Below are 71,427 nucleotides of genomic sequence, written 5' to 3'. Positions count from 1 at the left end.
GTGTCACCGATAGGTAGGACCCATATTTGTGTGCAGAATGTGTATTTTTAATAGCACATTAAATTAAAATAAATTTAAAAAACTTGGTGGAGACTGGGTTCAAACCTATATCTAGAAAATGAGAACGTATTGCGCAAACCATTGTGCCACTCGGTGTTTTGATAACAAGGTCCTGTTTTTATCTTGTTATTTGTTGCTTTGCTGATTCGTACTAAAAAAATAATAGAATGAATTGAGTGAACAAAGATATAGAATAAAAATAATTTTTGAACATATTATCTAGGAAACACGACCACGACCGTGTGTCCGAATGGATTTTAAATTTTTACGAAACCACGATGGGACTAAAACGCTTGTTGTTCCTCGGCTGTCGTGTGCCTACCTTACTAGGCCGAATCTCCAAAACAGCCCACTATAAAGCAGACGCCCGGTGTACATGAGGAGACGTATTCCTCCCGTGCGCTTTCTTCTGTGCTTCTGACATGCAGGTCCCACATGTCGGCGCATGGATTTTTGATCAGTTGTTCATCGACTGTTCACTCGTCTTCATATTTTTTATTTTGATTTGTAATGAAATCTAGTAACATGTATATCTTTATCATTTGTTCCCAAAATCAGGTGGTTCTTTTTCTACATTCTTGGAAAAAAATTATGTCATGGAGATCATTGCATAGTGTTCTCATGGAGTCTATAACGAAACATAATATAACATGATAAAAGGGCCTACGGATAACATAAATTGCAGGAGTACATAAACATCCTAACGATGAGGGTGGAAGATGCGGAACATGGACTCGCACAACCTACGAATCCTGCATTCCTCGCTGCAGTAGTTCGACCACTCGTTCCATCTGACATGGTCGACGGGCTTGCCGCACCAGCCCTTGTCGACCCATCCGACCTGCTGCATCGGGGATGCGCAACGGTGAACCGCGCGAGGCACTGGCCCAGGCACGGGGAAGGCCTAGTGCCAGTTAGGCCACACATACGTCCACAGCGTGTCCAAGACGTGCTCGTGTAGAAGACCAACCCCGCGGTCGGTCAAGACGGCGAGCGCTAGGTCGTCGTCCGCCGCCTCCGCCAGGAGTTCCTTGGCCCGGAGGTCGTGCTCGGCGGCACGATTTGCTCGCCACAAGAGCATAGTGAGTAGGAACTCTACCGGCTTGTGGCCCCGCCGAGCAGCCCGATCGAGATCGTCGAGTGACGCATCAAGAGCCCCACCTTGCAGTCGGAATACAACCCTCATCCCCATGATGAAGAGCGCTTCTAGGTTGCCCGCACCATGGGTGATCACGATCAGGCCGTTGATCGCCACCTCGACCGACTGCTGCAGCACCAGCCTTAGGTTGAGGCTACGGCGCACCAGCGTCGTGCCGCACACCTTGTCTCTCATGAGAGAGCAAGCGCCCTGGAGGTGGCGGAGATCGTCCATGGGGTTCTCGGACGAGGCCGCGACGCGGGCGGCGACATGGATGAGTATCTCCTCGGGATGGTCGGCGAGGGATCTCGCAGGCGCCATACGCCGCCCAGCGACGAGAGGAGGGCGAGGTTCTGGTCGGTATGGTCGATGACAAAAAGAGGGCGACAGGGCATTGACGGCAAAGGGATGAGGCGAAGTGGGAAGAAAGGTGATTGACGCCCAAATTTTTACATGGATCAATTGAAAATCTCGAGATGAATCTAATGAGCCTAATTAATCCATGATAAATCGATAATTAGCTGATGGTTACTGTAGCATCTCTGTTGCAAATATTGGATTAAGTAGGCTCATTAGATTCATCTCGCGATTTACATTCCATCTATGCAGAAAGTTTTATAAACAGATCTTATTTAATACTCCATTCATGTGCTCAAACATTTGATGTGATATTCTTGGGTGTAAAATTTTGGGATTAAAATTGTAGTTGCTTTTGTGTCATGGTGCATTTATTAGAGCTGTCTCCAGAGAATACCATTTCTAGCACAAGCTTTCTCTAAAACATATTATTCTATTTGGAGCACCGGGTGGAAAAGCAAGCACCATGGTTATTTGGATCACACAGCTCTCAAGTAGTACGGAGTACTTGTCAATGTATGCATATATTTATTGTGTATGGTTGAAAATGCTAATTATCCTTCAAACTCAAGAGTTGTCGTGGGCCATAGGTTCCCTTTATCGTAACCATTTGAAATTTTTATGTAATGTTTAGGGACCCTATCAAACTTGCACTTTTTTGAAGTATCTCCAAGATATGAGTTTGAATGGAACATTTGACCATTGTAAGCATCATTTGGGTATAATTAGTGGAACGTTCATTTAAGAGTATCATATTTATTTATACAACATTCATCATCATGTAAAGCAAGTTTCATTTTTATTACACAACTATGCCTCATGTTATTTTATACAAATACTAGATGTAAAATGATGAATTTGTGATATTTTTAATGAATTTTTACATTTTTTTCCTAGTCTCTAAAATTAGTGGAACATTCAGTTTGGGTTGTTTTTCTTTTTTAGTTGTGATCAAACCATAGCTGATCCAAGGGTGATCCATGTCTTAGATTGTTACCTCTACTTTAATCTTTCCACAAATATTTTTTTTTGAATTCTCGAACTCCAGTAGCTTAGACATTTGAAGGCATCGAGTTTAATTTGTAAATAATTTAAAGTATTCATTATGAATCAAAGTACAACAATGATTTGCCGAACCTCCTGTGTCAGTGTGCGCTGCGACCCATGTGGTGATGCCGCTGGGTCCCACATGTCGTAGGCAAAAGGGCTTCAGCTTTTGGAGTGAAACATCAGTGGTGACCCCATGCCGACAACCCCGCACCGATAGGTGGGACCAACATTTCAGTCGCACATATTAACGCGCACGTCACGATTACGCCTAGATTCCGGCGCTGACAGGTGGACCCCGCTTTGTAGGCGCACATAGGAAACCGCACGCCAGGATGATAGTGGGTGGGCGTTCCCACATGTCGGGGACACAACAGTTTACGTTTTCAAATAGAGAAAACATTTTCAATTGCAAAGTGAAATCTCCATTGTACGTACCTCACTGTGTATTTTGCAAACTTTAGGATTTTTCAATCTTATGGTTTGTCATGAAATGCTATTTTAAAAAATTGAACCTACATACGGAACGTTTAAAATTGAACCTACATTTGTGTAAGATGACTACGTGCATGTGACCTATGCTATATGGTCCTCATAGACTAAATCCAATGAGAGTGGAACATGTAGTTTAAACTGTGCATTTAAACAGTCCATCATATAACTCTATATGTACATGTGTGACATATTGGCCTATAAACCAAATTTCATTGACAAATACACCTACATTGGAGATTAGGACTTAGTGTCTGCAATGCTAGTAAGGTACAAAATCAAACTACAGTCTATGTGCACAGTGGAACCCATGACATAGATATTGATTATATATGAAGTTAGGAAAAAGAACGAACTGAATCGGACAAGAAATGAGAAATCTAACCATGTTTTAAGTTTTTGTTATGAATCAAAACACAAAATACATAGATCCATGAAGAACTGATGAAGACTTGGCCATGAACCCGGCGTCGACAGGTGGGGCCTGCGTTTCAGTCACACATACGAAAGATCATAGGAGGATTACTCCATGAACCTTGCACCGACAGGTGGGCCCGGCCTGGGACGGTGGGTCCCGCATGTCGAGGACAAAAGGTGTTTCTCTTTTGGATGGAAACAATTAGTAATTGCCGGGGGGCGCCTCTCTCTACCTCCTACTCCCCTTTCTCCCCCAAACCGTCCCATCACTTCAATTAATTCCCAAGCCACGCTTCATCTTCATCGGTAACTTCTCCGCCTTCTCCTCGCTTCCTGTGCATGCTCCACCGCTGTCGACCGACGCCATGGACCCCAAAGGGGAAGCGAAAGGCAAGCATCCCATCGGCAAGCTCCCATCCTCGCTCCTCGTCGTCGGTAAGCTTTTGTCAAAAAAAAAACCCTGCTGTTAATCTTGATTGGTGAGATCGATTTGGATTTTGTGTTCTTGATTTATGTCCATTGCATGTTGCAGTCAAGCAGCGGTTTCGACGCGCCGCCAGTGTCGTCCGTCCGGTGCAGTGGGTATCCCTAGCCGTCGGCGAAGCGGCATTGCCCTGGCATCGACCCGACGGCCTTGGCGGTTCCGCCGCCGCCACCGCCACCGCAGGGTTCCGGTGGCGATGGCCCTAGCCTTCGGGCTCCCTCGCCGCTGCCGCTGCAGGGACATGCCGAGGAGCCCCTGCGGTTCTCTGCAAGGACCACGGCCATCGGCAAGGTGTGGTTCTGATGCCCGTTCTGCCCCGACATCATGGAGACGGACAACTTGTGTCGCCTGATCGTGCACGCCCTCAACTTCAACCCGGATGACCCCCTCGCTGAGCAACATCATAGGCTTGCTCCACAAAACCTTCATGGTGATGAGGAGGAGGCTCCTGAAGCTGAGTACGATGATTTCTCTGATGATACCAGCGAGGAGGGTGACGACTGAAGTTGTTTGGGGTCGTTTCTTCTTCTTTTGGAAACGTTTGAATCTTTTGCTACCCTTTCCTTTGCCACACCGGACAAAGAAAGGGTTTGGTTTATGAACTCCTACTTTGGTTTATGTTGTATTGCAGTGAATGTTTATGTTTCAGAATAGCATCCAATTTCCTATGGGCCTGTTTAGTTCGTGGAAATTTTTGGGTTTGGCTACTGTAGCACTTTTATTTTTATTTAGTAATTAGTATCCAACCATTGATTAATTAGGCTAAAAAGATTCATCTCATCATTTCCAGCTAAACTGTACAATTAGTTATTTTTTAAAACTAAACAGGGCCTATGTATATGTATGAACTACAAATCAAATTATTTCAAAAAATTTGGTAGACTCTCTAAGTGCGGATCATTACGCGGCTGAATTTGTGTGGTCACCCTACAACCACATTCATGAACAAAATTTAAAAAATTTGTAGACTCTCTATGAGGACGCCAAATAAATTAAATGGCTCATTGTCTCTTGAGAAGCCAATCAAAATCGTGCAAGTATCAAATAAAAAAGTCATCATCTTGGCCTTGTACTGCAGAAGCAACTAGTGCAACAACTCCATCATCAATGTACGTGTCATCTTCATCATCAACATCAAAGACCGCATCATCTGGTTCAACATCTGCTTGGGCCTGCACCTGAGTAATAACTGAGACATCCCCGGTTGTGCCTTCCTTGTCCGATCTTGTCCAATTCGTCAAATCCTGCTGTCCACCAAGTAAATTAATGCCTTCGATACCCACATCAATTGAGTCCTCACATTCTAATTCAGGCATGGCAAACAAGCCCCTTGGTTTCAACGCAATAACACTGCTCCATCCAGGTTTGTTTACAAGATTCACATAAAACACCAGTTCTGCCTGTGCCGCCAGAATATAGGGTTCATCCTTATACCTGTATCGAGTAGTATCGATATCAATAACCCCAAATTGATCCTTATTGTATCCTCTGCCTTTGTTGGTAGTGGTAGCAGGCACATCAAACCAGTCACACTGGAACAAAATAACTTCTTTTTGCAGGAAATTCTAGTGAGATCATTCTTTTAATCACCCCATACCAGTTATTGTTGCCACTAGTACCGTCGCCCTTGACAAGTACACCACTGTTTTGTGTTACGAGGCTTTTCTCAATGTCAGCGGTTCGAAACAACCAATTATTGATACGACATCTATGCAATCTACGAGCTCGACTGTCTGGTCCTTGAGCAAGTGCATATATCTCTGAACTTACTTCCCCTTTCGCATATAGATCTCTGATCTTGCCTTCGAACCATCTTACAAATTGATCCTCGTGTCACAAATTAAGATTTTGTGATCCATATTTCTTCAGTTCTTCCAAATGCGCACTACATAGAATTGAATATTACTATTAGTTTAAAATATAAAATTTAAAAGTAATGATGTTGAGTAACGTATCTTACTCGATCCATGGTCTAGCTTCATCACAATTTGAAATTATGTAGTGCCTCATCTTCAGCATCTCATATGCGTCTATGATCTCGACAGCCTGTCCTCTCCTCTTGTAATCCATTTCAGCAAATATGCTCAGACCAGATGGTGGCTCATTCATAGCAATTCTTTCATGTCAATCAACACGATTCAGTTTGGTGTCCACGTCCAAGAATTTTGAGCAGAATGTAAGGCACTCCTCGAGTATGTATCCCTCGGCTATTGAATCTTCATGGTACGCCTTGTTCCTCACATATCCTTTCGCAGTACATAGGTACCGCTCCACTGGATACATCCATCTATAACACACGTGCCCGCCAAGTTTAGCTTCTTCAGCTAGATTAACAGGCAAATGCATCATGATATCAAAAAATGAAGGTGGGAATAGCATCTCAAGTCGACAAACTGCCTCCCTAATTGAACTGCTAAATATGTTCAAGTCTGCTTCCACCAGCTCCTTGGAACATAGTGCATCGAAGAAATTACTAAGCAGAATCAATGCGATGACAATACCTTCTGGCAAAATCCTACGCACCACTAAGGGTAACAGTTTCTGTAGAATTAGATGGTAATCATGAGTTTTCAAGCCAGACGCCTTACATGACTTTACGTCAACACATCTTCTTATATTGGAGGAAACCCCATCAGGCATCTTCACTCCATATAGAAATGCACATAAACTTTCCTTGTCCTCCTTATCTAACTTGTACAAGGATGGTGGCAAGGTATACTCATCATTATTAATCACAAGATGATGATCTGGTCGTATCCGTAGATGCTCCATGTCAAGCCAGGCCTTTTCTCCGTCCTTACATTTACCTTCCAATTCAAGCAGAGTGCCTAATATGCTCTCGCATATATTTTTCTCAATGTGCATGACATCCAAATTATGCCTGATGAGCAAAGAAGACTAGTAAGGGAGCTAAAAAAAACTCTTCTTCCTCCAGTTGTGCCATCTTTTGTCTTCGTTGCGCTTCCTTTTTTTTATGTTGTTGTCTTTCCAAATTTCACTTGTTCAAAACTTTCAAACTACTCAAGTACCTGTGCACCAGTCAGTGGTACTGGTGCCTCCCTGGTTTCGACCTTGTTGTTGAAGCTGACCTTGTTGTTGCGCCATGGATGGTCCGGGGGCAAGAAACGTTGATGTCCCATGTAGCAGTGCTTCCTCCCATGTTTCAACCACAAATACTCAGTATCTTTGTGGTAGTATGGACATGCAAACTTTCCTTTCGTGCTCCAACTAGAAAGCATAGTATAAGCTGGTGTGGGTGTTTACCGCCAGCCTGCTCAGGGATACCCTTAGCAGTAGGGTTTGTAGGTAGCGATCGACTGCTCTAGAACTCAATGGTACAAGGAACACAAAGATTTAGACAGGTTCGGGCGAGTTTGCATAATACCCTACATTCTGTGTGGTTTGTATTGCCTTAGGTGTTAATTATTGTTTGGAGGGGGTCCCTGCCCGCCCTTATATGTCCGGGGGACAGGGTTACATGGAATGTCCTAGCCGAGAACAGTTGGAGTCCTACTACAACACAATCGGGTAGTTTCCTTTGTACTGCAGCTAGTTCTATGCCTGTTCGAGTAGTTACAGAAGAGGTAAGGTACATCCATGAGCTATCCCTTACTTTAGAACATTGTATGCCTATAAGCAGTCCCGCTGCCCCGGGTCTGACAAGCCCCCTAGCTCTTCGTAGCCGAGTCCTGCAGGCGTCGAGTACTTGGCTGGGCGTCTTCGAGTACTTCAAGTAGTCAGAACATCCTTCTGGTTGTTTCTGGTCCTTTCTTCAGATTCGTCGAGTAGTCCTCCAAGTACTTCTGTTTGCTTTGAGGCTGTGAGGTGCTTAAGCCCCGAAATCTTGATCATATATGGTGCGCGAAGTACTCGCGCTCCATATGGAGTAGCCCCCGAGCTTTAGGTTGAATCGTAGAATCAGGCTGAGGGTCACTTCAGTCTTTTTGCTTCTTTATTTTCCAAAAAATTTGAAAAATAAATCTCTGATGCCTATATCCCGTAGCCCCCGAGCCTTAAATCAAAATCCCTTTGTTGTGAGTAGCCCAGAGCGTAGATTTGGAATTAAGGAATTAAGACGTGGCACCAGATTTTCTCCTTCAGATTATTTGCAGGATTCATCAGATCTGGAATCCGAAAAGACCTCTTTTTTGGATAAAATCCTAGAAAAATGATACAATTGGATCCGCCACACTGATTGCACCCGAAATAACTTCAGGAATAAAACACGGGACGTACGGCTTTTTATTCAGTGCTCACAAGAGACGTTACTGTTTTAGAGAATCTGCATTGTTGCATCTTTGACTGCATCCGTGAATGCTGCCAAACGCACTGCCATGAATGCGTCCGTGAAACGTGCACTGTTAATTCACGAGTTCTCCTCAGTAAGCCCCCTTGTGGCCATAAAAGGTAGGGGAGAAGCCTTTGCCAGAAGCACCAAAGTGCAGCGACCATGGTTTTTCCTTGGTGTCCTTGCTCTCGCCCTCCTGAGATTTGTGTAGTTTCTTCCATCAAAAGATGCTAGAAGAGAACTTGCGAGTGACAAGAGAAGTCTCTGCTGCCTCCTCCTGCATCTCCACTTCTCTCATTGGATCCATTTTGGAAATCATGTCCTTGCATATTCCAATGAGGCAGGGTTTTAGGGGATGAGTGGAGTCTTGTTGTGTCACATCCTAGGGATTCTCAGGGTGTGAGCCCCCAAGAGCTGCATCTCTGGTAGGGAGACTTAATCTTGTCACAAAGTGTTCAGGGAGAAGGAAACATTTCTCTGCAAGATGCTACAAGAGGACTTGCGAGGTGATTACTGTAATCTGCCTCCATACTCTTGAAACTTTTCTCCCAGGATACATGTATCATTGTTCCCTTGATGGGAATAACAAGTTTGTACTTTGTCACGACCTCGGGCCGATCTAGCTACAGCAGGCTTCCCAGGAAGCCAAGAAGTGCGCATGCAGACCCGAGTCATTTGTAAAGTTAGATAGAAAGAAGTACTCGAGTTGTAATATCGAGTAATTGTACTGTGTCGAGTACTTTTCCTTATTCTGGAATGTAATCCCAGTTAAGGAAAGGAAAGTCGAGTAGTTGACTAGGGATGTGAGTGTTTTCTTTTTCCAGAATGTAATCTTAGAAAAAGGAATGTCTCTTTAAAATCCAGTTTTTTCCGCGATTTGCAACAGACTGTTGGCCTGTTGGGTGTTTTACCAAGCTGCCACCGCTATTATAAAATGAAACGGTAACTTAGGTTTTACCCCACCAGCCGCCATTCACTTTTACTACTCTCAGATCTGTTTTTCGCTCTCGAGCTCCCAGATCCAAAGTTCTTGCTTCTTGTCATTCCCCATCCTTGTTGACACTCCTTAGCGCCCCAATTTGTATACCGCAAGCGCACAGATCGTGGTAGCTTTTCCCTTAGAGTACTCCCCAAGGTTTATCAATCCGTGGATCGACAAAGAACTACCTAAGGTTTTCCATCTAATGGATCTATCCTAACATGAAGCATGAATTGCACATATAGATTAAACCTTTAATAGATATGAGTGATGTACAAAGGTTAATCTCATCCATGAACATCGGTAAGGATAACGCATGACCGAAGGTATGACTAAGCCTATCACACGCATTCTAGATGTAGTTCTAGCTAAACGAGTAAGAACAACATGCATCTCATCCAAAGCCTCTTTAAATCGCGACATCTAAATTGACCCTTGAAACCCCAATCTTACATAGGCCACGCCCTGTCACGGCGCTCCCTATCGGTAGAGTAGTTTCAGAGCACGAAGATGTGTCGAACCCCTTTGGTATATCCGGCATGAACCCCTAGCCACCACGGCTACACGAACACCCTAAGTGACCTATCTTAAGAATAGATCTAAGAACAAGTGCACCAAAGAAAGAATGAAATCAACAAAAGAGGTACTCCCAAGCGTCAACCCAGGAGATACTTGATCGCTAAATAGATCGGATGACATGAAGACATTATTCATATAATAGATTCATTTGGATCGTCACCACCGAGTACATACCATCGACGACTCCAACTAGCTCATGAACTCCATCATGACACAACCATGCAGAGAGGCCATGGCGGCTAGGGTTGGCCTAAGCCATCTCCTAGACAACTTCGAAGACTTGTAGCGGCCGTCGTCTCCCTCCGGTCTTGGCCCTAGGTTTTTGTCGAGTTCTGGGTGGATAGATGCCGCGAGTTGAATAAGGTGCGAGCTATTTATGAGCCGAGGAAGTCACCGGGCGAACCGCCTCAGAAACGGGCTAGGCCGGCCGGCTCATGGGCCTAGGCCGGCCGGCCTACCCTTTTTCGGGCCTGCCTCGGTCTCATCTTTCGCATGTAGACTCCTCGCATCTTCTAGAGTTTATGTCCTTCACGATTGCACCCCTTTGGACGTCGTTATCTTGGAGATATCTTCGAGGAAAGGATAGGATAGGGAATCCTTCCTTAAATCTTCATTTTCTTTGCTTAATCTTGAAGTATCTTGATCTCAACTTCGTGGGCTTGGTCCTTTGGGCTCTCTTGGAGGATGGATGTGCATCAATGGCTTCGAATCAACATGGGCTTTGGTCCTTCCTTTGGGCTTTGGCCTTTGTCTTTCTTCGTGTTAGCACTCAATCACGGGCCTCGTCATTTCATGCTCCAAAATAGGCCAAAAACCTGCAAAAACGATGTTCCATCTTAAGCCTTAGCCCACTTCGGCTAGTTTAGATGTGGTTGGCGGAGCAGGAATTCAATTGAGACAGAGAATGGATAGGGTTTATATCCCCTATAAGTTGTCTCAAAAGGTGATCGACTGGAAGTCAAGATGGTTTTATGTCAAGAATCATGAAAACAGACTTCCATCCATCCGGGCTGGCCCTCCTGTTTAGCGGGCTGAATGGCTGAAGAAGCCTATTTATATGAGCCAGATTCAAGAATTGCTGGAAATGATTGCAAATCTGAAGCGAAAGGGGATAACTGGAGAGTCTGTGGCTTTTGACTGGATGAAGCATAGAATCCAGCCTCTCCAAGCTCGAGTTACTTTTCAGTTTCGAGTATCGAGGGAGAAGTGATCCATCCCGGTGTTCAGAGGAAGAGATCTCCAACGGAGGAGCACTTCATCGAATACAACAATTATTCGATAAGGTGGAACATGTTCCACAACTCCTTGACACGTTTTCAGTGCTGAATCCTCCCAAAGAGGTAAATGATAAGTAGTCAATTTGTATTATCGAGTAGTATACTGATCTTTTGTTTTGCAGGAGGCACTAGGAAGAAAGAGTGTCCAGTCTCTAAATGAGACAGAGCTGAATGCCTTGAAAGAGAGGGTTAAAACGCTCTCGTCTGAGAAGACTGCTCTTGAGGGAAAGCTAAAGAAGCTTTCCCAATCTAAGAAAGGTTAGTCTTTAGCAGTTGATATGCACTCGACTAGTAGATCTGCTTAGTGTTTATAAGATTTTCTTTCTATTGAGTACACAGCTTGTGCCAAATCTTTAGAGATTTAGGAAATGTTGGTACTGGATTTAAAGATTCTTATGTACCACAACGCAGATGAAATAGAGAAGCTCAAGAAGATCAAGGAGGACACTGATCGGGAGGCAGCGTCGACTCTCAAGCAGCTCAAGACCTTGTCAGAGTCAAGAGACTCGATGCATCAAGAACTCGTGGAGCTGAGAGATGTCAAGGATGCCGCCCTGGAGGTGACTGAGGCCATGGAAATTCCACAAAAGGATGGAGATGAGCCGCTCACACTAGCTGGGAGGCTCCGCAGGGTGCATGGAGCCTTCGAGGGGTTTGTCTCTACCATCACCCGGCAGTACGTGGGTCACATACTTGGGCTGGTGAAATTTTATTGGCCAACCACCCGCCTGGATGCTCTTGGACAAGGAGCCAAGGCTGACTGTACGGATGATCAGTTCCGTCAGTATTTGGCAGAAACTTCTAGGGTGGCTGATCAAATTGTAGAGTCCTTGAGCAGGGCTGAGTCTCCTTGAACTTTTCTTGTAATTGAGTTGGCATGTAAGCCAAAAGTACTGTTGAACAAATGTTGAATATTTGTGTAAGGTCAAGTACTTGTTAGGATTTGTGGAATCCCTTGATGTTTCGAGTAGTTGTATTTGAAAGTCCTGAGTGTAGGCAGCATCGCGCCCACTCAGTTATAATAGTAGATACGATGCATTGTATCCGTAGATGCATTGAGAGGCATAGTATTCTTGAATAGGATCGAGTTTGTATGGTTCTGGACTAAAACCGTGGTGCTGACTGGTTAGGATTGAATCCTTCAGGATTAACCAAGTGGGAATAGCACCATAAGAGAGAAAAAGCCATAGCTTAGTGTAGATTTCCCTTTTTGGAGGAAATTTTTCTATTAGCATGCAGCTAATATGGACTTCATTGTCCAAATCGGGGGGAGAACTCTTTTAGAGTATTTAGGAGTTTAAGGTGTTCCTTGATAGATAGGAGGACAAACAGCTCTCGGCAACTACTCAGAATGCTACGGGAAAACAGGAGATCTTTTTGTATCTCAAGTAAGCGAGTAATACCCGTCAAGTACCTGAGACGAAAAAGGTTCTGTAACGAAGACTCCCATAGTAGACTGAGCAAGCGGGAAACTTGTGTCAACCTATTTTATAGTATCAAGAACTTACATGTACTCCTTGAGGGGTTTTCATAGTTGACCATTTAGGATAGACCTTGTTTGGTTACCCAGATAGTATGCAACTGTTTACGAAAATGGCCCAAACTACTCGATCGAGTAGTATGTCCTATTAATGGACTGGATTGATTTCTAGAATAGGACTGTTAGGATTGAACTCCGTCGAGTTAACCAAGACGTGAATATTCCAGAAACATCCCAAACTTACTCGAGCAGAGCGAGTAAGGTGTCCTACCTGAGGACTGGAGTAACTCTAAGGCAAGTCTGTTAGGTACTAACCCCGTCAAGTTGTCCAAGATGAAGGTGCCAAAAGAGTATCCAAGACCTACTCGAGCTAGCGAGTAGGGTGTCCTTTAACCAAGGACTAGAGTAATCCTTAAGACAGAACTGTTATGTACAAACTCCATCGGGTTGCCAAGATGTAAATGTCGAAGGGATATCCAAAACTTACTCGGGCATGGTGAGTAAGGTGTCCCTTTAACTAGAGACTAGAGTAATTTTTAAGACAGAACTATTAGGTATGAACCCCGTCGGGCTGCCCAAGACGTAAATGTCAGAAAGATATCCAAAGCTTACTCGAGCGAGGCGAGTAAGGTGTCCTTTTAACCAAGGACTAGAGTAACTCTTAGGGCAAGTCTGTTAGGTACTAAACCCATCGGGTTGCCCAAGATGAAGGTGCCAAAAGAGTATCCAAGACCTACTCGGGCAGGGCTAGAGTGTCTTTTAGGATAGAACTATTAGGTACGAACCCCGTCGGGTTGCCCAAGACGTAAATGTCCAAAAAGCACTCGAGTATGAACCATAAAAACTACTCGATAGCTGCTCTAATGCTGAGCAAGACTTTCGAGATGGGGTGTTGGTCGTGTGAGCGAGAGCCAAGTAGTCGATGTATGAGAAATCAACTTTATTTGGATCTGCCGAAATTACAATAATTGTAAAGTGACAGACTCTAACTCTTAAGACCTACCCCTTGCTCATTGGACGTGAGCAATGGTTTACATGAATAAAACTTATTCGAAGATGATATTAGTCGATATGGAGGTCGACTAGATTTGTGGGAGGGTATCCTTCAGGAGAGGTGCCTCAAGGGCCTTGCGGACTGAGTCACATTGGAAGATTGTGTGAGAGCTCTTTGGGTGGATAAAGCACTTGCGTAGCAATACTTTGTTGATCTGGTTGTCACCCTGAGATGATTCATCTTGATGCGGGGTGCATGGTTTACCCTGAGGACGGGTACTGATGGTTGCCGGCTTGTGCTTCTTGAAGGATGCGGAAGCCTTTGGCGGGATGCGGTAGTTGGAAGAAGGGCTGTAAGCCTCGACTTCCTCTGGTTCCTTTCTCCTTGAGATGATGATGTTGCGCGCGTCGCGCCCAACATTGATCACACTGTGGAGGTCGCAGTTGGAGTAGTCATAGTTGTCGCCTTTCTGTTCCTGTAGGCTATTAGCGAGGCGCTGACGCCTGGACGCCCTCTTCTGGTTGAGCTAGCGACGACGTCCATAGAGATCTTCTACTGGATGCTGCTCATCCAGTTGGACGGTGATGGTCACCGCTGGAGGAGGAGGAGGAGCGGGTAGATCCTCCTTGGTAGTAGCTTGGGCTTCTGTGATTGCAGGAGGAGTAGTTTCCATGTTGTCGAAAATGTACTCATCGAAATCATCAGAATTGTAGTCGTCGAGGTTGAGACGCTCCGTGGGATCGCCCTCAGATTCTTCGGCGATACGAACCAAGAGGATTTCACGGCAAAGGTCTTGAACTTCTTGGTCTTGTTTGCTTGAGGATGGGTCTAAAGGAGTGCTCTGTTCGTAGGGTAGACCCGCTTGCTGTGATGCGGGAGCATTGGGGTCTTGTGCCTTCCTCTGATGCACTATCCATCCTTGTGGCGTTGCATATATAGCCAAGTTAGGAAGGGAGTCCTGATCGGACTTGAGATTCTTAGTCGAGTTGGACTCGACTTGTTTACTGTACTGGATTAGGTCATCCAGCTGGTCCTCTGGATCGGAAGAGTATTCAGATTCGGAGTCGGTTAGCCCATCGATTTTAGAGTATGTATGCTTTGGGTGAGCGAGAAGCAGGATGCCCATCTGAACACGGAGGGCATTCTCGTTCATCCAGTGTAGCCATGATTGAGTAGGAGTCAGTCCCTCAGGCTCCTTGATCCAGGGTTTGTCATAGATTGAATCGCTGGATTGTTTTGGAGCCTTGGCTTTTCCCTTTTTAAGCTTGGCCAGTTCCCAAAGAGAGTCAGCATGCTTGGTTGGTTTGGCCATAGCGTCCATGAATAGCTCGACGTTGTCTGACCAACCTTCGAGATCGTCGAATGGTTCAAAGTTCTCGAGACCGTTCATGAAACGATCAAAGTCCTGATCAAACTTGGACTCGAGTAGTTTCGGAGTCCGAGTGTGAGCAGGTTTCGGTGAAGGACTCTGAGGTATCCTGGAGATAGACGGTCCCATCCAAACAAGCCGAGGGTTTGTCTCACCAGCTCCCCCACAGATTTCTCCTCCTGCTTTCTGCTCTTTGTTTTGCAGAGTGCTTTCAGCCAAGTTAACGCAGTCGGCGAGCATTGAGTTCACCCGATCGATCCCTGAGAGCATATCACCCGACCTCATTTGTGGTGGGTTTAACGCTTTTGGGATCTGCTGCGACGTAGGTGGGCCGAGAGCTGCTTCTGTAAGTTTGATGCAGCCCTCTATTGGCCGTGAAACTTGATCTACTCCAACGAGTAGTTCTGAGTTTTTGATCTTGGGGCGTTTGATCGTCTTGAGATGAGCTAGGTATTTTCCAAGAGTTTTGGAAAAGTGAGGCTTTTCGGAATTAGAATTTGTGTCGAACTCGACCGAACCAAGAGTTTGGTTTAGAGTTGTCACGTTTTACGGGTTGTCCGAGTTGAGTTCGGGTGGAACTCTTTTCTTATTGAGATCCGCAGACTAGCGGATGCCGGCGAGTTGGGAGTGGGTTTTCGATTTAGGTGAGTTAGGCGTGACAAGGTGGCTGGAGAAGCCTCCCGTTCCGTCAGCCGTGCAAGCCCAGGAACCGAAAACGAGGGTCGTGCCCTCTGGCACGTTGATGGCATCGCTTGATCTGGCCATCGAATTCGCTGATGAACTCGTCGAATCCCCTACCTGGCGCGCCAGTTGGGATACCCTTAGCAGTAGGGTTTGTAGGTAGGGATCGACTGCTCTAGAACTCGATGGTACAAGGAACACAAAGATTTAGACAGGTTCGGGCCACGAGTTTGCGTAATACCCTACGTCCTGTGTGTATTGTATTGCCTTAGGTGTTAATTATTGTTTGGAGGGGGTCCCTGCTCGCCCTTATATATCCGGGGGATAGGGTTACAAGGAAAGTCCTAGCCGAGTACAGTTGGAGTCCTACTACAACACAATCGGGTAGTTTTCTTTGTACTACAGCTAGTTCTACGCCTATTCGAGTAGTTACAAAAGAGGTAAGGTACATCCATGAGCTATCCCTTACTTTAGAACATTCTATGTCTATAAGCAGTCCCACAGCCCCGGGTCTGACGGCTGGGAAGTCATTAATTGTCTAAAGAAGAAGAGCATGCAATTTAAAATTCTTCCTAGTCCCTGCATCCCATGTTGTAACACCCTTTTCCCAAAGCTCCTTGAGCTCTAATATAAGGGGCCTCAAATATACATCAATATCCATTCCAGGAGATTTTGGACCAGGTATCAACATTGACAACAACCAATTAGATTGTTTCTGACACAACCATGGAGGCAAATTGTAAGGTATTAGGATAACATGCCATATGGAGTATGTAACATTTTGCATCCCAAAGGGATTGAAGCCATCAGAAGCAAGACCCAGCCTAATATTACGTCCTTCCTCTGCAAACCAGCTATATTCTTTATCCACGTGCTTCCATGCCAATGAGTCAGCAGGGTGATGCATTTTTCCATCGTTGACCAATTCTTTCTTGTGCCACTGCAATTCCTCTGATGTGCGCTTCGACATATACATTCTCTGCAGCCGAGGAATAAGAGGAAAGTAGCGTAGGATCTTAACTGGTAAACGCTTCTTAACAGTAGTAGCACCACCTGCACTGTCATTATCACAGGGTTTTCTCTACAACTCTCCACCTTGACTTCTTATAAATGGGGCATGTCTCCAGACTTGTGTATTCCTCAAAAAATAACACACAATCATTCTTACATGCGTGTATCTTGACATAGTCCAAGCCTAGGTCTCGAACCACCCTTTGCACTTTATCTAAGGAGTCAGGAAGACAATGGCCTTCAGGGAGAATCTTTGAAAACAGATTAAGTATGGCCTCCAACGCTGCGTTACTAATTCCGTACAAGCACTTTATCTGAAAAAGTTCCACGATAAAAGATATCTTAGTTGCATTTTTGCATCCTAGATACAATTCCTTCTTTGCCTGCTCTAATAGTTTCAGAAATATCTCCGCATTCTTATTTGGCTCCTCAGCATCTATGATTTGTCCATGTATAGAGCCACTGATAATGTTTCTAATCAGACTATTAGTGGTAGTAGGGTTATCACTTGCGTCTTCTTCATCGTCTTCTCCAAAATAAGGTTCTGTATCAGCTGTAGGTTGTGCATCTTCAGGTTCAGCATTATTGAGATCAGGACTGACATCATGATTCACACGACCCTCCGCTGATGAACTAGTTTGGCCTTCGCTTTTATTATTGATGAAACAATCAGCAAACCCTCTATTCACTAAATGAAGTTGAATCTCAAACATGTTATGATATTTGATCATGCATTGACACGTAGTACATGGGCATGCAACAGATGCAACACCTCGCGATGATGTGCCAAAGTTTTCAATAAAAGATCGGAAATTCCTCTTCCACACCTCTGAATGTCGAGGCAAGCGCATCCAACTCCTATCTTCGTGTGATGCCATTAATCTGCATGCATGTTTGAAACGAGCTAGAGATCATGTTCTAGAAATATGCATATATATGCAGGGGAGATATATACGAGATCAAGACAACCGGGGCCCTGTACAAAGTTCTAAAGCGAGGCCTACTGAATAAGCAAATATTAAACATTGTATATTGTATGAGAAATGAAACACAACAAGAATTGTACAATTGGAGAATAAAAAATTACCTAAGTTAATTCCCCTTAATGCAAACAGAAAACGTCTGAGTTTGGGGCCCCAAAAGAATTTAAGTGCAACCAAGGAAAACCTCGTTGCCATAAGTCCCATACAATTGCAACAACTATGACAACTAGTGCAACCACAAAATTTCGTCGCAATACGTACATGATATTACATCTTGAGGCAAGAAAGGAAGCAATAGCCCCCCATGTATTGCAACAACGCACCAAGAAATTTGCAACCCAAATCAGACGTTGCTATATTGCCATTCAGAAGCAACCAACGCTAGAATGGTCGCCATAGCACCTTTCTATTGCAACACACGACATGCTAATGCAACTCAGAAATGATGTAGCAGAATTCCCAACCAATTGCAACACAAAACCTAAAAATGGCTGCATTAGCGTCACCCTGTTGCAACACAAAAAATAACTATCGCAACACAATTTATGTGTCATAATAGGCACGCATATTACAACGAAATCACTGTTTCGGTGCCATAGAACCCCCTATTGCACCCAAATTAGTGGTGATGTCTAAACGTTTTGTGGCTATAGGGGGAAAACCACGTAGTGATTGTTCTTAGCTATACTTGTTGTTTGCTTTGTATGTTTGCTCGGTGATTGCTTCGAGTAGAATGATCATTGTTCGGAGTTTGAATGTCAAGTTTTCCAAGTGAGCAAAAGCTGAAGAGCAGTGAGAGTACTTTTCCGTTGGTAAAAGGCAAGTGACCATAACCATACTTCTGTCTATGCTTATTTACAAGATTATTTGTTTTATTTGGATCATGGAGAACCACCCAAGAAAACAGTATAACCATAATACTAAATGAGCTCTTGTCTTGGCTATGTAATAAGATGAACTATATGTGGTGTTGGGGTGGCTTTGCTTGGTGGTGTTTGGGTTTGTGTGGTGGAGCGGGTGAAGGAAGCTGTGTCTTCTGAGGTACCACAGAAGTAGGGACCAACACATACATATAGGAATTCTTTGGAAAGGCCTCGTAGCATCCCTATGCAATAACACCTCGGAAGTGTGGTATTGTGCCTAATCAGCACATGCGTGGTTGGGTTCAAAGTTCTTCGGATCTTTTACGCGAATTGTGGTGAAAGTGTACAACCTCTTCAGAGTGTAAAACTGATATATCAGCCGTGCTCACGGTCAAGAGCGGCTTGGACCCTCACATGATTAATAAACTTAAAGATGGATTGAAATCATATTCTGGTTATTTCTTGTGGCCTTGCTGAGTACCAACCATAAGTGTACTCACTCTTGCTTACTGCTACTCGGAAGAGAAAGTTGCTGATAAGTATTTCGAATATGAGGCTGAGTACTAGGCGTACGCAACCCCCAGTCGATTGTCTGTGAAGTTGAAGCCGTCGTTTCCAGGATAAGTTGTATAACTTTGATAGTCTTTTAATTGTTTTAATTCTCTTTTTGTGATACTGTTACTGATTATTCACTTATAATGTCTGTATATGTATGAAACTTGATCCTGGCATACATATAGCTATGCATTCGGTTTTGTTTTTAAAACTGGGTGTGACATTGTCTATCGGGAAATTTGGATATGTACCATTAAAAGATCACAAAGTTACATATATACCATCGTTATCTCACTAACATGTGAGGTTCACATGAGTCAATGACATGTGGGTCCGATGGTATATATCTAACTTTTGGATCTTTTAATGGTACGAATCTAATTTTTCCTGTCTATCTTGTATTAAGATTCATCTAATTAATGCAATGCTAAGTACCAAGAAAAAATTATGTAGAAAAAGACGTTGAGTTGAAAGTTTATGGAAGTCAGATAGCATTTTTCTCGTTAATGGAATTGAAAATCTTCAGCTCAAAAATTCTTTCAAATAAAACTAAAAGTGTTTATTTGTTCACATGAAAGTCTCTTCAAATTTATCTGAAAGTTGTTGAAGTCAAACTTTATAGAAGTTAGATGCAAAGTATTTGTTCAAATCACCGGTTTATAAAATCTAGAGCAGGAAATTTGAGATCGTCACATATACTATTTTATGACAGATTTTAGTGAGCTGTGACGAAATCTGATTGTCATGGATTATAACATTTTTTGTATTTGACTGAAACACTTATTTATGTATGTTCATTCGTGGTTTCTAATAAATAACTACAGTACTTTATGACATTGATACAATTCTTCACTTTTTATCGTGTGTAATTTTGATTCTGGCGGATATGTCATTCACTACTATAGAAAACCCTATCCCAAACGCCTCATCACCGCCGGTTCTATTCTAACCGGGCTCAAAATGGAGCCGGCGGTGATAGATATATGTCACACCCTGAAATTTTTAAATTTCAGGATGTGATTGAAATTAAAAATAAAACAACAATTTTCTTATAATTTTAAAAATTTCCCAATATTTAATTTCTTCACAGGGCATTTAGTGTAAGAGAAAATAAATTGGTTGTTTTCCAAAATTATTGAGGTTGTTTGGGTTGTTTTGCATTCATGCCTCCTTTGCATAGTTTTATAGCTTGTTGTTCAATTTAAATTTGAATTCATATGAGTTTGAATTTAAATTGAATGTGTTTGAATCGGCTTTAGAAAATGTAAAACTTTTCTTTTTCACCCAAACCTTTTTAGCCCGGCCGGCCCAATCTTTCTCCCTCTCCCTCCTTTTCCTTTTCATTCCCGCGGCCCAAAACCCCATCTCCGGCCCATTATTTTTTTTCCTTTCCTCCGGCCCAGCCCGTCCCGGCCTTCCCCTCCTGCAGCCCACTGACAGGCGGGGCCCGCCTATCGGGGTTGCCCCCGACCTCGTGCCGTGTCCGGTCCGGACTCGAGCTGAGCCCGAGTTCCATTGTCGCGCGCGCCGCCCGGCCTCTCTTGGCCCGCAAGCCAAGGAACCCCCGGTCCCCGACCCTATATAAGCGCTGCGACCTCCCTTGGACCCCCCTCTGACGCGCGCCGCCTTTTCCCTCGCTCAAACCCTAGCCACCACCGCGCCATAGTTGGAGCTTCTCGGAGCTTCGTGACGTCGCTGCTCCGCCGCTTCCCCTCGAGTTCGGTCGCCGACCAAGCCTTTCCGTGCGGTAAAGATCCTCGCCAACCCCTTCGCCCTCTGTCCCTCGCTTTCACGCGCGTGGAACCGCTCGTCGGAGCTCTGCCGGGCCGCCTCGCTGCCGCGCCCCCCCTTTCGGTCTCCGTTCCGCGCTCCTGAACCTCTAGATGAGTTCACAGCGCGCTCTCGCTCCCCGTCCAAGAACCAAGCCGAATCGAGTCTGGATGGCCAAGTTTGGCCAACTCCAGTGAGCTCGCCACTGCCCGCCGCCGCGTAGCACCGCCGCCGATGCCCAGCGCCGCTACCCGCTCCGCCTGGCCAACCTAAGCCATCTGACCTCCATCCAACAGATTAGATTAGATCTAGTCCAGAGTCAACAGAGTTGATAACGGTCAACCATAGGATGTTTTGCAAAATAGCCCCTCTGTTTGCTCAGAATCAACCCGCCATCCATGCTAGTTCAAAAGTAATTATGAAACAGCCCTTTAGTTTATGTTTTGACCCTTGATCTTTTCTAAAATAGGACCCGCCGTCCATAGTGTATAGGTTTTCAAGCTAACCCCTGTAGTTTAGGTTTAATTTTATTTTAGCCCCTAGTTTCTTTGTATCTAGCTCCTAGGAGTTTAGATCTATCGCAAATAAGTCCTTGGAACCTTGTTTTAGCCATAACTTTTCTGTTTTAACTCCGTTTTCATCGATTCTTGCGCTCACGTGATCCTTGTGACGTGTGCATGAGATTTATCACCTTGTTATCCTCTGTGAGCACACTTTGTTGTGTCTTACAAATCTTTTCCGTTAGTCCTTAACCCTTTAGTTAATTGCGACTAGATCCCTGAAGCACCGTTTACTCTATAGAATCGCCGTTTTAGTTCCGTTTTTCGCGTTTCTTGCGCCCTCGTAATCGTAGCAGCAAGCCCTATCCTTTAATGCATTCTTTTTAAGCCTTTCTTTTGTTCTGGTGTATTGTTCTTAGATGTATCTTCTTGTTTGCTTTGTATGTTTGCCCCTTGATTTCTCCGAGTAGAAGAATCGCTGTTCAAAGATTGAAGATCAAGTTTTCCATGCGAGCAAGAGCTGAAGAGCAGTAAGAGTAGCTTTTCGTTGGATAAAGGCAAGTGACCCTAACCATACTTCTATCTATGCTTTATTTACAAGATGATATGATTTAATTGGAACATGGAGAACCACCCAAGAAAATCGTACAACCACAATACTATATGTCTCTGGTCTTGGCTAAGTAATTAGATGATCTATATGTCATGCCTGGGGCATTTGATTGGTGGATTTTTGGGTTATTGAGCTTTGAGGAGCGGGTGAAGGAAGCTTCGTCTTCCGAGGTACCGCAGAAAAAGGGACCAGTGTGTACATATAGTGATTCTTTGTAAAGGCCTCGTAGCGTCCCTATGCAATCACACCTCGGAAGTGTGATATTGTGCCTAGTTAGAACATTGCATGGTTGGGTTCAAAGTTCTTCGGAACTTTTACGCGAATTGTGGTGAAAGTGTACAACCTCTACAGAGTTAAAACTAACCGGTTAGCCGTGCTCACGGTCAAGAGCGGCTTGGACCCTCACATGATTAATAAACTTAAAGATGGATATAAATCACATTCTGGTTATTTCTTGTGGCCTTGCTGAGTACCAACCAAAAGTGTACTCACCCTTGCTTACTGCTGCTCAGAAGGAGAAAGTTGTGGTGAAGTCTTTTGAAGATGTTGCTGAGTTCTAGGCATACGCAATCCCCAATCGATTGCCTGTGAAGTTTGGAGCCTTCGTTTCCAGGATAAGCTGAAAACTTTGATAGTCTTTTATTTGTTTTAGTTCTCTTTTTCGTGATACTCTACTGATTATTCACTTATGATGTCTCTATATATATGAAACTTGATCATGGCATACATATAGCTATGCATTCGGTTTTGTCCTTAAAACCGGGTGTGACAATATAACATGCATCACTGCCGGTTCGTAACACGACCCGGCGGTGATAGATGTTACGAACCGGCGGTGATAGATGTTACGAACTGGCGGTGATGCGAACACCACCCCATATTATCCTCTCCCTCTCATTTTATTTTTTTCCCAATCATATCCTCTCACTCACCTCCTCCTCCTCCGGTCCACCTCCCCATCGCTAACTCCCAGACCGCCTTTGGTCGCTGCCGCCGCCGCCTCCGCCCCCAGGCCGCCTCCAGTGGCCGGCGGCGGCGGCGGCGATGATGCAGGCAGCGGCAGCCCCCTGTTTGCCCCTCCCACACCCTCCCACCTCTCTCTTCCCCCCAGCCTCCCACCTCCTCCAGGCGGGAAATCTTGTCGCCCCTTCACTGCCGCCGGCCTCCGGGGCTGGATCCGGCCTTCTCCTCGCCGGATCCGAGGTACGCCTAGCCGGATATCAGTGGTCGCTGCTGTCGCTTGCCCCGGGGTGTGTGCTCCTGGTGGTCCCGGTGGCCGTAGGTCCGTGGCCGCCGCTGCTGCCACTCACCCCGGGCGCTGTGTCTCCGGTGGCCGGGGACCTTGGGCCGCCGCTCCCCTCGGGGCGCCGTGCCTCCGATGGCTCGGATGGCTGAGGTGTCGTGGCCGCCACTGCTTGTCATGTGAACTAATCTGAGATGCCGCTTGTCTCATTCATGTCAGTTTCATGTTATTGTTTGACTTTCCTTGTGCCCTCTTTCAGTGTTCTCAGCTTGCAAACCAGAATTGTCAAGAGGGAGGATCTGTTCATCACAACCAAGGTTATCTAAATTTCAAAGCCCAACTCTCTGTACTAGGAAACCACCACTTCCTAATTGTGCATGATGACAACAAATGCTTCTTTTTTTCATTCTACTGAAACATCTCTGTTTGTTATGACTGTAGCTATGGAATTCAGATCACGGTCATGTGATTGAAAGCTGTAAGGACAGCTTGAAGAAGCTGCAGCTAGGTAATCTTGATCCCTATCTTGTTCACTTCCCAGTAGCTACTAGACATACTGGTAAATTCTAACTCTTAATTTTGCATAGTATTTAGGAAGATTTAATATGTATGTGTCTCACTGAATATAGCATTTTGATTTCCTTCAGGAGTTGGTACAACTTCTAGTGCTCTTGGTGATGATAGTGTGCTTGACATTGATACCACTGTCTCATTGGAAACAACATGCCATGCAATGGAAGAACTTGTTTCTATGGGACTGGTCCGCAGCATTGGGATCAGGTAAATTGAAATGACATTTTTCTTGTTGCAGTTGTAGTTTTGTCTACATAGAAAGCATGCTTGATCATGTGCCTTTTATATGCAGCATCTCTAACAACTTATGGTTCTTTCAAATCTTTCCAAATTTACTGTTGCATTGCATATGTAATAGACAGGCACTTAGACAGATAGAAGTAGCATTATAGATATCATAAAAAAAATGTATGCAAGACTTCAATGTAATTCTTTCTAGACTTGAGTGTGTGGCACTCCTGGAACATGAAAATGGTGGTAAAAGACTAGTGTTTACTGAATTTCAGTTTGTAATATGCATTCTCTGTCCTAAGTTGAAAGGTCTTTTGGTTCAGAACTAGATATGGGCAGCAGGATGAATTGCTAGTTCTATCATTACTAGTTCTTTTCAATTTTGACAACTTCAACATGGCTGCCATCTGATGTATGAGCTCATATGGTTGAATTCTGCTGCTATAATTATATATTATATATGTTGTACAAATGATGTAATATTATTATATGAAAATATTTTTTTTATGGGAAAAAGGTCTTCACCACCAGTTCCAGATACGAACCGGCGGTGATGGGTGCACATCACCAACGGTTGGCGCACGCATCACCGACAGTTTATGAACTGGCGGTGATGAACCCCCTCCATCACGGCCCCGCTATCACTATCGACTTAAATCCAACGGTATCCAAAACCGTTGGTGATGCACTTTTAGAACCGGCGGTGATAGGGGTGGCTATATTAGTGATTTATTACTCGATTTATTCCTTCAAAATCGGGCATGACAGTGATGAATTGATCACGGATCCAACGATTCAAGAGTGCGTCAGCCTTTTTCGGTGCATCAGCGCCTTGTATGTAATTTATTTTATTAGTGATCTTTCTGTAAGAAATTCGTGTAAACATTTATATCAATAAAACTAAGACCAACCGGTTTCTAAAAGAAAGAAGGAAGCCCACGAGTAGGTAGGTAGGATGACACTAATCTTGGAATCTTCTTCGCTATCTCCTGATCTGGTTTGGACTTGGAGAAGTGAGCCGAGCTTCTCGGTTCAAATTTTGCTCGTACGGGCATAAAAACCTTCGGCTCGTCGGGCCAGATAGGCGGACAAAAGTATCGGGCCTTCCAATCACTCAGTGATGCTGGCTGAGAGTATCACGGCCGGTCTACCAAAAGGGAAATCTCACCCTCAACAAAAAAAGATAAAGAAAATTATTTTTAATGGTACTACTACGCATACACACGTAGCCCTGCTAGTGGGGCGGAGTCAAATGGGGATTTTGGGGTAGGTTTTCGAATGGGGATCCATTTGTGTGGGTAGTAACGGGTTTAGAGGCCAACGGATTGGGGCGGGGTGGGCTGCATCCGCGGATTGGGGCGGGGTGGGGGTAGAAACAGATAGCCTGCTCCCGAAGAAGCCAAGAAGGCGACCCCGCCGCCGTCGCCATCGCCGCTGCCGGCCACCATTGCCGCCGCACCTTCCCTCCTCCGACATCCATAGATCGAGGTACTCCTCTTCCACCTTGTATCTCCATCTCCTGCACATCACCCCTTCCTCTTCCTCAACGTCTCATTGGCTCCCTTCCTCTTCTTGCAAGATGCCAAGATCTGTGAGGGAGGTGCTATAGGGTCTTCACCCAGCCCTTTGCCGGCGACGAGCATCCACCAGGTATGCTCGCCCCTTCTCTCTCCTTTTGCTGTGCGAGACGGAGCACCCCAAATCCTAACAAAATTGTTAGTATTTGGATCTGATCCAGTTACAATATATTATTACCTGCTAACTGTGCGAGAGGGAGCGTTCGAGCACATGCACAGTGGCTTCGTCGATCACCGAATGCTACATATTTTCGGTGGAGATTAGCGCCCGCCGGCACCAGGTGGTGTCCACCCCACAGACATTTCACTTTTTTAGTTCTTCCTCTACGGAACTTAGTTGGACACAAAATTTCGTGGAGACATGCGGCCCTAAATTCTCCATATCTGACCATTTTTGTAGAATTTTTTGGTGAACATTTCAATCGTCAATTCGAAGTTCAACATAGAAAGGGGTGGACAGTATTTGAAATACCGTCATCCCGGGGAAATTTCTCTTTTTTCATTTCTTCATCTACATAACTTATTTGGCAATGAAATTTGGTGGAGACATGTGAGAACCGCCCAATTTGATACTATTTTAAATGAACCGCCGGTCATTATCATTCATATGAGAGTTAATACGTGGTTACCGGAGAGCGTGCCACGTGTTATCTCACATCTAGAGACACGAATAACCGACACGTCATTCATCCAAAATAATATCAAATCTGGTAGTCCCGGTATGTGCTCCAACATACGCTCAGAATCAGCATATACACATACCGTTTACAATCGAATACATCACCAAAAAACCACAAAGAGCAGTTTTTATATTACCAGAGTTTAAAACTTATCATTACAAGTTCAACATAGGAAGGTTCAAACTAATCTCCATTACAAGCCTTGGGCTCATGAAAGCCATATTATTCAGAAACTTGATTATTATATTTACATGCTCTCACGAAGTTCGATTACGATAAAAACATACTACGATGATGATGCCTGGCTCAAGGACATCACCATAGCCGCAACGACCTACTCTTCCCCCACATTTGGATCAGCGGGGTAGAAGTGGCCGAACACCACTTTCGGCTCACCTGCAATTAGATTTAGAAAGCAACCTGAGTACAAAAGGTACTCGCAAGACTTATGCGATTAAATAAGCAAGGATCATGCATTGGCTCAAGTAAAAGCTTTAAGGTTAAGTAACTATTGCATAAGCATTAGCTCTCTACACTATCACCTATCAGAATTGATTAATGTTGCCCAAACCCCTAATAACTTTTAGTTAGTTAAGAGTATAACATGTAAACTGTCACAGAGGTGCTATGAACCATTTCCAACATAACCGAATTTCTACGAGGAGTTCATGGGATAAAGAGCTTGCTCCTAACCGAGAGCGCGGCAATTCGAATTGATTAAAATCTTGCAAGGGTGTACTACTTTACCCACACGACGCGAGGACCATGCGACTCACCCAACCGATCACGTCGGGCAAGGGGGTACTCACGTCAACCGTTCCCAACAAGGCTCGATCATCGAAATCTTCACACCTAGCTTAAGCGTAGAGACTTAGTTTTCACCAGGGACATCTCTAAACTTTCCTACACATAGGTCCACCCGGGAACACCTCTAAGCCTCTCTGCATAGCCCTTGGCCACGTATCTAGGACTGTACATCAATGATCAAGTCAAAGAAGGTAATTGGCTCATCCGTACCATTATTTGGATATGTGGAGCACGGAAAGTTGCTCAAAACCAACATCATCCACGGACGGTCCTTAATCGGTCCAAGCAGACTATGCCCATGTGATTTCATTCCTTAGGCCCTAGCATTCCGCTCGAACCTTGATACTACCAGACCTGATGACCAGGCCGAACCAGTGCGATCAAGTGTAACCGGTAAATGTGATCCTCCAAATTATTCCTGTCTAGCGAGCAATATAAATATTCTAAGTGAGGCTAAGCATCTAGTCAGGTTAAGTAATTAATTGACTAACTAGTGCCAAGAACAAGGATAACAAATCAAAGAAGGATAATGCCCGCAGATAGGTACAAGAATACAATACATACATACTATACATAACCCAATATTATCCAGTGAGATAACTAATTAAGTGAGATTAAATAGGAGCAAGGATTCATGTTTAGCTGCTTGCCTTGGTTAACTTCCGGCTCGACCACAAACGGGATTCCGGGTTCAGGCTCGACGGACTCGGTGGGCTCCACGGGTTCGATCTCCGACGGTTCGGTCACTATAATGCATGAATGCGGTGCAAGAATTAAGAAATGAACTAAACAACAAGTATAAATCATGGAATAAATTGAGCATGCAGAGAAAAATACAAGGAACTCAAGAAAATTGAATTTGCAGCAAAAGCATTTTCCTTCAATTAATCATAAATATATTAGTTTTCAGTGATTCAAACCAGATAAATCAGAAAAGACATGCAAACTTATCTAAACAAATCCAAGATAATTATCTTAGATACTAGGTATGAAAAAAAAGCTAACAAAACTGGTTTTAATATTTTCTCACTTTCCAGCAAAAAGTTCTATATTAAACCATTTTCAGACAAAGCATAAGAAAACAAGCTAAAACCTTGATAAACAGCATGGAAGCATGTGAACCAATTGCAATACTGAAAACTACACCTCGCAAGGAGTCTAACAAAATTTAGTTTGAAATTTTTAGAGCAATACTCAAATAACTAAGCATTAAACTCACTTTTGCAAGATAAACCTATAGATAAATTTGCAGCAAAGTAACATACAAAACAACATTTTTCCTAAGTATATCTCAGCGATACGAATCGAACGAAACATGTTTCGCATTTTTCTAAGATTGCTACGATTTTCTATTCATTTTTCAAGATTGCAGACATATAAAACCTAAGAAAACCCTAGCCAAAATGCTAAACGCACCCGGATCCGGCCACACCCGCCAGGCCAAAGGCCGACAAGTGGGCCCCACAGGCAGGCGACCCCGGGCCAGGTCAAGGCAGGCTGGGCGGCCTTGACCCAGGGCGTGCGCGCGCCCACGGCGCGGCCGGCAGCGGCGGCGAACTGCGACACGGCGGAGGCAGGGCCGTAGCGGGCCAGGGGAGGCGCGCACGGGGATGAGGAGGAGGCGGCGAGCCTCACCGGCGGTGGCGCAGGTGAGGAGCGGCGACGCAACGGACAGGGGTGGCGGCGGGCGGATGCGCTCGCCGGCGGCCCTGCAGGGAGGGAGAGGGGGCTGGGTTAGGGGCGAAATCGGTCACGGGGAGGGAGGGGAAGCTGCTCCTATGAGGAATCGGCGAGGGGATCACCGAAGACGACGAATCGCGGCGGCCGGCGGAGCTCCTGGTGGCGGCGGCAATGGAGATGGGGGGCAACGGGGCTAGGGTTTGGGGCAGGGAAGCCGGTCGGGCACGGGAGCTAGAGGGGAGGGGAGCGGGTGGCCGGTGCGGATAAGGACGGGGCGGCACGAACGCCGTAGAAGGCCGGGGAAGAGGTGGAACACCCCTCGGCAGCCGGCGCGTGGCGTTGACGAGGCTGTTCACGGTCGCGGGATGGGCGCGGCGCGGCGTGTAGTGGACGAGGATAGCCGGCGGTGAGGCTGACACGCGACACGAGGATGGTCGACGGCAAGGCTGACGCGTGGCATGCCGCAATGCGTGCGCCGGCGCTCGACGTCGGGGTTGTGACAAAACACACGTTCAATCATCCTCCATCTCTGTCTATTTTTGTAGATTTTTCGGTGAGTATTTTTGTAGATAGACGCCTACCAGTAAAATTTATTCTCACATGATAATGGCCTGTAACAGTTACAATCTGCCAACATTTTGATTGTTATACCAACATTCCTTTTCTTTTGATACAATTCTGTTTTAAATCAATACAACCAAGGGTACGCCAAGCTGCCGCCAACCGCGCTGACACCAAGCTGCCGCCGACCGCGCCGATGGCCAAGCCGCTGCTGACCCGGATTCATCTGCACAAACAGATCACGGAGTCACAGAGAAACATCTCGAGGTAATCCTCTCAAGTTTAAGCTAGGTTCAGGTTACATTGACTGTACCCTTTGATGCATTACGAGCATGGTGCAGAGTAAGCAGTATTTTATATTCGTATTATCATCATCAGAGATTAAGATGGTAGCTGCAAGCAATAGTACTATGCATAATCATATTTGCATTTTATCCATGTAACTGTTGGCCAATTTCTAAGTTCTGAAATTAGAAGGCCAATTCAAACCGCCTCTGATCAGCACATTGCATTAAATATGGTGTTCTTGTCACAAGTCTTGCTCTAGTGTTCCTCTACAATGCAACAACATCTAGGTGCACTGACCCCTGGTGCCTAAATTCACAAGGGAACAAATAAAAATAGTGAGGCATTAGGTAACAGGTTGAGTCTTCTCTGCAGTTACTGAACATGAGTCATTCAGTAACAAGCTCTGCAGTTCTTGGGTGCTCTGCTTCCAGTTCAGGTTTTTTTTGGGACCAATAGCTTTAAGTTGATCTCATTAGCATGCTTAGATTACTCATAGTCATGGATTATGATCAGACAAAGTTGGACTACCAGACCAGAGAATTATGGTTTGTCTTTATGGCCCTAAAATAGTTTATGTCCTGTTGCTGAATTGGAGGTGTGAAGCTTGTAGGATTTACTGATACATAAAACTTGGCATCATGATTTCTAGATGTTGTTATTTGTCACCTCCTGGCTTTGCTTGTTTTCTATTAGTACTAGTTTGTGAAATCAATGATTGGCATAACAGTTAATTATTTTTCATACTGGCAGCTATTTTTGCTGTTCAAATAGCTGCTGATATTGCTGCATTTCATGTATATTGCTGTGTATAGCTGCTGATATTGCTGAACTTGGCACTGCTGATATTGCTGCTAGTACTAGACTGCAATAGTACTGAAAGGTCTTTTTTAGAGTTTAAGAGCTCTACAACAAGATAACCCATGCATGTTTAACTTCTAAAAATATAAGCAAACAGTTACCTGGCCTATGTAGACATGCAATTCTATCATGACACTTTAGACCAGTTAGTAGTTGGAAATCCCAGCTGAACCTGTATCGTTTATGACTTTCGAAAACATATGTCTTCTCTTCAGTTAGAGGCCTCTGGTACAAGTGAGAGCACTGATAATAGTTCAGCACAAACACCAAATAGAAAGGCACCAATCTGGGAGTATTATAAGCCGGAATTGGTCAGGATAGATGGTGCACTGAAAGCAATTTGCAAGTACTGCGGCACAAAGTTGATTGCAAATAGGAAATCAGGTACAAATAGCCTCCGAACTCACATTGTAGAGTACTGCCCCCAAAGTCCCTAGTGATGACAGGAACAGATTTGTCGCTACAATGAAGAAAAAGCCAGATGGTCCACTCACCTTTAATAAGCAGAGAAGTCGTGACCTGATGATTGCATGGATTGTTAGAGCAGATGTAGCATTCAACAAGTTTGATGATGAAGGTTTTGAGCCCTGGATGGAGTCACTGCAACTTACTTTTAGTGGCATAGGTGTTGGTATTTCTTAACATTCACAGAATAATCCGCAAGCGCATGGAAGATACCGTTGTAGCACTTCACCCGGAAGTATTCAGGGTATCATAATTTCCACAGGGAATGGATGTGTAACGACCTTCTGGCTAGTTTAACCCAGGAGAAGAAGAGGTAGGCGAGCTTCGGGTAGTGTGGTTTATCTAAGGTTAAAGATCAAGGCAAGGTAAACTTAGGGTCGTCACTTGTTTACTTCGGGCACCGGTTTGACCCAGGTATGTTAGGGACCTCCGGCTTGTGGCTCTACGCCTGCGGTCACCACCTGTGGTCTACCCCGCAATACTGTGGAGCACGAGGCAAACAAAGGTAGTCTAGGACCTAAGCACCACGCTTAAGCCTTCAACTACTTACTCTAGCATTGCGTAGGGTTACCCGTCTTTATCAGGGGCCCTCTACTAGAGCAACCGCTACGAGAATGGACGATGATCCCGTAAACAAATGAATAAATTAAGAATACACAACCAAGAACTTAACAAAAGATGAACTTTGGATACTTACTCAAATGATTCGTACCCACCGAGGTACAAGACGAAGAGAGGCCGACACATCCGGCTCTTCTTCGATCCTTCTCCCGCACACTCCCACTACTCTACTAATACAAGTGGAGACCTACTACTACTTCTCCCTCAAGTGGAGTGATGATTGAATGAGTGATGATTTGAGAGGCTGCGTGGGGCTCCTTTTATAGCTCCAAGGGTCGGTTCCCGCCATCAACAAATATGGGAACATGGATAACCGCCTTCTGGAGGATAAGAACGAGCTTCCCACCAAATCTCAGCTCGAGTGCCTGCCATGTCGGGTCGGCCGAACCCCCTTGGCCGCCTCTGGCCACCGCCTTCTGTTGGGTCTCTGCTTGGTGGGTCCTGATGTCAGATAGGTCAGTGCCGGGGTTGGATTGGTCGATTTGGTCTGGTTTGTGGGCCCTCTTTGTTGGTATGATGCAGCGTCGGATATTCTGTGCATTTGTGTTGCGTCTTTTGTCTGTTTTGGCCCTTTTCCGGGTGTGGGTGCCTGCAATCCAAGAATCACCAAAACTCGTGGAAATAATTAGTAATAAGCCCTATAACTACTTTTGGTGCTTGAAAGTTATGAAAAGATGCAGGAGTTGACGGCTTTATTTCTGACTTAAAGGCCGTCAACAACACCCCCACACTTAGCCTTTGCTCGTCCTTGAGTATAGAGGTGAAGACTAAGGTGGATGCAACTCCCTTGAAGAAACCTGCATACAAGTTATTCCAAGTTTTCTCCCAGACTTGTGAACTTTTAAGTGTCTACCATGCTTTACCTTGATAATTGAAACTTGGAACGGTTTAAACTTCAGGTTCCTTAGTCTCCCAAGCTTAGGTACTTAGGTTTTATCAATTTTCAAAACTAAAACATAGCTTAGGTCCTCAGTTTGTACACTCTGATCTCTCTTTTTGCTTTTTGGATTCTTTACCAAGGTAGATCGTGCATTCTTTTCCTCCTACCTTTAAAAAGGCTTATATGGAGCTCAGGGTAGGGAAAGCTGAAGGCATACTTATTCCTCTTGTGTTGTTGAGTAAAAAACCGGATCCTTTAGGAGAAACAAGTCATAAACCTTAATCAATATGTGCAAGTGTGTGGCATTTTTGTGGATGATATATGAATTCCTTTCATGAGCTATTTCTCTCTTATTTTCTTTTGGACATGGGCTAACTTTCTTTTGAAACACATTGGACCTTCATGTGTTCATATTTCTTTTTTTTTGAATACTTTGGACCTTCATGTGTCCATTTTTTTTAACAGCCCATGTCCTTTCAACTTGGAGAGAATAGCCATGAATAACATGGAGTTTTTATTTTGTGGAATGGATGCTTCAACTTCCAGTGTAGAAGTTGGTAAAATATATGGAGTGTACATGATCTTAATCATGGGAATATGAAATGCATCTCTCAAAAGGGTCACAACAATTTGACAAAACTCAAAGAGAAAACAAGTTGCATACGTAGAAGGTTTTAAGTCTGAACAGTATATGGCCTTGGATAGGAAGTTTATAAACTAACGAGGAGCCCTGCTATTTAAATTTTTATTTTTAAAAAGAAAATTCTAAGTACTTTGCAAGGGAGAACTAGGTTCCATTCATTTTGACCATATCGCAAAAGTCAATTACTAGATTAGCATGGGGTCCCTATCATGGAATGGGTTCACAAGAATGAGGTAAATACAAAGAATAAAGAGTATGCAAGTTTTATCATGAAGTGCGTGGAGCGCATGGTTCTTTTTTTTAATTATTTGTGTAGGATTTTCTTTTGGAACATAGGGGAAACAAGTTTAGGAATACAAACTGAGGTCCAGGAGAAAGTGGGGCCGAGATGGGCTTTCCTTGGGCTCGGCCGAACCCATGGGTCGGCCGGCCCAAGGTTGGCCCCTCTGGCCTTGTCCTTTTTGTGTGTGGCCTGGCTCGGTGTTGTGTGCTGTGTTTGGTGCGTGCTGCTCCCCCACACTAGTCTTTTGCCTGTGATCTTATTCAAAAACATATGGAAACAAAACAGAACTCTGCCGGTTTGAAAACCGAAGAGTTGATTCTTTATTGAATTATCAAATGGGGGCACATTACAATTTGAAGGGAAATACATGAAAAATAAATGCTGAAAATAAAGTGGTAATGTGCCCAAAGGATACTGCGAAGGGTGGTTTGCAGTCTAGAGGTTTCCCTTCTCAACTCATTTTTCTACGCATTCTATCTTAACGCCTAGACCGCGGCGGAGCGTGTCGTAGTCGTCCTTGATGGACTTGAGCTCTAAAGTGAGCTCCGCCACACGGTCGCTAAGCTCCTTTTGCCCATCGCACAGTTTGATTACCGTGAGGAGGAGCTGAGCGACCTTGGGTCCCTTGAGGACCTGCTCATCCTCGCTCTCATACAGCCCACCGGGATGTGTGATCGGAGGAGGGGGGATGTGTCTCTTGACATGCTTGGCACCCTTAGGGAAGGATGCCACGGACTCAGCTTCTCCTTTATCCTTAGGAGAGAGTCTGGGCATCAACCCCTTCCCGTACCCACCATCTGGGGTACGGATGCCAACAACGTGAAAACACTGTGGGGGTGAGGGTGTCGTGGTGGTGTGCGTGGGTGTAGTTACATAGTTGTGACTAATGACATCCCCACTCTTAGTGTATAGCGAGTAAACGTGCTCTTGTCCCTCCTCTAACGGTATTGGTGGAAGCGGGTCGGCGAAGAGGCGCTTGGAGACGTCCTTTGGCGCGAGTATCCCCATTGTCAGACGTGCAGAACCTCCTGAGCCCGGGTACCTGCCCCTTTTGGTGGAGATCTTCCTGACGGTGCACGGCGTCGAGCGGGAGGCCGAGGGGCCGCCGGCGTGGTTCGGCCGACCCCCCTTTTGCGCCCCTCGCCTCCTCCTTCGAGGCTAGTGCAGGGATGATCGCCAATGGTGTCTTAGAGATGTGCTCGGCCTCCTGGTCGACTTCCATGGCTGCAAGGGCAAGGTTTGCTAGCGAGGGCTCTCCCTCGAGGGCGAACGTAGACGAGGCTTCATTGAACGGAATGATTGCCTTGCCGGCCATGGGGAATGATCAGAATTGTGGAGGGGATAAGAGAAAGAAGATCAAGATGGAGGTGAGGAAGAAAGGATGAGAGGATCATTTTAAAGCCAAAACTGGGAGAAAATTTCCTTTCTGCAGCCTGGCACGTATGGAAACGAGAAGTAGTTGTTTGAGGGGATTCAAATACGAAATTTGAAGTGCTACAGCTGTCAGGTGGGGTCAGCCGACCCAGGAGTTCGGCCGGCCCCACTTGGGCCCCTCTGGCTCTCATCTTTCTCTCATGTGTCAGGGGACACTAAGTGACCCCATGCAAGTGGTTTTGGGTTTTATTTAGGGGCTGAGGAGTTTGATATGTGTCAAATTCTACTAAATTTATAACATCAAACTCATCACTGGAGTTATATGGCATATGAAAAACTTTTAAGCGTTGGCCATTTACCTTGAACAACTTACCTTCGTCGTCTTGGAGTGTGACGGCTCCATGTGATGATGCATTGACGATGGTATATGGCCCCTTCCATTTGCTTCGGAGTTTTCCTTCGCCAAAGAGAACCCTGGAATTAAACAACAGTACCTTATCTCCGGGTTTGAATTCCTTCGGCTCGATCCTCTTGTCGTGCCATCATTTTGTTCTGTCTTTGTAAATCTTGGCACTGTGGTAAGCCTTCTCTCTCCATTCTTCCAACTTTGCCAGTTGTATCTGTTGGTTCTTTCCGGCTTACTTCAAATCCATGTTCCATTGCCGGATGGCCAGTGGGCTCTGTGCTCTAGTTCCACTGGCAGATGGCATGTTTTGCCATAGACAAGTTGAAATGGGGACATTCCGATGGGGGTCTTTGTAACACCCTAATTTAAATTTCAGCATTTAATAATAAATTTAATTGGCTTTATTTAATTTTCTAAGGTTTTATATGCTTAGACTTGCATTTAATTTAATTTTCTCTCACTAGTAAATAAATTTTTTCTTAGGTCAACATGTTGTGCATTCATGCTGGTGCATAATTTTATTTGCTTGAGTGTGGTTTGAATTCAAATAGGTTTAGTTTGGTTTGAGTTTAGAAAATAGAAAAGCAAAGGAAATAGAAAAGGAAAGATGAAGAAGCAAACCCAGCCCAACACGGTGGCCCAGCCCAGCTTCCCTTTTCTCAGCCCGCGCTCCCTCACTCTCGGGTCTGCTCCCACCTGCGTGGCCCGCGTCGCTCGCACCAGCACGCTCGCCCAACCCTCGCTCCTTTTCCTCGCTGACAAGCCGACCCCACGGGTCAGACCCGTCTTCCCCGCCAAACTGCTGCTCCGCCCCGCTCGCTTCACCCCTGCGCCGTGGACCAAGTCGTGCCACTCGACCTCGCAGGCCCGCTGGCCAGTCGCCCGGCGCCCTTATCACTCTAGAAGGTTCCCCACAGAGTCCGGGATCACGCCAATCCATCTCCCCGATCCGCTTCTTGCGCGCACGGAGTCAATCCCGTGATTCTCGCGCGGCTTTCCAACCGTGGCACGCCTGCCCAGGATCACCAGCCTCTCCGTAAACCTAGCATCCGCAACCTTCTGCGCCCTCCTCACATCCTCCAGCGCCGCCCCCAAACCCTAGCCGCCGCGCCGCACAGCTCCGCCGCTCAGAGTCCTCTGCGCCGCCGCGGCCACGCCGCTCCGCCGCATCGGAGCCCTGGCCAAGCTGCGCAGCAGCACTGCCTCGCCGCCTGGAAGCTCTCCGAGGCATCCTCCCTCAACCCCGGCCTGCACGTGTCGGGATTTCCCCAGAACACCGCCGCGGGTAAGTCTACCCGCCGCCACAATTGCACGCCGCCGGTGAGTCCCGAGCATCCCTGACCCCCGGTTCTCGTTTGCAGCACGACCCCGCATCTTCTCGACGGATCAGCAGGCCCGGAGGACCACCGCAGCAACCCCTTCCCCGACTCCGTCCATGCGCCGCCACCTGAACCTCGCCGGCCCACGTCGCCGACCACCTTGCGCTACTTCCCCGCTCGAACTCAAACACCGGTGAGCACCAGTACGATCTCCTCTATGTGTTGTGCTAGATATCGTAGCCCGTGATCCACATCCGAGCCCGGAACACGCACGCCGGCGTCACACCGCCGCACCCACTGCGGATCCCCCATGGCGGACCTCGCTACAGCACTGCCTAGCCCCCACACATGCCTTGCCATGGCTTGCACTGGCTCTGCGCACGCACGCAGAATCCAAAGAACCGGATCCGAGCCCCAGAGCCGCCATGGAACCTCAGCCCTGGCGACTCCCCGCCGTTGCTCCCGCGCGCAAAGCACCTGAGCCATTCGATCAGAAGTCAGCGGCCGTGATTAGATCGGGCGTACCGTTTCGCCGACGTCTTTGCAAAAGAGTCCCTGCGCTTCCTGAGAATCAACCCGCAGTCCACTGTGTTCAAAAGTATTTATAGATGGGCCCAAAATCTTGCACGAACCCCCCCCCCCCGAACTTTCCAGTTTTTGAACCCGCAGTCCAGGTCTTGGCTTTTTATGCGCTAGCCCCTGCAGCAAAGTGTTAATTAGGTTTAAGTCCCTGGTTTTTGCGCAGAATCCCCTGGAAACTTAGTTTTTCTTACAGTTTAGTCCCTGGATCTTGTTTTAGGCCTAGTTTTCACGTTCTACCTCCGTTTTAGGTGTTCTTTATGTCCACGCGATCGTTGTAATGCGTAGAATAGTTTAGCTTAGTTTTGTTTGCTGTTTTTATGTATTGTTGTACTGTTTCTTAGTGTTAGCCTTTGTTTGCATGTATGTTTATGTTGTTGCCTTGTTTTTGGCCATGTGTTCGTGAGTAGACATTGAGCTACCGGAGGAGACCCAATACCAGTACCTGGAACAGCCCCCGTCTTCAGAGCCATTTGAGCAGCAGGAACAGTTTGAGGAAGACAAGTATAACATGAACAACACCTATCACTTTAAATGCATTTTCATACTGCATTTTAATACTGTATGCCTATAAGGACTCTCCTAGCCACTTTATATCCTTTATATATATCCCTTGGGTTGCATTTTGGTTAGTTGTGCTAGGTTGCTGCGCTCTCACACATAATGGTCCTTTTTAATTAATTTGATTAATGGTATATGCAACTTAATTCTGGGAGTGGCCCGTTTGAGGGGCTCACGTCTCGTTAAAAATTAGTTTTTGTTAGAAACATGGTTTAGGGGGCAAGCACGGTGCTTAGTGCTGGGTTAGCCACTCTCCATAAGGACCGGTTCATAGAGCGACAACCTGGGACAACAGCGCTACCACAAGACTGGAATGGGACGATCTTGGCGTAATAATGTAACACCCTAATTTAAATTACAGCATTTATTAATAAATTTAATTGGCTTTATTTAATTTTCTAAGGTTTATTGTGTTAGACTTGCATTTAATCTAAAATTTTGTTCTTTAAATAATTAAAATTTATTGTAGGTTTAAACTTGTTTGTGCATTCATGCTGGTGCATAAGTTTTATTTGTTTGGTTGAGTGCATAGGGTTTTGAATTCAAATTTGGTTTGAATTCAATTAGATTTGTTTTGTTTAGAAATAGAAAAGAGAAGGAGAAAACAGAAAACCCAAACCAACCCAAAACCCACACCAATCCAGCCCAAAACCCAGCTAGCAGCCCAGCCCGGCCTGCTCTTTCATCTGGCCCAAACCCAGCTCCCCTCTAGGCCCACTCCTCCCTTTCCTTTCCCCACGGCCCAACCCGAGACGGCCCAGCCAGCACCCCGGCCCGGCCTGCCCCGAGCCCACTCGCGAGCAGCCCACCTCCTCCCCTTCAGCACCGCTCGGCCTCCCATCTCGCGCAGCGGCCCGACACGGGCTTCAGTCAAGCCCCCGCCTTCACCCGCTCAGCAACGGCCTGCACGCGGCCCGCCCCTGCCACCTGGGCCCAGGACATCAGCGCCAGCCGCACGCCCGCTCGCCCGCTCGTGCCGCTCGCGCCGCTCGCCGCACTCGCTGACTCGTGGGCCCCACTTGCCAGACTCGTCCCCCTCCTCCCGCAACGCCCGCCCGCGATCACGGCCGCGATTCCCGCCGGCCTCTCCCGGGGCGCGCCTCCCCAAAATGCCCGGGGCCCCCCTTTAATTGGCCCCGCAGCCCGGTGCCTCCCTCATCCTCCCATCCCCAGCCGCCTCGACGCAAACCCTAGCCACCGTCGCGCTGCAACTTGCCCCGCCCGGAGCAGAGCCCGCGCCGCCGCGGCCATGCCCCTCCGCCACGCTGAAGCCCCGGCCGAGCAGCGCGTTGGCTCCGCCTCGACCTCGGGATCCTCTTCGGGCTCCTTGGCCCCGGACCGAGTCGCGCCTACGCCGGGATCCCGCCAGGGGCGCATCACCGGTGAGAGCTCCGCCGCCGAAATTACTCGCCGCTAGTGGTCCTCGGCCCTTTCCTAACCCTTGCTTGGCTTCGCAGTACTATCACTCGTCGATCCGTGCGACCCAGGAGACCCGAAGCTGTGCCCTATCGACCTCTCCCCGAACCCAGCGCCGACCCGCCGCCGTTTCACGCCGACGACCTCCCCTGCGCCATGCTCTCGACCACCCCGAGCCCTCTGTAAGCATCAGCTCGCCCCTTTGTCGCTTTGGCGCTATCTTGGATGGGTCTTAGCCCCTGGAACCGCCAGGGCACCGCTCACCGGCGAGCAGCATCGCGCAGGACCCCCGCCGCCCTTGCACTCCCCGCTCCAGACCTCACGGAACCCCAACAACCCCATGGGTGGTTTACGCGTTCCCTGGTGAACCTACACGGCCAAACCGCAGTCCAAACCGAGCACCGTAGCCCGGTTTCGCATTCTCCGGCGATCCCCCGCCGCGGGACTTGTCGCCGGCGGTGTCCCGCCGCCGCCCCGCGCCCAAACCCGCCTTGGCCGTCCGATTTCAAACCCGCGGCCCAGATTAGATCAGTCCACCGCGTCGCTCTCAATCGTCGGATCGAGATCCAGCGGCCCACGTTTGTGCGTACCGGTTCGGCCTGTCGTTTTTGTTAAAGAGTCCCTAGACTCTTTGCTATTCAACCCGCAGTCCTGTGCAGTTCAAAATTAATTCCAGATCTGCCCAGATTTTTGCACAAACCCCCCAAGCTTTCTAGAAATAGAACCCGCCGTCCTGATGAGGTCTTTTGCACGTCAGCCCTCGGACCTTTCTAGATTTTACGTTTTAGTCCTCGGTTTTAGCAGAAAAGTCCCTGGAACCCTGTTTTTATTACAAATAAGCCCCTGAACCTTGTTTTTAGCCTAGAAAATGCGTTTTAGCTCCGTTTTAGGCGTTCTTTATATCCACACGATCGTTGTAACGAGTAGAACAGTTTAGACTTAGTTTTTCTTGCTGTTTTATTGTATTGATGTACTATTTCTTAGCTTTTGTTAGTGTTTGCTCGTATGCTTATTATTTGTGCATTGTTTTGGCCATGTGTTCGTGAGTAGACGTTGATCCATCTGAGGAGCCCCAGTACCAGTACCCGGAGCAGCCGTCTTTGGATCAGTTTGAGCAGCAGCAGGAGCAGTACGAGGAAGGCAAGTATAACATGAACAACCTATCACGTTTAAATACATTTTCATACTGCATTTAATACTGTATGCCTATAAGGACTGTCCTAGCCACTTTATATCCTTTATATATACCTTTGGGTTGCATTTTGGTTAGTTGTGCTAGGTTGCTGCGCTATAACACATTCTGGTCCTTTTTAATTAAATTGATTAATGTTTTACTTGAATTAATCTCTGAGAGTGGCACTCTGTGTGGCTTGAGTGGCTCACTTCTCGTTAAAATTTGGTTTTGTTAGAAACATGGTTTAGGGGGCCAGCACGGTGCTTAGTGCTTGGTTGGCCACTCTCCATAAGGACCGGTTCATAGAGCGACAACCTGGGACAACAGCGCTACCACAAGACTGGAATGGGACGGTCTTGGCTTACTAATTAGGCCATTTTGGTTCGGGAGTAACTTACCGACGGGGCATGGGGGGTGGTGAGCTTCAATGGTGGCCAGGCTACGAGGCTGGTCTGTGTGTCTTGTACCCCCTCGAGGTGGTTACCATCGTTGCGGAGCCTGATTCCTTAGCGGTTACACCTTACCAACGTGTCCTTTGTAACGGCCTCGTAGTGAGTCGCTAGTCATCTCATCTAAGGAAGTGTGATGAACAACTGGCGTAGCTCACGACTTGTGGGTAAAGATGTGCAACCTCTGCATAGTGTAAAACTGGTATACTAGCCGTGCTCACGGTTATGAGCGGCCCAGATCCTCCTTTTGATTAGTGGGGTTATCTTCCTTTGACGAGGCAGGTTTCCCCGGGTGGCTTGGTTTGGTTTTGGTTTTGGTTCTCAGTAGTATCATGATTAAATTTGACTAATTACTATGTAACTGGGTTAATGGTAATTCATCAACTTGTAGTAATTAGCTTTAATAAGATTTTGTCAAGACTTAAAAGCTAATGCAGTTGAGTCAGCCAACCTTAGAGCCTCATAGTTTGTGTTATACTTGTTGAGTACAAGTTGTGTACTCACCCTTGCCTCTTCTCTACTTTTTCCTTCTGGCTACGCTACTGCTGCTCAGTTCCTGCCGACGCGAGGGAGTTCGCTCAGCGCTACCAGGACTACGAGGACTTCTAGGCGCTCGTCTCCCAGTCGACGTCCCTGTGGCGCCCTGCTTCAGCTTCGGAGAGCTTTTTACGTACTTTGTACTTCGCCTTCCGCTGTACCAGACATTTTGTCATTAATGTAATAAATAACATTCGTATTCGCTTTATTATATCTTTTTACATGATATGTGCTATGATATACTGTTCATTCTGTTGTATATACGTGTGACTTGATCCTGGCACGTATATGATTGCTCGGTTTATGTTCTTTTATAAACCGGGTGTTACAGAGTGGTATCAGAGCCGTATCGACTGTAGGACGAAGCCTAGATAGAACTGGTCGAGTTTTAGGATTTCTTCTCACCAATCCTTGCCTGCTGAAACTATTTTACTATTATACCCCTTGAATTCTATGACTTTTACCCTTCTTGCCTTGATATTTCTCTCTGAAGAATAGTTTTCGTAGATTTTGGCCTGAATCAGTCATCTGACCACCATGAGTATTAGCTAGGTGACCCCTTTATAATAATACGATAGCACGATCCGCGACGCGTTGTGTTAGTCGAGTCGTATGTTAAACTCGGCTAAGTTGTGAAAATTGTCTGCTTGTTATTATGCTACATGTTTGATTTGGATTTTTGACTGATTGCATAGCTTAGTAGTTTAAATTTGTTTAAAGAAAATCACTCACATGTTAAAGTTAACTAATTAATAAAATGAGTTAGATTGTTGGGGGTAAAACAGTCAACTCTTTCCTGTCTACTTTATCATGGCTGAGTCTTTTTCCGCAAAGAGTTATCATATCCATCTGAATTTATTCCTACAATATCCTTACTCGTGAAATCTTTTGTTCAAATCAGATGGTGAACACCAGGAGCACCGGTTCCGGTTCTGGCCAGCAGCAGGGTCAGAACAACCAGGCTACCGGGATCCCGATGCCGCCGCCTTTGACTCCGGAGCAGTACTTCCAGCTCCAGATGCAGATGATGGCTACCCTGAACAACACGGTTCAGGCTCTTCAGCAGGCTCACACTCAGCCTCCGCCTCCTCCACCGCCGCAGCCTCGCGACAGGCGTGCTGAGTTCCTGATGGGTCACCCGCCGACATTTTCTCACACGTCCGACCCTCTTCAGGCTGACGACTGGCTCCGTGCAGTGGAGCGTCAGCTGGACATCGCCCAGTGCGATGATCGGGAGAGAGTTCTGTACGCAGCAGGACAGCTGCGAGGGGCAGCTTTGGACTGGTGGGAGTCCCACCCAGTTCATGACCGCGAGGCTCTCACTTGGCTCCAGTTCAGGGAGCGTTTCCGCAGCCACAACGTCCCCGCGGGCGTTATGAAGATGAAGCAGAAGGAGTTTCTTGCACTGAAGCAGGTAATCTTAAGTATAATCATTCAGCGTTTTCTTTTGAGCTAATGCCCCCTTGTTCTATCCTTATGAATCTTGAGTTAATCTTCCGATATCTATCTGTCTTTGTGAATTCAGGGGACTATGTCGGTCACGGAGTATCGTGATCGCTTTCTTCAGCTGGCTCGCTACGCCCCTGCCGATGTTGCGGATGACCGCAAGAAGCAGGAGCACTTCATAGAGGGTCTTGAGGATTACCTCCAGTACACGCTGCTCAACCTCCGCTTCGACGACTTCAACCATCTGGTTGACAGCGCGCTCAACACTGAGCGCAAGCACCTGGAGATGGAGGACAAGAAGAGGAAGGTTGTCCCCGTTGCTTCCGGTAGCAACACTCGCCCTCGACTCCAGCCGCCCCAGCAGTACCAGCAGCAGTACCGGCCTCCTCAGCAGTACCAGCAGAGGCCACCGCAGCAGTACCCGCCTCGACAGCAGCAGGCAGGTCAGGGCCAGAGGTTACCGGCACCTCCGGCTCGTACTGCTCTACCGGCTCCACCGGCACCGCAGGCTCCACGTCCGGCAGCTCCTACCGGACAGCAGGCTCCAGCACCTCCTCGCGTCTGCTATCACTGCGGCCAGCCGGGGCACTACGCCAACACTTGCCCCCGGAAGGCGCAGGCGGGACAGCAGGGGCGCCCAGCTCAGCCCAGGGCGCCACTTCAGGGCAGAGTGAACCACGTGACGGCCGAGTCAGCGGCCGAGGCTCCCAACGTGGTTATTGGTACGTTCATGGTCAACTCCCATCCAGCTTCAGTGATTTTCGATACTGGTGCTACTCATTCTTTCATCACCAAGTCATATGTTGAGGAGCATAGTTTCTTTACCACTGCATTAAGGAAGTGTCTGCTAGTCTCTTCACCGGGAGGGGAGTTGAGATCCCATATTATTTGCCCCCAAGTCAGTGTAGCCATAAGGGGGGCAACGTTCAGTGCTGATCTGAGGGTGCTAGACACCAAGGGTATCGATGTGATTTTGGGAATGGATACTCTTGCCAAGTGGGGAGTCAGAATTGATTGTGCTCATCGGGCAGTTCACCTGACAGCATCTGATGGCCAAGAGGTGACAGTTAGTGCTTCAGAGCCTTCTGGATTTCTTCATCAGATGGAGGCTAGACCCACGGACGGTATTCGCGTGGTGTCTGAATTCCCGGATGTCTTTCCGGATGATCTGCCAGGTATGCCGCCAGAACGCGCCATTGAGTTTTGTATTGATCTCTTTCCTGGCACAGCTCCTATTGCAAAGCGGCCCTACCGTATGGCACCTATAGAGCATGAAGAAGTTAAGAAGACTATTGATGAGTTGCTAGCCAAGGGCTATATCCGTCGCAGCTTCTCTCCTTGGGCTTTTCCATTGCTGCTAGTAGATAAGAAGGATGGCTCGAAGAGGATGTGTGTGGATTATCGGGAGCTGAATGCAGTCACTATCAAGAACAAGCATCCACTGCCCCGTATTGAGGATCTCTTCGATCTGCTTCGAGGTGCTCGTATATTCTCGAAGATTGATCTTCGTTCGGGTTATTTTCAGCTGAGGATTCGTCCTGGGGATATTCCGAAGACGGCATTCACCTGCAAGTACGGGCTATATGAGTATACAGTCATGTCCTTCGGCTTGACTAATGCCCCGGCTTACTTCATGCATCTGATGAACATGGTCTTCATGGATTATCTGGATGTCTTTGTGGTGATTTTCATTGATGATATTCTGATCTTCTCCAAGACAGAAGAAGAGCATGAGGAGCATCTGAGACTCGTATTGCAGAGATTGAGAGAGCATCAGCTGTATGCCAAGTTCAGCAAGTGCGAGTTCTGGATTGACGAGGTTCCATTCCTCGGTCATGTTATCTCTCAGGGAGGCATTGCTGTTGATCCGAGCAAGGTGAAGGATGTACTAGAGTGGGAGACACCGCAGACAGTGAAGGAAGTCAGGTCTTTCTTGGGCTTAGCTGGATATTATCGGAGATTCATTGAGAATTTCTCCAAGATCGCGAAGCCTTTGACTTCTTTGCTGGAGAAAAATGTGGCTTTCGTGTGGACTGATGAGCGTCAGAGAGCCTTTGATGAACTGAAGAAGAGGTTGACTACGGCGCCAGTCCTGACTCTGCCAGACCAGACGAAGAGGTTCACGGTATATTGTGATGCTTCGAAGGATGGTCTTGGGTGTGTTCTGATGCAGGAGGGCAGAGTGATTGCTTATGCTTCACGGCAGTTACGCCGGCATGAGCTGAACTATCCTACTCATGATCTTGAGTTAGCCGCAGTTGTGCATGCTCTGAAGATTTGGAGGCATTACTTGTATGGGCAGCGGTGTGATATCTACACTGATCACAAGAGCCTCAAGTACATTTTCACGCAGAATGAGCTGAACATGCGGCAGAGAAGATGGCTAGAGTTAGTCAAGGATTATGACCTGGAGATACACTACCATCCGGGCAAGGCCAATGTTGTAGCAGATGCTCTGAGCAGAAGAAGTTATGTCAACATGGCCGTGGCTTTCCAGATGCCTCCGGAGTTATGCGAGGAGTTTGAGCAGTTGAGTCTGGGCTTCTTGCATCATACTTCCAGTGCAGCGTTCGAGGCAGTACCGACTCTAGAGTCAGAGATCAGGCAGCATCAGAAAGATGATGAGAAGCTGCAGGAGATCCGTGAGTTGCTCAAGAAGGGCAAGGCTCCTCATTTCAGAGAGGATGATCAGGGTACTTTGTGGTACAAGAACCGGATCTGTGTGCCTGATGTGAAGGATCTCCGGAAGTTGATTCTGAGTGAGGCCCATGATACAGCTTATTCTATTCATCCGGGCAGCACGAAGATGTATTATGATCTGAAGGAACGCTTCTGGTGGTATGGGATGAAGCGTTCAGTGGCAGAGTACGTGGCTATTTGTGACACCTGTCAGCGTGTCAAGGCTGAGCATCAGAGGCCAGCAGGTCTGTTACAGCCTTTGAAGATTCTAGAGTGGAAATGGGAGGAGATCACTATGGACTTCATTGTTGGGTTGCCTCGTACTCAGAAAGGGTACAACTCTATATGGGTAGTAGTGGATCGATTGACGAAGGTTGCTCACTTCATTCCAGTGAACACTACTTACTCCGGTGCTAGACTTGCAGAGTTGTACATATCTCGGATCGTCTGCTTACATGGTGTGCCCAAGAAGATTATATCTGACAAAGGGTCTCAGTTCACTTCTCGGTTCTGGGAGCAGCTCCATGACTCGTTGGATACGAAGCTGCGTTTCAGTACGGCTTATCACCCTCAGACAGATGGGCAGACAGAGAGGACCAACCAAGTGTTGGAGGATATGCTGAGAGCTTGTGCTATTCAGTACGGTACTAGTTGGGATAAGTGCCTGTCATATGCTGAGTTCTCATATAACAACAGCTATCAGGCCAGTCTGAAGAAGTCTCCCTTCGAGGCATTGTATGGCAGAAAGTGCAGGACTCCTCTCTATTGGGATCAGATTGGTGAGAAGCAGCTCTTTGGCCCTGAGATCATAGATGATGCAGAGCAGATGGTTCAGGCTGTGCGAGAAAATCTGAGGATTGCACAGAGCAGGCAAAAGAGCTATGCGGATGGCAAACGGAGAGACCTGACTTTCAGTGTCGGTGATTATGTATACCTGAAGGTGTCTCCGATGAGAGGAATCCGCAGATTCAATGTCAAAGGGAAGTTAGCACCTCGATATGTGGGGCCATTCAAGGTGCTAGAGCGGAAAGGCGAAGTTGCTTATCGCCTGGAGTTACCTCTCAGCCTCTCAGGAGTTCATGATGTCTTCCATATATCTCAGCTGAAGAGGTGTTTGCGAGTACCCGAGGAGCAGGCACCCCTGGATGGAGTCGATGTGCAGGAAGATCTGACTTATACTGAGCATCCGGTGAAGATTTTGGAGACATCGGAGAGGGTTACTCGGAACAAGCGCATCAGGATGTGCAGAGTTCAGTGGAGTCATCACAGTGAAGCTGAGGCTACTTGGGAGCGAGAAGATGAGTTGAAGAAGACCTATCCAGATCTCTTTGCTAGCCAGCCCAGCTAAAATCTCGGGGACGAGATTTCTTTAAGGGGGTAGGGTCTGTAACACCCTAATTTAAATTTCAGCATTTATTAATAAATTTAATTGGCTTTATTTAATTTTCTAAGGTTTATTGTGTTAGACTTGCATTTAATCTAAAATTTTGTTCTTTAAATAATTAAAATTTATTGTAGGTTTAAACTTGTTTGTGCATTCATGCTGGTGCATAAGTTTTATTTGTTTGGTTGAGTGCATAGGGTTTTGAATTCAAATTTGGTTTGAATTCAATTAGATTTGTTTTGTTTAGAAATAGAAAAGAGAAGGAGAAAACAGAAAACCCAAACCAACCCAAAACCCACACCAATCCAGCCCAAAACCCAGCTAGCAGCCCAGCCCGGCCTGCTCTTTCATCTGGCCCAAACCCAGCTCCCCTCTAGGCCCACTCCTCCCTTTCCTTTCCCCGCGGCCCAACCCGAGACGGCCCAGCCAGCACCCCGGCCCGGCCTGCCCCGAGCCCACTCGCGAGCAGCCCACCTCCTCCCCTTCAGCACCGCTCGGCCTCCCATCTCGCGCAGCGGCCCGACACGGGCTTCAGTCAAGCCCCCGCCTTCACCCGCTCAGCAACGGCCTGCACGCGGCCCGCCCCTGCCACCTGGGCCCAGGACATCAGCGCCAGCCGCACGCCCGCTCGCCCGCTCGTGCCGCTCGCGCCGCTCGCCGCACTCGCTGACTCGTGGGCCCCACTTGCCAGACTCGTCCCCCTCCTCCCGCAACGCCCGCCCGCGATCACGGCCGCGATTCCCGCCGGCCTCTCCCGGGGCGCGCCTCCCCAAGATGCCCGGGGCCCCCCTTTAATTGGCCCCGCAGCCCGGTGCCTCCCTCATCCTCCCATCCCCAGCCGCCTCGACGCAAACCCTAGCCACCGTCGCGCTGCAACTTGCCCCGCCCGGAGCAGAGCCCGCGCCGCCGCGGCCACGCCCCTCCGCCACGCTGAAGCCCCGGCCGAGCAGCGCGTTGGCTCCGCCTCGACCTCGGGATCCTCTTCGGGCTCCTTGGCCCCGGACCGAGTCGCGCCTACGCCGGGATCCCGCCAGGGGCGCATCACCGGTGAGAGCTCCGCCGCCGAAATTACTCGCCGCTAGTGGTCCTCGGCCCTTTCCTAACCCTTGCTTGGCTTCGCAGTACTATCACTCGTCGATCCGTGCGACCCAGGAGACCCGAAGCTGTGCCCTATCGACCTCTCCCCGAACCCAGCGCCGACCCGCCGCCGTTTCACGCCGACGACCTCCCCTGCGCCACGCTCTCGACCGCCCCGAGCCCTCTGTAAGCATCAGCTCGCCCCTTTGTCGCTTTGGCGCTATCATGGATGGGTCTTAGCCCCTGGAACCGCCAGGGCACCGCTCACCGGCGAGCAGCATCGCGCAGGACCCCCGCCGCCCTTGCACTCCCCGCTCCAGACCTCACGGAACCCCAACAACCCCATGGGTGGTTTACGCGTTCCCTGGTGAACCTACACGGCCAAACCGCAGTCCAAACCGAGCACCGTAGCCCGGTTTCGCATTCTCCGGCGATCCCCCGCCGCGGGACTTGTCGCCGGCGGTGTCCCGCCGCCGCCCCGCGCCCAAACCCGCCTTGGCCGTCCGATTTCAAACCCGCGGCCCAGATTAGATCAGTCCACCGCGTCGCTCTCAATCGTCGGATCGAGATCCAGCGGCCCACGTTTGTGCGTACCGGTTCGGCCTGTCGTTTTTGTTAAAGAGTCCCTGGACTCTTTGCTATTCAACCCGCAGTCCTGTGCAGTTCAAAATTAATTCCAGATCTGCCCAGATTTTTGCACAAACCCCCCAAGCTTTCTAGAAATAGAACCCGCCGTCCTGATGAGGTCTTTTGCACGTCAGCCCTCGGACCTTTCCAGATTTTACGTTTTAGTCCTCGGTTTTAGCAGAAAAGTCCCTGGAACCCTGTTTTTATTACAAATAAGCCCCTGAACCTTGTTTTTAGCCTAGAAAATGCGTTTTAGCTCCGTTTTAGGCGTTCTTTATATCCACACGATCGTTGTAACGAGTAGAACAGTTTAGACTTAGTTTTTCTTGCTGTTTTATTGTATTGATGTACTATTTCTTAGCTTTTGTTAGTGTTTGCTCGTATGCTTATTATTTGTGCATTGTTTTGGCCATGTGTTCGTGAGTAGACGTTGATCCATCTGAGGAGCCCCAGTACCAGTACCCGGAGCAGCCGTCTTCGGATCAGTTTGAGCAGCAGCAGGAGCAGTACGAGGAAGGCAAGTATAACATGAACAACCTATCACGTTTAAATACATTTTCATACTGCATTTAATACTGTATGCCTATAAGGACTGTCCTAGCCACTTTATATCCTTTATATATACCTTTGGGTTGCATTTTGGTTAGTTGTGCTAGGTTGCTGCGCTATAACACATTCTGGTCCTTTTTAATTAAATTGATTAATGTTTTACTTGAATTAATCTCTGAGAGTGGCACTCTGTGTGGCTTGAGTGGCTCACTTCTCGTTAAAATTTGGTTTTGTTAGAAACATGGTTTAGGGGGCCAGCACGGTGCTTAGTGCTTGGTTGGCCACTCTCCATAAGGACTGGTTCATAGAGCGACAACCTGGGACAACAGCGCTACCACAAGACTGGAATGGGACGGTCTTGGCTTACTAATTAGGCCATTTTGGTTCGGGAGTAACTTACCGACGGGGCATGGGGGGTGGTGAGCTTCAATGGTGGCCAGGCTACGAGGCTGGTCTGTGTGTCTTGTACCCCCTCGAGGTGGTTACCATCGTTGCGGAGCCTGATTCCTTAGCGGTTACACCTTACCAACGTGTCCTTTGTAACGGCCTCGTAGTGAGTCGCTAGTCATCTCATCTAAGGAAGTGTGATGAACAACTGGCGTAGCTCACGACTTGTGGGTAAAGATGTGCAACCTCTGCAGAGTGTAAAACTGGTATACTAGCCGTGCTCACGGTTATGAGCGGCCCAGATCCTCCTTTTGATTAGTGGGGTTATCTTCCTTTGACGAGGCAGGTTTCCCCGGGTGGCTTGGTTTGGTTTTGGTTTTGGTTCTCAGTAGTATCATGATTAAATTTGACTAATTACTATGTAACTGGGTTAATGGTAATTCATCAACTTGTAGTAATTAGCTTTAATAAGATTTTGTCAAGACTTAAAAGCTAATGCAGTTGAGTCAGCCAACCTTAGAGCCTCATAGTTTGTGTTATACTTGTTGAGTACAAGTTGTGTACTCACCCTTGCCTCTTCTCTACTTTTTCCTTCTGGCTACGCTACTGCTGCTCAGTTCCTGCCGACGCGAGGGAGTTCGCTCAGCGCTACCAGGACTACGAGGACTTCTAGGCACTCGTCTCCCAGTCAACGTCCCTGTGGCGCCCTGCTTCAGCTTCGAAGAGCTTTTTACGTACTTTGTACTTCGCCTTCCGCTGTACCAGACATTTTGTCATTAATGTAATAAATAACATTCGTATTCGCTTTATTATATCTTTTTACGTGATATGTGCTATGATATACTGTTCATTCTGTTGTATATACGTGTGACTTGATCCTGGCACGTATATGATTGCTCGGTTTATGTTCTTTTATATACCGGGTGTTACAAATAATTAGTTCTTTTTGGTTTGGAGTAACTTACCGACGGGGCAAGGGTGGTAAGCTTCTATGGCCCTCATACTGAGTGGCCTCGTCTATGGTATTCTTGACGCCCACTAGACCTGCTCCATAGTCACCGATCCAACCCTAGCGGTTACTCCATACCAACGAGATTCTTTGTAAAGGCCTCGTAGTGAGTTTGCTAGCCATCTCACCTAAGGAAGTGTGATGAACAACTAGCGTAGCTCACGACTTGTGGGTAAAGATATGCAACCCCTACAGAGTGTAAAACTGGTATACTAGCCGTGCTCACGGTCATGAGCGGCCCAAATCCTCCTTTTGATTAGTGGGGTTATCTTCCTTTGATTAGGGGAGTTTCCCCAGGAGGCTTGGTTTGGTTTGGTTCTCAGTAGTATCATAATTAATTCTGATTAATTACTATGTAATTGGGTTATGGTAATTCATCAACTTGTAGTAAATAGCTGTAATAAAACTTTACCAAGACTTAAAAGCTAATGCAGTTGAGTCAGCCAACTTTAGAGCCTCATAGTTTGTGTTATACTTGTTGAGTACGAGTTGTGTACTCACCCTTGCCTCCTCTACACTTTTTCCTCTTGTTCTTTTGGGGATACTCTACTGCTGCTCAGTTCCTGCCGACGCGAGGGAGTTCATCCGGAGCTACCAGGAGTACGAGGACTTCTAGGCGTTCGTCTCCCAGTCGACGTCCCTGTGGCGCCCTGCTCCCGAGAGTTCTTCGTATATGTATTTTACGCTTCCGCTGTATCAGACATTTTGTCATTAATGTAATAAATAACATTCGTACTCGCTTTATTATATCTTTTTACGTGATATGTGCTGTGATATACTGTTCATTCTGTTGTATATACGTGTGGCTTGATCCTGGCACGTATATGATTGCTCGGTTTATGTCCTTTTATAAACCGGGTGTTACAGTCTTTTATGATGTCCTATATGCCCAGAGTGCATCTGGTAACTTACTTTTCCATCCCTTCCCCATCTCGTTGATGGTCTTCTGCAGGATATTTTTGATTTGTTTGTTGGATGTCTCTGCTTGACCGTTGGTTTGTGGGTGGTTTGGAGTGGCAATGTTGTGCTTGGCTCCTAACTCCCTGAGGTAGTTGCGGAAGGTCTTGTCAATGAAATGTGATCCTCCGTCACTTATGACCATTCTCGGAGTTCCAAACCGAGGGAAGATGACTTCTTGGAATATCTTCCGGGCGTGTTTGGCATCGACAGCTCTGCATGGTAATGCTTCCACCCACCTGGATACGTACTCTACTGCCACCAGTATGTACTCACAATCCTGGGACTTTGGGAATGGTCCCATGAAGTCAGTGCCCCAAACATCGAAAAGTTCGACTTGAAGGTTGTTTGTGAGGGGCATTGCATTGCGAGTTGTTATGCCACCATGCATCTGGCAACTACGACACTTTTGAATGAACTCTCTGGTATCTTCATACATTATTGGCCAGAAGAAACCACTCTGCCAGATTTTTGCTTGAGTTTTGAATGCTCCATAGTGGCCTCCATATGCTGCAGTGTGGCATTTCTCAATGATTTATATGGCTTCTGCTGTGGGTATGCATCGTCTCAGCAGACCATCTGAGCATACCCTGTATAGGTATGGATCGTACCAAAGGTGTCGACAGCTCTCGTAGATTAGCTTTTTCTTGTTCTCCTCTGGTGGCATATCCTGCAACCATAAAGTTCACAATATTTACATACCACGGGGTAGAGTCTATTACCTTTAGTAGCATGTCATCGCGTAGAAAGTTGTTTATCGGAGGTTCCTGCAAGTTAGTAACCTGCATACGCGATAGATGATCTGCAATAGTATTCTCTACTCCTTTTTTATCTTTTATTTCAAGGTCAAATTCTTGGAGTAAGAGAATCCATCTTATTAAACGTGGTTTAGCATCTTTCTTGGTGACAAGGTATTTTAAAGCTGCATGATCAGTATAAACAATAACCTTTGCTCCAACCAAAAAAGATCTAAACTTGTCTATAGCAAAGACAACTACTAGGAGCTCCTTCTATATGGTTGCATAATTCAGTTGTGCTCCTGTTAGAGTCTTGCTAGCATAAGCGATTGCATGATGCTTTTTATCTTTGGTTTGGCCTAAGACTACCCCAACAACAAAGTCACTGGCATCACACATTATCTCGAAGGGAAGGCTCCAATCTGGAGGTTGGATGATCGGAGCCGAGACGAGTGCCTTTTTCAGAGTGTTAAAGGCTTTTAAGCACTCGTCGGTGAACTCGAAGGGTACGTCTTTAGCTAACAGGCTTGTGAGGGGTCTAGTAATTTGTGAAAAGTTCTTAATGAATCTTCTGTAGAACCCCGCATGACCTAGGAAGCTACGAATGCCCTTAACATTCACCGGAGGTGGAAGCTGTTCTATGACCTCGATTTCGGCTTTGTCCACCTCTATTCCTCTTTCGGACACTAGGTGTCCGAGGACAATGCCTTCATGGACCATGAAATGGCATTTCTACCAATTAAGAACCAGGTCCTTCTCTTGGCATCTTTGTAAGACCCTATCTAAATTTTCAAGATAATGATCGAAAGTTTTTCCATAGACGGAGAAGTCATCCATGAAAACTTCCATGATTTCCTCGATCATGTCAGAAAAAGATAGACATCATGCATCTTTGGAATGATGTAGGAGCGTTACATAGCCCAAACGACATCCTACGATAGGCATAGGTTCTGTAGGGGCATGTAAACGTGGTCTTGCTCTGGTCATCGGGATGGATGGGAATTTGATAACCCGAATACCCATCGAGAAAAGAAAAGAAGGAATGCTTTGCTAGCCGTTCTAACATTTCGTCAATGAACGGAAGCGGGAAGTGATCCTTCTTTGTGGCTGCGTTGAGTTTTCAGTAGTCTATGCACATCCTCCATCCCGTGACGTTTCGTTGAGGGATTAGCTCATTTTTATTATTTTCAATGACCATCATACCTCCCTTCTTTGGCACTACCTGGACTGGGCTAACCCACTCACTGTGTGGCACGGGATAGATTATCCCGGCATGCGAGAGTTTCAGGACCTCTTTCTTGACAACCTCTCGCATCGTATGGTTGAGCCTATGCTGAGGCTCTCTGGAAGGTGGTTTTGTAGAATCTGTCGGAATACGATGCGTGCAGAGAGCAGGGCTGATTCCTTTAAGGTCTTGGAGTGAGTAGCCGAACACGGCCCTATGCTTTTCCAAAATAACAATTAATTTTGATGTCTCCTTGTCAGATAATTTGTCGCTCATGATGACGGGGGTTTCAGAGTTGTCATTTTGAAAAGCATAGCGGAGTCTAGAAGGAAGAGGTTTTAGTTCTATGGGTTGATGAGGCGGTTGTTCATGAGTGGGTAACTCAATTGTTTCATCCTGATCGTCCTCTTCCTTAGTAAAAAGTTCGGCATCGTTTTCTAACGACGATTCAGGAGTTTCTACGGAAAGAATGGCTTCAACCTCGTCAACTATTTCTTCTTGGGGTGTAGGTTCGGTCATGGAATCTTTTGACCGGAGGATTGGCAAGCTAATGTCCTTACCCCCAAGAGTGACGTCGAGTGTTCCTAAGGAAGAGATGTTTTGGAACATCTTCTCGACGGGATGCCCAATCAGAATGTCAAAGTCTTGGACTTCGAAAATATGATAGTCCAGGGCAAGCTCAGTTTGATCGTACCAAACTGGTACGTCATGCAAGATTCTGATCCCTTCCACGGTGGAGCGAGGTCCACTCCAGAGGGATCTTGAGGTCGGGAGCAATGGTTTGTCGCTTAGGTGGCTAAGCGCAAAGGATACTGACATTATGTTTGCTCCGACCGTGGGATTGTAGTGAGCTGAGACAGTAGTTCCTTGGATGAAACAGGGAAGAGTATATATGGGGGGTTGTAATCGAATTGCTTCGATTGACATCTCCCCTTCTTGTACCCATTCACTGTTCATAACAGCTGTCACCCCCTTAATGGCTTCTTGTAAGGAAGCTTTGTCTGGAGGGGTTACTGGGTCTCTAGGAACTGGAGGTCTCTTTTCACGTGGATACATCGAGGTGTTCCCAAAGTTTTGGAAAACGTCCTCCTCGATGTTGAAGGGAAACTCTGGAGGTTGAATTTCTTCTTCCCCCATTGTTTCTGGTTCGGGGAAAGATTCGGTGGTTGGTTCTACGGAATCTGATGGTGGGTTTGTGGAATCAACCAACGGAACTTCCTCATGGCTTGAGTATTCTGCTGTCGAAAGGGTTTCTGTGAAGGATGTGTTCTCTAGGATACGATCCAGGTGAGCTTCTCCTTTGGCTGTGGTTTTATGGGTGAACGACCCTCCGGCAGAGATGTCAAGCTATAGGGCAGATTCCTTGCTACGCCCTAACCAAAAGTGTTGGAGCAACACGTGGTCAGGAATAGACAAGTCTGGGCCAGCATGTGTAAGTTGTGAAAACCTGGCCCAAGTTGCACCTAAGGATTCCTTCTCATCCTGACGAAAGTCGAGAATTTCTTTTTGTAGGGAAGCGATGCGAGAAATGGGAAAGAACGCAAGACAGAACCTATCTCGTAGTTCTTCCCACTCTCCGTTTACCTTTCCTACATTATGGGCGTACCATTGCCTCGCCCTCTCACTGAGAGAGAAGGGAAACAACTTCCACCGAAGTGTTTCTTGTGCCATGCCTGCGACTAATAGGCATGAGCACAACTGCTCAAACTCTCGTTGGTGGTGGTAGGGATTTTCGTTATCATGTCCTGAGAAGCTTTGTTCCCGAACTATGGCTATAAAGCCAGGGCGGAGCTCGAAGCTGGAAGCTGTGATTGGCTTCAACAATTGTGGTGGCTCTACGAACTCGCCCTTGGGAGCAGAAAGGTTTTGGATAGAAAGATTTTCCATGATAGAAGAAAAAGGATAAAAGAAAACAAAAGGTAAAAGATACACGGGCAAACTAGGTTCGAAGATAACTACAGCAACCGTTCCCCGGCAACAGCACCAGAAATGCTTGTTGGTATTTCTTAACATTCACAGAATAATCCGCAAGCGCACGGAAGATACCGTTGTAGCACTTCACCCGAAAGTATTCAGGGTATCGTAACTTCCACAGGGAATGGATGTGTAACGACATTCTGGCTAGTTTAACCTAGGAGAAGAAGAGGTAGGCGAGCTTCGGGTAGTGTGGTTTATCTAAGGTTAAAGATCAAGGCAAGGTAAACTTAGGGTCGTCACTTGTTTACTTCGGGCACTGGTCTGACCCAGGTATGTTAGGGACCTCCAGCTTGTGGCTCTATGCCGTACTCGGACAGGGGGGAGTGCACTAACCACGAAGCAACTTCGTAGCAGACCGACAGGGCTGTCACCACCTGCAGTCTACCCCGCAATATTGTGGAGCACGAGGCAAACAAAGGTAGTCTAGGAAATAAGCACCACGCTTAAGCCTTCAACTACTTACTCTAGCGTTGCGCAGGGTTACCCGTCTTTATCAGGGGCCCTCTACTAGAGCAACCGCTACGAGAACGGACGATGATCCCATAAATAAATGAATAACTTAAGAATACTAAACCAAGAACTTAACGAAAGATGAACTTTGAATACTTACTCAAATGATTCGTACCCACCGAGGTACAAGACGAAGAGAGGCCGACATATCCGGCTCTTCTCAGATCCTTCTCCCGCACACTCCCTCTACTCTACTAATACAAGTGGAGACCTACTACTACTTCTCCCTCAAGTGGAGTGATGATGGAATTAGTGATGATTTGAGAGGGTGTGTGGGGCTCCTTTTATAGCTCCAAGGGTCGGTTCCCGCCATCAACAAATATGGGAACATGGATAACCGCCTTCTGGAGGATAAGAACGAGCATCTCGCCAAATCTCAGCCCGAGTGCTTGCCATATGGGGTTGGCCGAACCCCTTTGGTCGCCTCTGGCCACCGCCTTCTGCTGGGTCTCTGCTTGGTGGGTGCTGATGTCAGATAGGTCAGTGCCGGGGTTGGATTGGTCGGTTTGGTCTGGTTTGTGGGCCCTCTTTGTTTGTATGATGCAGCGTAAGATATTCTGTGCATTTGTGTTGCGTCTTTCGTCTGTTTTGGCCCTTTTCCGGGTGTGGGTGCCTGCAATCCAAGAATCACCAAAACTCATGGAAATGATTAGTAATAAGCCCTATAACTACTTTTGGTGCTTGAAAGTTATGAAAAGATGCAGGAGTTGACGGCGTTATTTCTGACTTAAGGGCCGTCAACAATAGGGAGACAAACGATTCGTAATGATTGTGTTGCTAAGTTCGAGAGAGCAAAGATACAATTACGAAGTGAACTCCAGAGTCTTAGCTCTCGTATATGCTTCACTTTGGATCTTTGGACATCAAACCAAAAGTTGGGATATCTTTGTGTTACAGCCCGCTATATTGGCCCTGATTTTGTTTTGAAGAAAAAGATAATTGCATTTAAGGATGTGAAGTATCCACATACAGGTGTTGCTATTGCGGAAGCCATTACAACTGTTCTGTTAGACTATGGAATCAAAAAGAAGATGTTTACAATAACACTCGACAATGCAGCAAACAACAAGACAGCTTGTGATCTTCTGCAAGAAAGTGGAAAGCAAGACATGTTATTTGGTGGTGAGCATCTTCTTGTTAGATGTTGTGCTCATATACTCAACATTCTTGTGCAAGACGGTATGAATGTTGCTAGTGCTGTGATAGAATTGATAAGAGACCTGATTAGGCACATTAACTCATCACCAGCACATATCCAGGATTTCAATGAGATAGCTCAAAGAGAAGGTCTTGCTGCAAAGGCTGGTTTAGTCCTTGATGTTCCAAATCGTTGAAACTCAACATATGCCATGATTATGGAGGCAGCAAAGTACAAGACCGTCTTGAAGCGATATGTCACAGCAAACCAGCAACCATTTCCAACCGAATCTGAGTTTAGTAAAGTTGAGTCCATTGGTGAATTCCTTGGAGTTTATGAAGAAGCTACCAGGGCGTTCTCAGCTGATAGATATCCAACATCCCACATATTCCTGCATAATGTGCTTTGCATCCATCAAACTCTGAGAAGTCCAGAATGGCACAACAATCAGGTTATCACTGATTTGGCAAATGCAATGGATAAGAAATTTGATAAGTATTGGAATGGAAATTACAATATGCTCCTTCCTATTTGCAGCATACTTGATCCAAGAAAGAAACTTGACCTCCTTGACTTCTTCTATGAGAAGGTGTGCACCAACTTTATTGACATTGAAATTAGGACAAATATGGTTAAAGAGTGGCTTCACAAGTATTTTAGGAAGTATGAAGAGGTTATAAAAAGAAATGAAACAAATGTGGTGTCACAAACTGCACAATCCACAAGCATGGTGAACCGTTCTCCAGTGCTAGTACTTGGAAAAAGAAGACTGGAACAAGAATTTGCTGAATACAGGAATCGGAGGAGAGGGACTAGGATTGAAAAATCATAACTTGATGCATATCTAGAAGAGCCACCAGTGAGGCCAGATGAAAGATTTGAAATTCTGACTTGGTGGAAAACAAACTCCAACAAGTATCCTGTGCTGTCAGCAATGGCATGTGATTTTTTTAGCAATTCCACTCAGCACTGTTTCGTCTGAATCTGCATTCAGCTTGAGCGGTCGGATTCTTGATGACAATCAAAGCTCAATGAAACCAGAAACTCTTCAAGCTTTGGTCTGTTGCAAAGATTGATTGTACACATATCCCACCAATGAAGTGAGTTAGGGAATTCTGAGAAGCTTATACTTTGCACGGTCAGACTTTTTATCCTTGCTCTTAGTCCTTTTCAGTTAAGATTGCCAAATAGATGTAAAATTTATCTAGTCATCTTTGAATCTTTTGCAATATTTGAATCATCTCTAAATATTTCATGCGACTGTATATGCTCTTTTGCAATATTTGCTCTGGTAGGAGAACAGAAGGGAATATCAGCAGCTTGTCAAAACCAAAAACATATTTGAGAATTATGCTATGATCAGTGACATACTGCACTAGTCGATCCAGATCTTTATTTGGCCTACAAAAGCAACATCATTTAAACTAGCATGTACTTTAAAATACAGAACAAGCAAGTGTGCATAGGGTAGACCACACACCTCATATTATCTAAAAAGAAATACAAGCCAATGCTTTCAGCAGTAGGTTCTGATGATGCCTCCCAGCACTTTGGCCAGGCTTTCAACTTTGATTATAGGTGGTAATGACCTTGATAATTCCTGCACCTTGTAATTCTGCTGTAATTCTGATATTTGTTACTTTCATTAGCTTTCAACTTTTTAACTCAAGGTTCTGCTGTAATTCTGATCACATTGTAATGCATTCTGTAATTCTGCTTGGATTTCTCACTAAACAGTTTCCTGTGAAACTATTGCATTCTAAACAGTCCTTGGTCTGCCATAATTAATTTCAGAGTTTGTTTCATATTAAAGTGAAGCATTAACAGTGTTCCTCTGTTTGGGCAGCTAAGTTTTGTGGACCTTGCTGGTTCTGAGAGGGTGAAAAAATCTGGTATGTACTTCCATTTCTCACTTACTCCTTGCTCACTGAGTGTATGTTTGGCTACTGTTCTGATTTGTTGTTTGTTGCTGTAGTCGGCTCACCATCAATTTAGTTTTGATATCTTAGTGTTTCCCATGAGTAGGATCATTTTAGATGTTCTTATCAAACGGGTATGATGGCTAGGTTAATTTTGTTTTCATTGATATGGATCTTCAATTTTTGAAAATTTGTTTCATTATAATCATTTTTGCGGTATGGTGAATTCTTTGTGCAGCTATTCACATGTCCATTGAAACCCTTATAGGTATGCTTCACGGGTTCGTTGCATTGTTAATGATACAAGCAAGCATGTTGCCCCAAAAGAAATCGTGAGGCTGAAGAAGTTGATTGCCTATTGGAAGGAGCAAGCAGGCAAGCGAAGTGATGACGAACTGGAAGAAATACAGGAAGAGAGGGTCTCGAAAGAGAAAGCAGACAATCGCCTGACTGGCTGACAGCGAGGTGCCACCACTGAATGCTCCTGGTCGTGTTCTTCAGTGTTAAGAATTTGCGACAGCGACGAGTTCTGCAATCACTCTAACAGAATGTTCCGATATGATCTGACGGTACATTATGGCAGTGATGCCCGTTTGTACAAAGAGGAGTGTAGCACATATTCTGTAATGCTCCAGCGCTTCCTATCGTGCGCAGCAACCCATGCATAACCCACCATTGGTGGGGTGGGTTGGGGTGGGTTGATTAATTAAATATTTGGATGGGGCGGGTTGATAAAAATTAATTAAAATGCTGCGGGTAGGGGCGGGGAAGGGGCGGGTACATCCCCATTAGCAGGCCTATACATACGGTCTATTGCCCCGTTCTGTTGGCTAGTTGCCACCCACGGCTGGCTGATAGCTACCGCAGTGTCATGCTCTCATAGACTCCAGCCAGCCAGCCATGGCTGGTGACCTAGTGTTCAGCTCAGCCGAAAAGGCTGTATGCCCATGCGTTGCAACTGTCGGGACCAAATTGTCTTTGCAAATTTTCAACACACATGCAAGCTTGTCGGTAACTAATTTCCCGACCGATAATGATAAATATTCTAGGTGCTCATCCGATAATGGATCCCTAGGTGATGCGTGCCTTGATGATGATGTGGGAGCAACTCGAAGGCGATGTATAGTTCTTCTATTGTTCCAGTTGGCCGCCCCATGTGCGAGACCTATAGATAGGCAGCAAAACCAAGTCAAGCACGCCTACACGATCAAGACTTAAAATAGGTACCCATTATTGCGCCAACAAAAACAGGTCAAGACGTGCTACTTATAACAACTAATAGGTGGTGGGGATCGCAACTTTAATTTTGAGTAGACATGCTCCATTCTAAAAAATTGTTATTTAGCTATTAAAATTTATCCCACAAAGGCAGCTCCTATTATGAGTCGGTACAGATGACTTGTTCACACTGGATAGTCTTTTCTCCACTGCAGTCTCGTGTTCTTTCAGATAAGCGAAAGGTCACGCAAACAGGTTCAATGGCGTTCCAACTCACATTTGGATGCCGCCTACATCTTTATTAATTGGTTGGTTTGTTCCAGTACGATTAGGTGCTGCTACTGTCCTCGAAACAGAGGCCATAAAAAATAAACCATGTACAAAATTTTCAAGGCCTTGATTAATGATTAAGCTGCTTCCTAACCACTACGAATTAACAAGCTCCAATAGTGAGTTGTAAAGCTGCAATCAGCACAAGGGATATATACTTGTTAACGTCTAAAATTTCTAGGCCAAGGCGGCCCTGGAAGGTGAAGTCAAATTGCATTAGAAGCTCACCAACCATTGGGGATAGCTCTTGTTGAAACTATCAAAATGTGCAGTAGGGCCCTCGAACAGGACAGGTGAGTGATCAAGATTACATATATCAAAGATCAGACAGGGTGTCAAAGACAATGGACAGGGGCTCCGCAGAGGACCCTGAACAATACTGCTCCAAAACGAATGCTCCCAGGTCGGGCCTCTAGCGTGTCGATGTCTCTCCGTCTCTCTTTCCCACTGGTCTAATCTACGCATTTGTTCCGGGTGCAGTGGCTATGGGGCAGGCGAGCTCTTTAGTCTCGGTTGGAGCCACCAGCTTATCCCGGTTAGTACCACCAAATGGGACTAAATGGTCACCCGGACTGAAGGGTGCTCCACCAGTAAGTTCAAACGGATGCCATCCCATGCATAGTCACATGTGTTGGGTATAATCTATCCCCGATTGGGACTAAAGGGTGCTCCACGTGTTAGTTCAAAAAGAAATTAAGCATCCCTTGTAAAGTCACATATGTTGTATAGATAGGGTGGTAAGTAAGTTATACGCAAGACAAGAGGTCTCGCTTCCCATGGGGTGCAAAAAAAAAATTTAGCATCACACCCGGGATCTTTGGTCCCCGATTCTTAGTCCTGGTGGACTATTTCATGTTTTTGTACTAGTGTAAATGGATTGGATATACGAATACAAATAGTAATTACTTTCCTTCTTGGATTCAGATCGGCTTAGATAGTGTCATCATATATATCTAACTTTTAGCACTTGGATGCGGATATGGTAGGCTCAGATATGGATGAATCTCAATCCCTTTAAACGAATTCGAATTCAAATATGGACGAATATATTCTCCGTATAATTTACACCCCTATTCTTGATAGAGAAAGCCACTGACACAGAAGGCGTGTCAAAACATGGATGGCCATGGGGATTGTAGGCAACATTAGAACTTAACTACTTAGGACTGATAACAAAAACTCCCACATGGTTAGCACATACCAAGGTTAGTTTTCTCGGAAGGGAGCTTGCACACAGCCCCTTTCTAGCCCAACAATTGAAAGTTCTACATAATCATGACCACTCGAGTGGTGGAGGCCTATAGGGTGAGTAAAGGATGATTATTAGTCCTTGTTCTAGAGTGCAACCTGTTATTGTGGTCACGATATATATATCATGTCCAGTTTGCAGTGAAAACCGATCAAGAATGATGGTGAGTATCATTTTGCAGTTCATAACGGGTGTAGAGGGCCAAGGAGCATCATTATTTTTCCTGCGGAATGCTCACTTCCGGTTCACAATCTGACCGATGATCGGTTCTCTAGCAGTGAGTGGCGATCCAACATTGGAAACCAGGTTATTACATACATTAACCACTAATAAATCCGCATATCTTAGATTTGGGGCTACGGGCTACGTCTTCCCCTGCCTTGCCAGGCTGCCAGCACGAAGGGATTTTAATTTCTTTGGAAGTCACGCAGAATACCTTAAGACCTGCTGTGTGTTTTAGGCCGCGCCCGGTTTATTTGGAGATTCGATTTTTCCTTCCCGCAGCTGCATATAATCTCAACCCACCTATCGAGCTACCCTGCATCATCATTGACATAAGTGATATCCAAGACGCCAAAAAGTCCAACACCAAAGCAATCCGAAGCAATGGCTGGAGGGGATAGCCGCGGCACCATCGCCTTCTCTTCTGGCAGGCCGCTAATGCCATTCGACATCTTCGCCTGCCCCGTATCGGCGAGAGATAGCAGTGACGAGGTCCACCTCACCGACGGCATCTCCCACAACTACAACTGCCGACCCATCCCTCCGGCGGCGCTCAAGACCCTCCTAAAGCGCCCCAAGCTGGTCGCCGAGGTCGGCGCGACCGAGGCTGATGTCGACGGTGGCCAAGTGTGCGGCTTCGTCTTCGTCTCCGAGAGGGATGACGGCCTTGAGACTCTCTACGTGGCCCTTCACTTGGGTGCAGTTGGCGAGACGCCGCCGAAGGTGTTCTCCATGGCTGAAATCTTCGGGCCTGAGGATTTCAGCGGCGCCCGGCTGGAGGACAGCGGCTGCTTCGCCGGAGGGTACACGGTGGGGTCGCACACCGTCGACCACTGCATCGTCTACGTCTCCACCAAGGAGCCGGCCGGAGAACGTCGCAGCCCCTGGACGGCCGTGTACAAGACCAGCCTTCGAACAGGCAAGACGGATCGCCTCACACCACAAGGTAGCTAGCTAGGCAGCGACCAATGCAATCGATGAACTGCTCAGATTTGGTTTGTCAAATTGATCAATCAATAGTTTAGGCGGCTCTCTCCCCCGCGTCGCCCCCGCGCTGGGCGGCTCCGGCGGACGCCCCCAGCGCCGCCGCCGGCCCTCTCTTCCTCTCCTCGTCGCCTAGCCGCCGCTGGAGCCGGCTGCCGGAAGCCCGTGCGGCTCGCGAGGACGGAGGCGGTGGGGCCACTCTTTCTCCTCCTCCTCACCTGGCGGGCGCGGCCGTGCGGCGTCGGAGGATCCCGCAGTGCGTAGGGCTGCTGCGGCACCGGCGGGGCCGGATCCGGTGTCTCCGCGACCGGATCCGGCAACTGTGGTCGTGGATCTGTGCCGGCGGCAGCTGTTGCGTCGGGGCTGCGCTACTTTGAGTCGGCACGTGGAGACGAGGTCGCGGCCCTAGGAGGTGGTGCTGTAGGGAGGTGGTGCGGTGGCGGCAGGGGGTGGTGCTGCTTGTGGCCGTGAGCCGGCAGGGGTGGTGCTGCAGGTGGCTGCTTCGGGGGATGCTCGCCGTTGGTGCCTCAGTGGCAGCCATGCGCCCACGAGATGCAGGTGTTCGTGCGACCGTGCTGCCTCTGCGCGTACGTGGCGGTGGTTGCGCCGGCCGGCTTTGGGGCCTGGCGGCGATGTGGGCCATGGGCCACGAGGCGTCGGCGCGGGTGTGGTGCCGCACTGGCTGGGTGCTGGCCTGCGGCCGCCGGCAACGGAAATGGAGGCTCGCGGTCGACGGCGGTGGCGTGGCTGACGTCGGACTGCGTGCTCCAACGACGTCATGGTGGCGTGGTTGGCAGCACGAGGCCATCTTTGCGGTGCGGGCTCTGCGGAGATGGTGGCAGCGGAGACGTGCTGCGGCAGTGGTGGATGGGATCTCGTCATGGTGGTGGGCGGGGACTCCGAGAGGCCGCGCGAGGCCGCCTGCAGTGGCCGTCGGCAGCATGAGGCGAATTGGCGGCGGTGAGCGGCACCGCGACTGTGGGTGGTGCGGCGCAAGGAGGTGCAAGTTGGCTACGGCGCGTGGTGGCACTGCTGCACCGCCAGCTCTGGGGGCCTTCTTGCTTTGACGAGTTGTGGACTTGCAGATTGGATGGAATTCTCCGGGCGAAAGCCTCGCCGGCTTACTGCTGGTAACGATGACAATAGCGTCTGAGGGCATCGTTCTTCCTGTTGGGGGTGTCATCTTGGAGCCCATCCCTTCTGCGCGGGTTTCTCCGGGTGAAAGCCCTGTCCACTTGTTGGACGAGCGACGACGGCGCCTCTGGCGTCGTTACCTTCTTGAAGGCATCATTGGTGGAGACACTTCTCGGCCAGGCGGTGGAAGGCCACCGATGGCTTGGCGGGACGGCTTAGTGCAGGTGGCGAGCTCGAAGAAGGTTGTCTAGCCCATGCGGCGGCGACCAAAGTCATACTGGCAGCCGGGGTTGTCACATGGATGTTGGATCTGGCTGCTTGCAGCGGACTGCGGCGGTTGGCATTGCTTGGCAATTGTCAGTGCGGCGTGGGATTGCGTCGGAAGACGACGCTTGCGGCACCATCATTATGGGACGACTTGGCTTGCAGCGGACTGTGGCGGATTGGTCAGCTTTGCTCGGCAACTCCGGTGTGGTACATCGTCGAAAGATGGTGCAAGCGACAACTTGGCTTGCTAGTATGGCAGCGGAGGTTGTTGCGTGGATGGCGCAACGTGATGCGGTCGTCCGGCGGGCGCGATTCGGCTGTTTGATGGGGATCTTGAAACACGGGGCAACACCATTCATCATCCTGATGACGACTTTAGGCACAGATCCGTGGCACGGAGGACTGTAGTGGACGTGGCGAGGCCCCCGCGTGCAGTGTCTTCTGCATGGTGACGAGAGCGAGGAGGAGGTCCAGCGGCGGGTGTGGCGAGGCCCCCGCGCATTGTGTCATCGCGGTGGTGACGGCGGGACAGCCTGCGAGAAGTCCGGATTCGATGGTTTCACTCTGTCGGATGGTGTTTGCTGGGGGCAACAGCACTACAGCGACAGGTCCTGCATAGCGGTGGCCTTCTCGGTGTGGTGCGGTCTGTTTTTCTCGACTTCTTATCGACGCGGGATCGTTTTTCGATGGCGACTTCCTAGTAGGAGGAGGTTGGCTGTCGTGGCAACTTGGCTTACTCGGCCGCCGTGGCTCTGCAGTTTTGAGTGTTTATCCGTGTTGATGCCCCAGTCCAACCGGGTGAGATTTGAGGTGTGGCGTTCCTCGGGAGTGTCGAGTTGTAGAGTTCCCCGTGTTGACATCCCAATCCAACCGGGTGTATCTTTTTTTTTCGTTTCTTTCTTTTTTCTGCCTATAGTCTCCCAGACTGTAGTCTTATATTTTTCTACTATATCAATAGAAACTCGCAGTATCTCGGTTGGTTCAAAAAGAATTGATCAATCAATCATGCAGTACTATATCGGTGTAATAATAATTGATTTGTGCCCGCATGCAGGAGTTTCTGATCTGAGTCCGGTCGTGTCGCCTTCAGGAAGATTCATTGCAGTGGCGTCTTTTCAGAGGAAGAATTGGTATGGGGAGATCGACAAACTCGACACTGACATCTATGTCATGGACGTGGACAGTGAGGGTACAGCCACGGGGCGGGGGCGCAGGCTCGTCATCACCGACGGCGGCTGGCCGTCGTGGGGAAGCGATGATGTCATCTTCTTCCACCGAGGGGTCCGCCAAGAAAACCGTTTCGAAGCACATTGGGGTGTTTTTCGGTACTGTATGACCACTGAACAGATCATCCGAGTCACGCCAGAGGATATTGACGCCATGACTCCAGCAGCCATTAGCGAGACCAAGCTGGCTGTGGCCACCGTCCGCCAGAAATCCAATCCGTGGATCCTGATGCTCCCGGAGCAATACCGGCACATTGAGATCTTCGACATGACCAAAGACCTAGATAGACCGGCGCGGATCACCATAAACATCAGGCCAAAGGGCCACCACTTCAACCCCTTCGTGCTTGACGGCGGCAGCCGTATCGGGTACCACCGCTGCATAATAAAACAACTCCTTTTTGAGGTAGAGATCAGCAATACTAATCCGGTCTCCTGTTCAAATTATGCATCGTACTTCTCTATATATTATATTTTAATATAATATATTATATTATACAAAATTTATATGCCCAAAAATTTTTGGGAACTAAACGCGCCCTTGTATCCACAGGGCAATGGACATATTGTTCCCAGAAGTAACTTCGAGGTTGCGAAGCTGCAGACCCCGGAGTCGCACAAGGATATCGACCTGATCAGCATGTTCGCCCTGTACCCAAGCATATCCAAGGACGGCTCCATGCTCGCCTTTATTGACCGCGAGTGTAGGGCCGTTTGGCTTGCCGACAACAATGGTCTGCGCCTCATCTACCAGAAGACGCGTGGTCAGAACAGCCTCTTCGCCGTATCGTGGAATCAAAACCCAAACAAGGACACACTGTACGTCTGTGTTGGGGCGAACTACAGATTCGACAGGGCGGTGGAGATCTACGCCATCCTCAACGCGTCCAAGCCCAGAGCACAGCGGCGTGTCCAGCAGCTCACCGCAGGAGGTTTCAACAATTCTTTCCCGTCCAGCAGCCCGGATGGGAACAAGTTGGTGTTCGCCTCGACAAGGTATACAGGAGACAAGGGTGAATACTTCAGGCAGTACAAGAACCTGTTCGCCTCGACAAGGAATACAGGAGACAACGGGGAATACTACAAGAACCTGTACATCATGGAGGACGCAGAGATAGGGGAGTTTGGGGACAGCGATCTCACGCGTCTCACCTATGGGCCGTGGACCGACATCCACTGCCAGTGGTCCCCCAACGGGGACTGGATCGTCTTCTCCTCGTCGCGCGACAGGCCCAGCGATGCGCCGGTGCGTGACATCCTTGACGAAGGGTACTACGCCGTGTTCTTGGTGAAGGCGACTGACCCGACAGTGGTCGTTAGGGTGATAAAGAGCAGTGACGACCTCCGGGGGCATGTGCAGTTCCCGGTATTCAGTGCAGACGGGAGGAGCATCGCTGTGGCGGCGGATCTCGCGGCGGTGTCGGCCGAGCCGATCTCGCTACCGCGGATCATTGAAGGGCTGCGCTGCTACCACGACATTTTCGTGGTAGACATCGACACGGAGGACCTGACAAAGAACAAGGACGTGAGGCGGTTCCACCGCATCACGCACAGCCGCTACCAGTGCTCAATGTTTTCGTGGACGGCGATCGCGACAGATAATCAAAAGGCGCACTGGAACATGTTGCTGCCTACTTTCCGTCAATTTGAGCCTATCGGAAACCTCTCTATCCCCAGGAGATTCGCCTGTTAGTCTCACAACAAATAAACATAGCGGCAGCCTAGTGCCCAAGTTAACAATGCTGCTGTGTTGAGGAAGAACATCCATATATCTTCTTGCTTCTTTGAGAATTGTGTACTACTATTGTATTTGCTGGATGCAAGGTTAATTCCTTTGATTAATAAGCCTCGCTCGTTTTCTTATTAACGATTTCCACTTATATATATGATACTTCACGAGTCCTGAATTTGTAGTTCTTTTATAGTGATAAAATTCATACAGACATCAGAAGACCAAGCCACTAGTGCAAGAAATGGAGTTTGGGAGAATAGGCAAAATAGACGTTTTGGTCCCTAAACTTTCTAATAGGTCAATATAGTTCCTCAAATTTCATTTTTGGTGCCCGCATGCAGGAGTCTCTGATCTGAGTCCGGCCGTGTCGCCTTCAGGAAGATTGATTGCGGTGGCTACTTTTCAGAGGAAGAATTGGTATGGGGAGATCGAGAAACTTTAGACTGACATCTATGTCATGGACGTGGACAGTGAGGGTACAGGCACGGGCCGGGGATGCAGGCTCGTCATCAGCGACGGCGGCTGGCCGTCGTGAGGAAGCGACGATGTCATCTTCTTCCACCGAGGGATTATTGCCAAAGGAGAGTACTCCAGGTACTAAGGACATACAACTTGGGGAGTTCTTCAGTACCGCATAACCACTAAACAGGAAATCCGGATCATTCCAGAAGGAATCGATGCTATGACTCCGGCAGCCATTTGCGAGACCAAGGTGGCCGTAGCCACCCTCCGCCAGAAGCACCACATGTGGTGCTTCACGGTGCCCCGAGGGGTCGAGCAATACAGGCACATGGAGATCTTCGATGCCAAAGACCTGCGCGGACCGGTGGGTCTCACCGTGAACATCAGGCCAAGAGCCGACCACTTCAACCCCTTTGTGCCTCTACAGACTGGACAATCGACTCCTTTTTGAGGTAGAGATCAGTAATACTAATCCCGTCTCCTGTTCAATTGATGCATCATCCCTATCAATGTCATCATCATCCTTGATGCAATACAATTGCGCAGAACGATATGGAACTACTGTTCTCGGAAGTAACTTCGAGAAGCTGCGGACCCCGGGGTCGCACAAGGAGGTCAACCTGATCCGGATGTTTGGCTTATACCCAAGCATATCCAAGGACGGCTCCATGCTCGCCTTCGTTGACCTCGAGCGTAGGGCTGTTTGGCTTGCCGACAACGATGGCCTTCGTGTCGAACCAAAACCCGAACAATGACACGCTGTACGTTTGTGCTGGGCCCGCCTTCCATCGTGCCCGTGCGGTGGAGATCTACGCCATCCAAAACGCGTCCAAGCTCAAAAACACAGCGGCGTGTCCAGCGGCTCACCACCGGTGGTTTCAACAATTCTTTTCCATCCAGCAGCCCGGATGGGAATAAGTAGGTGTTCAGCTCGACGAGGCACATAGGAGACAAGGAGCAAAAGAACAGGCACATCCAGGATGACTTCAAGAAGTACCTGAACCTGTACATCATGGAGGACGCAGACATAGGGGAGTTTGGGGACGACAGCGATCTCACGGCCAGTGGTCCCCCAACTGGGACTAGATCGTCTTCGCTTCGACGCGCGACAAGCCCAGCGATGCGCCGGAGCGTGACATCCTGGACGAAGGGTGCTACGCCGTGTTCTTGGTGAAGGCGACTGACCCGATGGTGGTGGCACTACTGGAAAACAGGCTATGGGAACCGGTTGGAAAAAGCTTTAGGCACCGGTTTTCCAACCGGTTCCCGCAAACCGAGACTAATAGCCTCGTCTTAAGACACTGTGTTTTTTCAACCCGAGCCTTAGGCTTCCATTGGTACCGGTTGGAAAGACCAACCGGTACCAAGGGGCTGCCACTTTCCAACCGGTACCAATGACATTTTCCCTTTTTTCCCAAATTCAGTTTTGTTTGTTATATTTATTACTGTTTATTCTTTTATACTTGCTAAACACACTCAAGCTCTACAGTGCTATACATTCATTGGTCGTTCGTGTTCGTTTTCAGAGAATATTTGAAACCAACTAAAAGTGAAATGCGAGCATATAATTAAGCTAATTAGATGAACTAATATATTTACAAATATACAAACATCAAGGCATCACGTTCAGAAATATTTACAAATGTACAAGTCATGTTTGTAGTCCAACTACTGGTCCCCTCAGGAGCTCGATGGAAGTCCTCTATGGATGTGACCGTCGTGGTAGAACTCGCCTCTAGGTTCCAAGATCTCGTTCAAAATGAATCCGGCGAGCTGCTCGCACACGGCGTTGATCCAGTAGAGTAACATTCATCCCCCATTTGAGACATCTATCATTTAGGAAAAAAAGATTAACATCATGTATGTTAGTACAATTATAAAAATGTACTAGTGAACGGTTTGGACCTACTCTCATGTTCTCGTCAGTATTCTTCCCGCATGGAGTCATGATGTGCAAGTAGTCGCATACGTAGTACCCGCACCAATCAGTTCCTAGTTGTTGTCTCGCACACTTAAGGAGAAACAAATAAATTACTCAATTTAGAACAATTTGGGATTATATACTTAACTAGACAAATCTTTATAAATCAACATACCGGATAATCCATATTAATGTTCAGTTCGGGCCTCCATTGACCACGTCCTTTGTTATTTTTCACAATTTTTTTCCAAACCCTGCGCTCAAAGTTAAGTTTGATATTCAGGAATTGTTATTAACAGAAAAATGATTTGATTGTGCAAACTGAACTTACCTGTTCAAGGGGTCTATGATATGTTGGATTGCGGACTTTAGATTTCTCATTAAGTCAAAGACTATAAGATTGCCGGTCTCTACGGAAAATATGAGTAAAATCCAATTATAACTGCAGATATAGATAGGATATATACATACATGTATTAGACGACTTAGTATTTATTTAGTAATATAACAGAGGATTGAGTCGACCAAGACTTACCCAAAGTTGTATGGTATGAATATATAGGATTTGTAATTTTGCCTAGTCAACGAATCGTACATATTTTGGCACGTTTCCTTGTAATTTTTGTTGAGCACTTTCTGGTTGACTAGCAAAGGAGACATGAACCCGATCTGATGGTGCCATCCATGTTTTCGACTTCTTTGGGTCTCCTGTCTAAACGATACAATAGAAATTTTATAATGCACACATATAATTATGTTCTTGTTAACAAAAAAGTATTAATGTAGAGGTAAATGATACTTAAAACCCAAATGGTGATGATAGAGGCGTCGAGGGCTTGTCTATGGTAAATGTGATATAAATTTTCGAAGTACACCCAGAAGTCGTCCTCCCCGCGGAAGAAATCATGGTCACGATACTTGACTCCAAATATTTTCCCTTCGTCATTCGACATTCGTAGGTACCATCTATGCAAATTGAACATCTGCGTGCCTAGACTTTTCTCCTCTTCCTCAGTGACAAAAGGTTTTCCATGCTGGAATGGAGTAAGAACTGGAGCGACATGGATTTCTGCCTCCACTTGCCCCGTTGCCTCCTCTAGTGTTAATCCAGTTTCAGAAAGAAATATCGCGGCCTGTAGGTCCGCCTGGAGTTGTACGTTCGTCGGGTGTAGGAGTGGCAACCCTGGCACCCGGAGGGGCTCGAGTTCTTTTTGTTGTGTGCCAAGCTGAGGAATGGTCTTGCCACATTTTTTCTTCATATTTCTCACCTTGTGTGCCTTTGTCAGAGTACGTTCATAGTCCGAGGGTAAGCTTTTCGGTTGTGGTGGGTTGTCTAGGCTCGCGAGAAGCTTTTTCCTTAATTCTAGAGGTTCCTTTTCCCTCGGCGGGGTGACTTTAGGCTTCAACTATTCTTTTATATATCGAGCAGTGTCCTCTTCCAACTCCTTAGCGGTCTTCTCGTAGGTCAATTTTCTTTTGACCATTTTCTGCTTCTTCTTTGAGGGTCCAGCCGCTGGAAGGAATACTGTCTTTTTCTTTCCTTTTTCTGGTGCAGGAGGAGTTGGAGGACTCGTGGCCCTTTGCGCCGGCGAAGACGGTGGTGAAGGAGGTGGTTGTGGGGACGGCGGTGAGGGAGGCCGCAGAGACGGCAGTAAGTTTGATGTCAGCCTTGCGCCATAGAACGACCCCGTGCAGTGCATCTCCCAATGTCTTCTCTCCATCCCCTTCAACGAAGTCGAGCTCAAGATCCTCATTGTTTCCAACAATCTGCTCGACTGTGACGGAGGTGTAGCTAGGGGGTATCGGCCTTCCATGAATTGTAGTAGAAGGATTCAGGGGCAGGACTGACCCGTATGCGACATGAATGGATATATTCCTTGCTCGCACACGAAGCTCGCACGGTGTCGGCATGGTGACAT

The 71,427-nt window shown here is 47.2% G+C and overlaps 2 protein-coding genes and 2 long non-coding RNA genes across 4 annotated transcripts; all 4 read left to right on the top strand.

Annotated features, from left to right (window-relative positions):
• Window positions 1-11,627: 11,627 nt before the first annotated feature.
• Window positions 11,628-24,395, top strand: LOC120677925 (NADP-dependent D-sorbitol-6-phosphate dehydrogenase-like). The gene is made up of 5 exons (XM_039959110.1): window positions 11,628-11,794; window positions 23,440-23,497; window positions 23,622-23,739; window positions 23,828-23,960; window positions 24,308-24,395. The coding sequence occupies exons 1-5, from the start codon at window positions 11,628-11,630 to the stop codon at window positions 24,393-24,395; spliced, it is 564 nt and encodes a 187-aa protein (XP_039815044.1).
• A 947-nt stretch (window positions 24,396-25,342) lies between these two features.
• On the top strand, window positions 25,343-29,556 carry LOC120679140. Its single transcript, XR_005677007.1, has 3 exons — window positions 25,343-25,472; window positions 25,564-25,634; window positions 29,431-29,556. It is a non-coding gene; the product is annotated as an uncharacterized LOC120679140 (long non-coding RNA).
• Window positions 29,557-56,745: 27,189 nt separating this feature from the next.
• On the top strand, window positions 56,746-59,306 carry LOC120679139. Its single transcript, XR_005677006.1, has 3 exons — window positions 56,746-57,982; window positions 58,691-58,736; window positions 59,032-59,306. It is a non-coding gene; the product is annotated as an uncharacterized LOC120679139 (long non-coding RNA).
• A 2,528-nt stretch (window positions 59,307-61,834) lies between these two features.
• On the top strand, window positions 61,835-67,231 carry LOC120679138. Its single transcript, XM_039960659.1, has 3 exons — window positions 61,835-62,728; window positions 65,222-65,799; window positions 65,947-67,231. The coding sequence occupies exons 1-3, from the start codon at window positions 62,167-62,169 to the stop codon at window positions 67,084-67,086; spliced, it is 2,280 nt and encodes a 759-aa protein (XP_039816593.1). The 5' UTR covers window positions 61,835-62,166; the 3' UTR covers window positions 67,087-67,231.
• Window positions 67,232-71,427: the final 4,196 nt, after the last annotated feature.

The sequence above is a fragment of the Panicum virgatum genome, chromosome 6N, assembly GCF_016808335.1.
Source record: "Panicum virgatum strain AP13 chromosome 6N, P.virgatum_v5, whole genome shotgun sequence".
In the NCBI taxonomy this organism is placed as follows: Eukaryota; Viridiplantae; Streptophyta; class Magnoliopsida; order Poales; family Poaceae; genus Panicum; species Panicum virgatum.
This window is presented reverse-complemented; position numbering and strand designations above follow the sequence as displayed.

Excerpts from the sequence above, each read along its gene's own strand:
- LOC120677925 (XM_039959110.1), top strand. The coding sequence starts at position 11,628 with ATGCATCAAGAACTCGTGGAGCTGAGAGATGTCAAGGATGCCGCCCTG. Across the intron at positions 11,795-23,439 it reads GTCTCTACCATCACCCGGCA|TGTTCTCAGCTTGCAAACCA; the intron begins GTACGTGGGTCA and ends GCCCTCTTTCAG. Across the intron at positions 23,740-23,827 it reads AGTAGCTACTAGACATACTG|GAGTTGGTACAACTTCTAGT; the intron begins GTAAATTCTAAC and ends GATTTCCTTCAG.
- LOC120679138 (XM_039960659.1), top strand. The coding sequence starts at position 62,167 with ATGGCTGGAGGGGATAGCCGCGGCACCATCGCCTTCTCTTCTGGCAGG. Across the intron at positions 62,729-65,221 it reads GGATCGCCTCACACCACAAG|GAGTTTCTGATCTGAGTCCG; the intron begins GTAGCTAGCTAG and ends GCCCGCATGCAG. Across the intron at positions 65,800-65,946 it reads TAAAACAACTCCTTTTTGAG|GGCAATGGACATATTGTTCC; the intron begins GTAGAGATCAGC and ends TTGTATCCACAG.